The sequence below is a fragment of the Cnephaeus nilssonii genome (genome assembly GCF_951640355.1).
Source record: "Cnephaeus nilssonii genome assembly, chromosome: 15".
NCBI lineage: Eukaryota > Metazoa > Chordata > Mammalia > Chiroptera > Vespertilionidae > Cnephaeus > Cnephaeus nilssonii.
The window spans coordinates 56,541,984-56,613,210 of record NC_137086.1 but is presented as its reverse complement, the minus strand read 5'-3'; the positions used below and the strand labels follow the sequence as shown (position 1 = coordinate 56,613,210).

General features: G+C 48.7%; 2 protein-coding genes and 1 long non-coding RNA gene across 3 annotated transcripts in view; all 3 read left to right on the top strand.

Annotated features, from left to right (window-relative positions):
• The window catches only part of POLR1B (RNA polymerase I subunit B), a 29,056-nt gene extending 27,781 nt beyond the window's left edge, over positions 1-1,275 (top strand). The window contains exon 15 of the mRNA XM_079791742.1: positions 1-1,275. This exon is cut by the window's left edge and continues 1,530 nt beyond it. The gene's annotated coding sequence lies outside the window, so the exon portion shown is untranslated.
• Positions 1,276-5,089: 3,814 nt separating this feature from the next.
• On the top strand, positions 5,090-13,944 carry CHCHD5 (coiled-coil-helix-coiled-coil-helix domain containing 5). The gene is made up of 4 exons (XM_079792433.1): positions 5,090-5,304; positions 6,092-6,232; positions 6,456-6,621; positions 9,268-13,944. Coding segments are annotated over exons 1-4 (333 nt in total). The 5' UTR covers positions 5,090-5,302; the 3' UTR covers positions 9,292-13,944.
• Positions 13,945-23,746: 9,802 nt separating this feature from the next.
• Positions 23,747-40,932, top strand: LOC307112168. Its single transcript, XR_013814673.1, has 4 exons — positions 23,747-23,914; positions 38,434-38,575; positions 39,224-39,303; positions 40,475-40,932. It is a non-coding gene; the product is annotated as an uncharacterized lncRNA (long non-coding RNA).
• The last annotated feature ends 30,295 nt before the right edge of the window (positions 40,933-71,227 follow it).

The window sequence follows — 71,227 nt, the reverse complement described above, 5'->3', positions numbered from 1 at the left end:
GTGTGATTTTGTATTTTCTAATACCCATGTTAAAGTGAAAAAAGGTAGAAATATTTTTTAACAGCTTCATTAAAATATAATTATACAAAACCCAGGTTGCAGGTTTTATCCTCAGTTAGGGTGTGTGCAGGAGGCAACTGATTGATGTTTCTCTCCCTCTCTAAAATAAAAAATCATACGTAAAGAAACAAACACTGCACATCTTTATTGTATATAGTTCACCATCCGGGGTAACAAACATCACCTCTAAAAGCTTCCTGTGCCCCTTTGGGTTGTTTTTATTTATTACCAGAGGCCCAGGGCACAACGTTCGTGCATGGATGGGAAGGGATCACAGCCACCGCCACACACATACCCGTTCCCCAGCCCAGCCCAGGGCCCAAAGGCCCCGGTGGGGTCAGGAGAGGAGGCCATAGTCGCTGGGCCAGAAGGAACGGATGCCGTCGGCGCCCCACCATCACTGTCTGCACCACCCCATGGTTCCCCTCCTTCTTCCTTCACTGCCGTGCTGCCACCCCAGCAGGTGGGCAGCCCGGCAGCCCCCAGGAAAGGGAGAGAACGGGAGATAAACCCTTGTGTTGAGGGCTGACTTTCAATAGATGGGAGTGAGGGAGCTGCTCTGCTATGTACGAAACCCCAACCCAGAAGCAGTTCCTCTACGAATGGTTTAGCACCAGGGGCTGATGGGGGCCAGCCATGGGAAGGGACCATGGGCAGTTGGCTGGCCAAGGGAGGTTGGCTGTGGGAGCGCACTGACCACCAGGGGGCAGACGCTAAACACAAAAGCTGCCCGCAGGCCCCAGGCCAGCCAAGGCAGATGCCAGTAGGCACCGGGCGCCCCCCCCACCCCAGCCGCCGCTCCCCCTCCTTCCATCACCCCCCTGGTCACCCCACAGAGAGGGCTGGCCAGCGAAAGGGCCGTGGCGGGGGCAGGACCCACGAGCGGGCAGTGCGAGGCCAGCCAAGGCAGGTTCCAGTAGGGGTCCCCCGATCGCGATGCTGGTCGCCCCACAGATCGCCGGCGAGGCCTAGGGACCCTACCCATGCATGAATTTCGTGCATCAGGCCTCTAGTATTATATAAATAGAAGCACAGTTTGTGACCTTCTGAGATGGGCGTTTTCCACTCAATGTAATTGCCTTAAGATGCATTGAAGCTGTTGCATGTATCAGTCGTTCATTCCTTTTTGCTGCTATGTGGCTATGCCAGTGTGTTCAACCAGTTACCGGTAGGAGCACATTTGGTTGTTGCCAGTTTTTGGTGTTTACAAATAAAGCTGCTCTGAAACTCGTACAGTTTTTGTGTGAACATACATTTCATTTATCTGGGACAAATGTCTAAGAATGAAATTGCCATGAAATGGTGGTGTGTTGTCTTAGAAGAAACTGCCAAACTGTTTTCCAAAGTGGCCGGACCATTTTACATTCCCATCAGCAATGAAGGAGATCGATAGTTCCTTCCACATCCTAATAGGCACTTGATAGTGCACCTGTGTTTTATTAGGCTGTTCTGACAGGTGTGAGTAATGTCTCCCTGGGGTTTTAATTCACATGTCTCTGATGGTTGACGATGTTTAACATCTTTTCATGGACTTCTCTGCATTTATTTCTACTCAGTGAAATGTCTGTGTCTTTTGCTCATTTTCTTTCTTTTTTTAAAAAATATTTTTGTTGCTTTCAGAGAGGAAGGGAGAGGGAGAGATAGAAACATCAATGACGAGAGAGAATCATTGATCAGCTGCCTCCTGGAGGCCCACTACCTGGGCTTGTGCCCTGACCTAGAATGAATTGTGACCTTCTGGTTCACAGGTCAACGCTCAAGCACTGAGCCACACTGGCAGGGCATGTGCCATTTTATTTATACATATGTGATAAACCCCATAATACATTATTATCTTTGCTCTAAGCAGTCAATTATCTTTTCAAGAGATTTACAAAATAAGTTACTTAATAGCATCACATTTACCATGTCTGATGATCTTTATATACTGGACTTCTACTTCATGGCATGTTCCTTCAACCTCCAGGGCTTCAGTGTTTCCGGTAGCATTCTTAAGCTTTCTTAGGTGGGATGGGGGCAGCCTTCAGGCCTAATTGTCAGCTGCGCTTCTGACCAACTAGCTATAGATTGAACACCTCCTTGGGTTTGATTGGTTTGCTAGAATGGCTCACAAAACTCAGAAATATTTTATACACTAGAACACCAGTTTACTATAAAAGAATATAATTGAGGATCCTGCTGCATACCTCTGTTGGTTAGAGCATTGTCCCAATTATGCCAAGGTTTCAGATTCTATCCCCAGTCAGGGCACATATAAGAATCAACCAATGAATGTATAAACAAGTGGAACAACAAATCAATGTTTCTCCCCCTTCCTCTAAAATAAATAATTTTAAAAAAGAAGCAACCAATGAATGCATAAATAAGTAGAATGACAAATTAATGCTTCTCTAGAATCAAAAAATATAAAAGGCCCTGACCAAGTGTGCTCAGTGGTTTGACTGTTGGCCCAAGTAGCAGCCGGGGTACATGTGTGAGACACACCAGTAGATGTTCTCTCTGGCATCAACATTTCTCTCTCCCTCTCCTCTGTTCCCCCCCTTCCACTCTGAAAAGCAATGGAAAAAAATATCCTCAGGTGAGGATTAACAACAAAAACAAAAAAATGTAGAAGAATATGACGCAGGAAGAAATACTCAGAGCAAGGTCTGGGGACAGCGCTTGGAGCTGCCATGCTCAGAATGTGGCTCAGAGTGCCATGCTCCCCACATCTCCACGTGTTCACCAACCCAGAAGCTCTACACACCTACTTGGGGTTTCTATGGAGGCTTCATTACTTAGGTGGGGTTGATTACACCACTTCCAGCCCCTCTCCCCTCCCTGATGCCAGGGGGGTGAGACTGAAAGTTCCAACCCTCTAGTCACAAGGCTGGTTCTGGAGACCAGCCTCCATCTTCAGTGAGATCCAAAAGTCACCTCAATGACAACAAAAGACCCACCTCTGTTGCTCTCATCACATGTGAAATTCCAAGGACTTTAGGAGACTTGTGTCAGGACCAGTGGATGAAGACCAAATATATATTTATTGTAAATCACATCACACCTCTTGTCACTCTCCCAACACTTCTCATTCCCTTCCCAGAATGATCACTCTCCTAGTGTGTCTTTCTTATTTATTTTGGTAGTTGTCTATCCCTCCACTAGAATGTTCAGCTCCAGGGTGATATTTCTTCCTAGTGCCAAGACAGCAAACCAAAACTCAGATCACTTTCGTGTCCCTGTTGCTCTGCTTGACCCCAAAAAAACGAGTCTATCCCCAAATGCCAAGCCCAAACAAGGTTGGCAGTATGGCCCAGCAATCAAGCATTTTCCACTTTATCCTGTATTAGCTTCCTTCCTTCCATCCATTTACAGTTATCTGAATGCAGACTGTCCACTTCATAATGTTTCACTTATGTAACACCTCATGAAGTGGAAGGCAACCCAAGTTGCCTTCTTTAATCACTTTTTAACAGTATACATTTTTTTACTGCTTTAGTCTATGCTGTTTCCCTAGACAGTGATGGCGAATCTATGACACGCGTGTCAGCACTGACACGCGTAGCCATTTCTGATGACACGCGGCCGCATGCCGAGGATGAAACATTTGCTGCTCCTGAGGATGAAACATTTGCGACTAGAGTCTTGGAGTTAGTTTTTTCCTCAAAGTGACACACTACCCGAGTTATGCTCAGTTTTTTGGTGAAGTTTGACACACCAAGCTCAAAAGGTTGCCCATCACTGCCCTAGTAGTTAAAACAGCTCCTGGCACATATGTGGCACTTAGTAGATACCATAGGAGGGGATGCCTGGGTGTCATCTTATCCTCAGAGCAAACCTGTGCGAATTCAGTCCACTATTTCTCTGCCTGCCTCAGACTGGGTGGGGACCCACCAGTGACCAGGAGACAATCAGATCTGCTTCACCCCAAACCCCGGAAACCTACGTCTCCCTTACACTCGATCTCCAGAGAGCCACAGCCCAAAAGGCAGCCAGAAGTCTGGGGGCTCACGTGTCACCCTCTCCCAAGGCAGTTTCCCCTGCTGGGTCTTCAGGGAACCTACTTTCAAGCCCAGCCATATGCCTTCCGTGGGGCGCACGTGAACTGGACTTCGGGATGAGATTCAGGGACAGGATGTGGGGGCAGTGGGGACATCTGAGGACTCGGTGCACATTTGAGGTCACAGAGAAGAGTCCTGTGTTCTTCCCCCTGTCCTCTCACGAAAGGCCACCTGGAAGGTTTTGCGGGAAGGAGAACGTGGGGGAGGGTGAAAGGTTTTCCTTCGGTGCGCGTGGCTCCAAATCTGTGTCACGGGGCCGGCTCAGGTGTCAGCTCGGGAACAGCTCCTGCACTGGCGAAGTCTCTGCCCGTGGGGAGGTGTCACTGTCACTCCCCAGTTTCAGAGACGAGCAGGTCGAGGCTCCGGCTGTCTGACTCATAGGCAGCCTGTCTCTGACACGCGTGTGTTCCTTTGGCCAGAGCCAGGGGGCTTTCTGCGTGCTCCCGGCGGGACGGCGCCCCCACTGGAACACAGGCCCAGCCGCCCACCGCAGAGCCGCGGGTCCAGCCCCACCTGGCTCCCCGGAAGCCTCACCGCACCGGGAGGGATTGCAGAGGAGCCAGGTGGGACCTCACGTGCGCTCAGCTGCAGCAGGGTTCACGCACGCAGGGAGCGCAGACCCGGCCCGGCTCTGGGGCGACGCCCCTTCCCGCCGGCTCCACCGCCGGCGCCCGAGCCAGCGCTCCGAGAGGACCGACTGCGTAAGGCCAAGGCCGACAGCACCCGGCAGCCAGCCGAGCCGCGGGCGGCCTGAGTTGAGGGTCGGCAGCAAAGGGCAGGCGCGGGACACTAGTTTTCCGGTCGGTCCGGCCCTACAGGGACTCGCACCGCTGAGCGCCACTCTTTCCTAGGTGCCGGGGCACCGCCGTACTTTCCCTTATTTACTTCCGGTGCAGTCTGGAGGTCGCCTGGGAAAGCCGGAAATAGGGTTGTGGCCACCGAGCGGGCCGGAGTCGGAAGTGGCTAGCAGGGCGCCGCCATTGCTGGCCAGGGCAGGAAGCAGAGGCAGAGCTCCGCCATGGCAGGTCGGGGCGGAAGCAGAGGTAGGGCGTCGCTTTGACGGATTGGCGCAAAAAGCAATAGGGCCGCTTGGCCGAGGTGTGAACGGAATAAACAAGGCAGGGAGGACGCCGCCATGACAACCTGACACCGGAAAAGGCGGGGCGCTCCTCCGGACTGATTCTCCTGGCACCTGCCTGGACATGTGAGTAGCAGGAGCACCTTCCCTTTACCTACCGCGCACACCTTCTCCTTGTCTGTGACCCGGACCTACGCCGGGATCCGGGAGGAGGGGTGGCCTCTGTTCCTTGAACCTCCGACCCTCCGGACTCTGCGCCGTCACCCTTCCCCGCGCGTCCAAGCCCCGCTCCCCTTCTCCTGGGAACCGAGGACTCTCACACCCAGGCAGCTCGCAGGACTCCAGGCCCGGCCCGGCCTTGGAGCCCCACGTTCCGCCCCGTGTCACCCCACCTTCTCTCTTGACTCCTACGCATCTACCCCGGCCCCCAGACCTTCAGGCCGGCAGACACTGCCCCGCTCTCCAGACCTTTCTCTAGAGTTCACCTGTACATAGAACCCCTTCTCCCAGACCAACCCGGGCCCCAGCCCTACTTGGCGCTTACAGATCATGCTCCGAGGACCCTGTGACCCATGAGAGCCTAGCTGTCCTCAGGCCTCCGCTCTAAGACTGGTTGGGAGACCATTCATTGGACCCCACCCCACACCCACCTGTGGCTCCCATGCCCTCCCAGAGCTCTGGGTCCTACTTCTAAGGCCCCATAGGGGGGTGGTTGGGCTCCAGGACCCTCTGCCCAGACGCCAACCGCCATTAGGGTGACCAGATCTGTTTAAGGACCCTCACCACCAATCCCGAAGCCCCTGGCCCGCTCCACAGCCCGGCACCCCGCGGGCCCTGCTGTGGGACCGTCAGACTCAGGGACCCACCCCACACCCTCCACCCCTCCCGCATGTCCCGCCGGCGTGTCCCGCAGGCAGGCGGCGCTGGAGGTTACTGCCCGCCACTGCGGCCGGGAGCTGGACCAGTATGGCCAGTGTGTGGCTGCCAAGCCAGAGTCCTGGCAACGGGACTGTCACCACCTCAAAATGAGCATCGCTCGATGCACCTCTAACCAGTGAGTGCGGGACAGTCACGGACTGGGCAGTTCGGAGGGGGCTGGGAGTGGAGGAGGGGCAGTGCAGGGGCAGGCAGCACGGGGGTGGGCAGTGGGGGGAGCCAGTGCAGGAGTGGGTAATTCGGGGGACAAGGAAGTACCAGAGGTGGGGCCATTGGGTGGGGAGTGGACAGTGGGGTGGGGTAGTGCCAGGAAAGTCGAGCTTGAGGTGCCCTCCCTGCAGCCCAGTCATCCGTCAGATCCGCCAGGCCTGTGCAGAGCCCTTTGAGGCCTTTGAGGAGTGTCTTCGGCAGAATGAGGCAGCCACGGGCAACTGTGCGGAGCAGATGCACCGCTTCCTGCAGTGCGCTGAGCAGGTGCAGCCAGCGAACCCACCTGCAACTGTGCAGGTAAAGACCTGAAGTCATCCTCAGACCAACCCTCCCAGGACTGACCTTCACATGCATCCAGAATCCACAACACTCTTACCTCTTGCCCCATCCATAGCCCCTGCTTTAGTTCAGCCACCTGCCCTCCAGGACACCTGTCCTATAGTCCCCCTGGCCTCTGTGAACCCCCACAGTACCTGCCTCCACACAATGGCCAGAGAGCACTTGAGAACTGAGAACTGGTCACATTACTCCTTTGTTTTGTTTTGTTTTTTTTAAAATATATTTTATTGATTTTTTATTTTTTTTTAATTTTTTTTTTAATATTTTTTATTGATTTTTTACAGAGAGGAAGAGAGAGGGGCAGAGAGCTAGAAACATCGATGAGAGAGAAACATCGACCAGCTGTCTCCTGCACACCCCCTACCGGGATGTGCCCACAACCAATGTACATGCCCTTGACTGTAATCGAACCTGGGACCCTTCAGTCCGCAGACCGACGCTCTATCCATTGAGCCAAACCAGTTTCGGCCACATTACTCCTTTGATATGGTTCCTCAACAGCTTCCCGTTCACACCAAGGAACAAAACCCCAGGTTTGGGCAGCTTCTGTCTTCCCCAGGCTAACTGTTTAATCTCCACCCTGCCCCTCAGCTGTCCTGGCAGGTGTGAGGTTGGGGTAAAAGGTCTTACTCTTTTTATTTATTTATTTATATTTTATTTTATTTATTTGTTTTTAGGACTTACTCTTTTTAATGTATGTGGTAATTGAACAGATACAGTATAGCTATGGTATTACAATTTCATGGATGGGCCTGGCCAGTGTGGCTCAGTGGTTGAGCATCAACTCATGAACCAAGAGGTCACGGTTCAATTCCCAGGTTGCAGGCTCAATCACTAGTAGGGGCTGTGCAGGAGGCAGCTGATCAATGATTCTCATCATTGATGTTTTTTGTCTCTCTTTCCCCCTCCCTTCCTCTCTCTGAAATCAATACAAAAAAATATATATTTTTTAAATAAAATAAAAATTTCATGGATGGGCACAATCCTATATAATAAAAGCCTAAAAGCCTAATATGCAAATCAACTGAACAGCAGAACGACTGATCAGCCCTGATCGCCGGCCAGGCCTAGGGACCCTACCCATACACAAATTTCATGCACCAGGCCTCTAGTTTAAAATAAATGTCTAAAAAGACTCCTTAGTGGGGCAATTTTGGAAAAAGGTTGAGAAACTTGGTTTAGATGTTTATGGGACTGTGAGCTCCAAAGGCAAAGATCACCTCTTCACCAGCCCTTCTGGTACTCTCATCTGCCCCTCTCTGTCTCTGCAGCCCTGTCTTCCCTTCTTGCTCCCAGGGGAGAAGCTTTCTCTTGGCCTCCATGCTCCTTTCAGTCCTTCCAAACCATTCATTTTCTGCGATGATCTCCAAGTGTTGCGAGCGAGTCTGACGGGGTTCTGATTTACTAAAACCCTTTCCATAGACCAGGTCTCAACTCGGTGCTGCCTATGGGCCCTCCCCCTTCCTCCAGTCCTGTGGTTCCAGCTCCAGGGAATGGGAACTTACTCGACCTCATGTCTGTCCTGCTGCCAGGCTTTTATCTAGCTGTTTCCTTCCACCTGGACTGCCACCTAGTCCTGCTCACCTCCCTCAGAAAACCTGTGATGGCCCCTCCCTATGCCGGGCTCCCACAGTCCCTGACTCCCTAATTACGGCTTACATGCCACTGCTTTGTAACCACTGTCCTCCCATCGCTTGTTTCAGAGAAGTTCTTTTTTTTTTTTTTTTAATATATTTTATTGATTTTTTACAGAGAGGAAGAGAGAGGGGCAGAGAGCTAGAAACATCGATGAGAGAGAAACATCGATCAGCTGCCTCCTGCACACCCCCCACTGGGGATGTGCCCGCAACCAAGGTACATGCCCTTGACCGGAATCGAACCCGGGACCCTTGAGTCCGCAGGCCAACGCTCTATCCACTGAGCCAAACCGGCTTCGGCTCAGAGAAGTTCTTACTGAAACTTCTTACTGAAAGTTCTTACTGAAGCCCTGTCACCTGGACCTCAGTCTTGTGTTTTCATGAGGCAGGATAAGTTAACAGTTCAGGCCCCAAGAACTGCCAGCAGAAAGGACTTTTAATTCTTCTCAGGAAATATTCTTAACAAGCTCATGCTGTTCATGCTAGTTTCTTTGTCATATGTTGGTGATGTTTTTTTCCAAGATTTTGGGGCATCTGAATAGGAAAAACCCCATCTTCCCATCTGAGGACCAGTTGCTCCTTTCCTCCTGAGATAAGCAACAAGCCTGTCCCCATCTCATAAAGTATGCTGTACGGTTTAAAGTGCCACTTACATCTCCCACACACACCTCTCTCTACCCTGATCTAGTTTTCTTTGTAGATATTCAGTCGGAATATTTTTGTTCACTTGTCTTTCCCTCCCAAGTCGGAGACTTGTGCCTGCCTGTGTCCAGTGCTGGGTCCCCAGTACCTGTAGCAGTGCCAGGCACACAATAGGTGCTCAGTGCATGCAGCAAAGCTGCCTTCCTTGCTGCCAGTGACAGTTCACGATGTCCCATGTTCATGGGCTCTACAGGCAGCCTCTGCTTTATCTACACAATCTCCCCAGGGCCAGGCACAGATGATGGGAGATGATGTTTTTCCACAGGCACAGCCACTTCCTGCCTCCTGAGGACTCTGGACCATGTGAAAACTGGACAGGAGAGACTGGCCACTTACTGCCCCCAGCCCTGAAGAGTGAGTGACCAGATGCTATACTGAGGGCCCTGGATATGGGCCCAGTCTCTGGATATCGGGACTCAATAAATAAAGACTGTGTACACCAGGCTTTGATTCCTGCCTTCAGCACTTGAGGGTCCTAGATTCCCTTCTGGGACTTCCAGAAGACGGCATAGGACATCCCTCACTCTCCAAGGGGCAACTCCCGTCTGTTACTGAGGGCTGTTTTTGTGGGCACTGACCACCTAGCACTTCGGCCTGCACTGTGGGTTGAGCGGCTCCTGCCATCAGAAGAGTTCTGAGCAGCACTCAGCACACAGAAGGGAGTGCCGTGTGGACCCAGGCTGTGGCTGCTGCAGCTTCTTCCTGTTTCCTCAGGGTGTCAGATTCCACAGGCCCTAGAGGGCAGGTCTGCAGGAGAGGGACCCCAGAGTGCTGAGCTCTGCATGCCTGGGGCTGCACCCAGATTTACCATTCAGACCTGTTGCTCCCCAGGAGGTGACTCCAAATCTCCAGAAATTGGAAGTGGCTTGCCAATGCTGACTAGACTGGCCATTTGAAACCTGAGGCTTGTGCCCTGGCTTGGAAAAAAATGAGCTAGATTGTGTCCTGGGGGTATGATCTTTAAGACAAAGGCAGTTGGCCTGGGAGCTAAGGTGTAAGTCCAAGTGGTCAGAGTGGAGGGAGCAATGCAGTCCCTGAAGGGCTGTAGGGATCTGGTGGCTTTTGTTTCCAGCTCCAGTTTCCTTGGGTTGTAGACTGATCCCTCCAATTTCTGTGCACATTTTTGACCAACTTCACTTTGGCTGAGTGGGTTCTGCTCCATGTAACTGAGAAGTGTGATAACAGACAAGACAAGACCGAGACTACATTTCAGAATATCTTCAAGTAGGCTAGATCAACTCCCCACGTGGTGACCTCAGGGGTCCAGGGAAGCCAATTGGAAGCCTTAAACCTGTACCACACACCATTGGTCAAAGCAAGACCTGAGACAGGAGTGGCGGGGGTTGGAGGGGACAGCACCTCAATGGCATTTAGCTTGAAAGACTTTTTTCCTGTGTTTAAACTACCATAAAAACTTCATAGTTTCCATTCCTGGGTATTGGTGAACTATTTTTATAAGAGTTTTTCACATGATAGGACTTTTTCAAATTGCTATAAATTTGTTAAGAATATCATAACTCTTGTTTTAAGGTCTACAGAATCTAGTGAAAGCCCCTTTTTCCTTTCTGATGTTGGTTATATGTACCTTTTTTTTTTTTTTTCATCATCCTGACAGGACTTTCGATTTTATTAACCTTTTCACAGAATCTGGTTTTGGCTTTGTTGATGTCTCTATTTTTTATATTTTTAATTTTCTTCTCTTTATTTCCTTCATTTTGGATTTAATGTTTTGTTTTTGGGGCATGGGTTTTTTTGTTGTTGTTTTGCCTTTTTGACGTGATTGTTTAGCTCACTGATTTTCAGTCTTTTTCTAATACATGCACTTAAATTTCCCACACAGCATGACTTTCTATTTTGCTTTTTTTATTTATCTCAGATACAGAAATTTAAAATTGTGTTTCTTAATTTCTAAACATATGGGAATTTTTCTAATCATCTTGCATTTGGGATGGAAACATGTTTTATATGATTTCCATTTTTTTGAAACATGTGGAGACTTTATGGCTGGGAACACGGTCACTCTTGTGAATAATCCTTGGTTCACGGTACGCTGTCTAACTTGGGTTCTCCCAGAACCAGACTTGGGGACAAGGATTTGAGAGATGTTCCCAAACTGCATTAGAGGGCAGTGGGCAGTGACACAGGCAAGGAAAGCAGCACCTCGGGCACATGGTCAAGCAGTTATCACTGTGGACAGCAGCATTACTCTCTGGGACAGTTGAGAACACATACTTCCCACTCAAGGTGCGGGCTCTTTATACACTAACCCCCATCCGTCACCTTGTCGAGGCTACTTTGGAGGCTGGAGTTTCAAGTCCTTGCCACTTCCTGGGATCATATCGATGGTGGCCCCATTGTGGTCATTCACTTCGGTGGCCACTACCTATTGACATAGCTGCCATTGCCTAAGCCTGTTATGGCTGCCTCATCAGCAGCTGCCATACATCACCTCAACCACCTGTGCTGACGTCACTGCTGCCACTCTTCACTGTCCATCACGGCCACCATCGATGGAGGTATTGCCATAACAAGAATGCCTTCAAAATGCTTGACTCAGTTTACAAAGTGACCACCTTCCACCCAACCCATTTTGTCCCTTTCAGCCTTGTCCCTAGCTGTGGCTTGTAATTTGCTTTCCCCTCCTGCCTCCAGTCTTCAGTATGGATCCCCAATTCAGAGCTGGCCGCCTCCCATCCACTTTGACTTAGTGCAGACTGCCCTATATTCAGACACCTGGCTTGGCTCCAGGATATGTTGTGAAGGACAGTGTGCTGAGAAATGGCCTCATCCCAGTTTCAGGGCCAGAGGGCCATGCATTCATTTATCATTCCATTGAGAATGACTGTGCATTTTCTGAATTCCATGTATAAGCCCAGCACCTGGGACATGTCACTGAACCAATGCATGGTGCCTTCATCAGGGACTCTAGTGCCAGTCAAGGCCAGGACCACATTGGCTCTCACCCACCCAGGAGCCATTACACGGCCCTCTAGTCATCACACCCTGGAGTTCCTTTGCTGAGTCACCATGCTGTCCTGCCCCAGAGCCTGGAGGTGGGCTTCTCCTTGATGCCTATGACTATTCTGTCCCTCCTCCCCAATGTCTCCCGCTTGGAATCTTACATTCTCAAATTGTACCAGCCCAGCTGGCAGCGGTCATCCACAGACCCCTAGGTCCCTCTCTCATCTTTGACAATTTCAGTGTCTGCATCACTGGCAGCCCCTTCACACTATCTTTGTCATAATTCTTGGTTCAGTACCATGTAATGACCTTCCAACACTACAGGTTCTAAGCCCTTTGGTCTCTTGTCCTCCATTCAGTGTGGGAGCAGCATGATGAAAATATAAGAGCCAAGTTCTTGCAGTGTGCTGGGGGCTGGGATGGTGCTTATAGGAGAGTCAACTCAAATGCCCTAAATCTCAAGGGAAGCGCAAGAAGCAATTGTTTCCTGGGCAACACAATGATGCTTGGGAGAGACCCATTCAGTGTGTGGGATCACGAACTGGGCAGACAGGAGGATGGCTCCGTTGCAGGTCACGTGGCCCATTTAGAATTTGGAAGTAAACAGTGCACAGTGCCCTTGTATAACTAAGGGCCAGGTAAACAAGAACATCTGCTGCCTAAGGTTTGTTACAGGAAGAGGACACACTGGAGCAACAGCAGTGAAGTAAGAATAGGCACCACAATGAAAGGTTAATTCATGGTAAGGGTTCCAGAGTGGCCAGGGACTGGGTGCTTTGTCCTTCTATAAAGAATGAGGCTGGAACTCTTGCCAGTTTTGCTCAGTGGATAGAGCATCGGCCTGTGAACAGAAGGGCCCCAGGTTCGATTCTAGTCAAGGGCACGTACCTAGGTTGCAAGCTCCTCCCAGGCCCGGGCCCTGGTCAGAGCATGTGCAGGAGGCAACCAATTGATGTGTTTCTCTCACATCGATATTTCTGTCTTTCCCTCTCTCTAAAAATCAATGGAAAAATATCCTTGGGTGAGGACTTAAAAAAAAATTATAATGAGGCTGGATACACTTTCTCAAATCGGGAGCCACCTAGAGCACTTTGGAACCAGAGCCCAAAATGGGGGCTCAGCTGGGATGTTTACATTTTGCTGGTCATCTATGCATATTCCCAAAGCAGCCTCAACTATCACCTCGATCCCACAAACCTTCACATCATCCTACACACAACATTACCTCGTCACCATTTGTCTCTTTCTCTGCTTTACCTTTTGTTCAGAGCACGCAGCACATCCTGACTTAATGTCTCTTTCATGCAAACATGCCATCATGACAAGCTCTTTGGGTTGACCACACGCTTCTAGTGCCTGGCCCATAGGAGATACTCAGTACATACCTGATAAAGGAGCCAATGAATGAATTCCTCTTAACCCAATTATAAATTTGATGAGATCCCAATCAAAATTCCAAGGGAATTTGATCAAATGATTCAAAATTCATACATACTAAAATTTAGAATATGTGTATCTTTTGAAACAGAAATTTTATTTGCAGGAAATAATTCAAAACCCGGCTGGAGTAGCTCAGTGGTTGAGCATGGACCCATGAACCAGGAGGTCATGGTTTGATTCCCATGGGAACATGGCTGGGTTGCAGGCTTGAGACAGCTGATCAATGGTTCTCATCATTGATGTTTTCTACTCTCTCCCTTTCCCTTACTCTCTGAAATCAACAAAAATATATATTGAAAAAAGAAACTCCATATCTCTTATTAGTCATTGCCCTTTTTAAAAAAAAGAGAGAGAGAGAATAATTGAGTAAATGTTCAGAGGTCATCACAGAATTATTCATAAAGCAGAAAACAAAATGTTAAATCAATTAATTAGAAGTAAATTATATAATTTATGACATAGCAGGAAAAAAGATACTAGAAGATGTTATTTTTCATAAAGATTTTTAACATTTGAAGTAGAATATATTATCAAACAGAAATAAAACATGATTTAAAAATATAGAAAAGTGGCCGAAACAGGTTTGGCTCAGTGGATAGAGCGTCGGCCTGCGGACTGAAGGGTCCCAGGTTCGATTCCGGTCAGGGGCATGTGCCTTGGCTGCGGGCACATCCCCGGTGGGGGGTGTGCAGGAGGCAGCTGATCGATGTTTCTCTCTCATCGATGTTTCTAACTCTCTCTCTCTCTCTCTTCCTCTCTGTAAAAAATCAATAAAATATATTTAAAAAAATATATAGAAAAGTGTATATTTACACATATGACTAGCATATCTGAATGGGTATGTATAAAAATATGTATAATTATTTCCAATTTAGTATGTGGGCAATCACTTATTTTAAACTTTTTTTTCTACCTATAATCACAAATTATTTTTATAATAATCTACTTGTATTTTTAAAAAGAGAAAATAGAACCTAATCCAATTTCTTTATTGTAAAGATGAAGAAATTGGTCTCAAGATTTAAATTGTGTGGGTATTTGAGTATTGAAGGTGGCGATAAGGAAGTGTGTCCCGTGTAATCCACCTGGAAAGATGAGTTGGTTTGGTTTTGCCTAAAGGTTGGCAGTTTGTTTGTTTTTTCTGAACCAAATTGTGCTTGTAAAGATAAATCTCATGACTAGCAATCAAATGTCTTGCCACAATTCAGAAGTCCACGCACTTGACTAATTGTATCACAGACATTAATGCAGCAAAACACAGACCCACAAATATCTCAGTTTTGTTCCCTCCTTCATCCTCACACACATTTTCTTGTTTCTACATGGGTCTATTCTGCCTTGTTCATTTCTCAGAATAGTTTTAGGACTCTCAATTGCCTTGCTCTCTGCTGACAAATTTATTTCAATTTCCATTCTATTCAACCTCATATGTCCATTCTTTAAGCTTCCTGCTATTCCATTTTCTTTGATTTTCTTCTCTTTAAAATCTCATTCTCACATAGTTGAAGAAAAAATCTATTTTAATATCATATAAAAAGTCACAACTTCTTAAATGGTTTTAGTTCTTATAGTTTTTCATTGTTTGTACTAAATGTTTTACTCAAGTTTCTTTCACCTTATCTTTAAATTTCACATTACTTTCTTTTAGTCTTCTACCTTCCCTTTATCACCTCACTATGGAGTGTATCTCAGAAGACTTGCCTCTGGTTCAGTTCTATCATTCTTTTGTAAAGTACAATTTCCATTTAATTTTTTCCAGGTAATGTTTCTTCAGTCCTTAAGGACTTAGCTCCTTACATGGGCTTTGGTGGGGGTCCTGGAGCAGCCCCCACAGGTCTGACTTGGGTGGGGGTGTTCGGTCCTTCTGACATAGTGAGAATGGAACCTGACTCCTTGCTGTGATGGCAGAGACATCAAGACCCTCACTTCGGCCGAAACCGGTTTGGCTCAGTGGATAGAGCGTCGGCCTGCGGACTGAAGGGTCCCAGGTTCGATTCCGGTTAAGGGCATGTACCTTGGTTGCGGGCACATCCCCAGTAGGGGGTGTGCAGGAGGCAGCTGATTGATAGATGTTTCTCTCTCATCGATGTTTCTAACTCTCTATCCCTCTCTCTTCCTCTCTGTAAAAAAAATCAATAAAATATATTAAAAAAAAAAAAGACCCTCACTTCGGAAATGTTCCTAAAGGCTGTGGCCTCTACTGCTTCCAGTGACGAACTTCTTAAAGGCCTTGGTCTTGGGAAGGCATCGGGAGCAGCTAGTGCAACGAATAGACTGCACATGGCTATGGCCTCTTTTGGCACAACTGTTGTTCCCTCTTTTCTTTGTCATCTTGGAAGAGAGGGTCCCAGAGAGCCAGTTCTACCATTATCATCTTCCTAGTTTCTACCATTCCAACAAGCATTAGAGGTGTCCCTCCTCATCCTGTGGAAATGTACGCATAGCCAGGAAAATGTATGGTATTTGCTTTGCCACTCTTAAGAAGAATATTTTGTATTGTCTTCAATAAACTTTTACCTAAACCTAAGAGTATCCACAAAGAGAGATTTTTGTATCCAAACATGTTTTCCAGGAGGACAAAGTCCATGAAAATGAGATCATATTAAGAATCATTTCCACTTCTGCTGTCAATCATTCAATCGCTTCCTTTTGCTCAGAATAAAGGTCTGAGTGTTCTCTGGCCAACTAGGACTGGGGCCCCACCTGGCAGGACCAGATGTAACTGCAGGACAGAGTGGCACCTGTGAGCTCCCAGGAGCCACACCTCAGGTGTCCCTCCCAGTGTCAGGAGCCCCAGGAGTTGCTACACAGCAAGGTCTGGGGAGGACCAGCGAGTCATGGACACAGGTTCTCTGGACTGACCTGCAAGGAGAGCCCACACCTGCCCTTGCCCAACTCCTGCCTGGCCTCACCTCTCATTGTCTCTGAGCCGCTCTAGGGCCCAAAACCAGGCCCTGAATTGCTCCTCAGGCTCTATTTTGTATTTCTGGCCAGCCTCCTACAGCAGCATTGCCTCCTCTATTACTTTCTGCTCCTGGGCCCAGAGGGAAGGAGAGGATGCAGACATGGCCCAAAGGAGGTGAGGATTAGGGCAGGGAACTGGTCCTGGGTCTTAGCACACAGGGGCACCCTCCTTCCCCCTAATTCCATCCAAGCCCTTTCTGTGCTCAGAGATGGACATCAACAGCCCTTCTTCCAGGAGGTTTTACTTGATGCCACTCCCTTACCCCAGCCACCAACTGGAGGGTTCTCCCACTTCTGTTACCAAACTCTCCCAATAAATGGAAGATGCAGGGAACGGAGCCCAGGAGTGTGCTGGCCAGGGCATCTCTGATTGTCACTCCCCTCCCTTGCCCCAAGAGGGGCCACAGCTGCTCACCTTTTCCTTTTTTTGAGGTTGATTGGATTCCCCTGGAAGACACAGCCAAAGTCCATCAGAAAGAACCCCTTGGCCAGGACCCCTTGTGGGAAACAGGGAAAGACAGGACTAGAACCCAGGCCAGGCTCTGGGCTCCACAGGAGGGGGGACATGGATCACTACGATGGGAAAGATGCCCCAGGTCTCAGGGGAGACTGTGCTGAGAGCTCAGGGTTCAACATGGGGACTCTTTGTCCCCAAAGGCCAATCCTGGTCACCCCAGCTCAGGCCCCAAGTCACCCACCTCCAGATAATCCTTCATCCAAGTCTAGTGTCCAGTGTCTTCAGGAGAGTCAGAAATTTGCCAAGGAAGGGAATACACTGGGCAAACAGGGTGAGGGTGGGCTAAGTCCCTGCTCTCAGATGCCCCACAGACCCTCCCCTGAAAGCCTCCCACCCTCAGCCACCTGACCACCCCAGGGTTCTCATGTGGAGTGGCCCAGGTCCCTTAGGGCCTCCACTCAATTGCCTCCTCCCTCACTCTCCGGGAACTCCTCTTGATCACCTCCCAGGATCTCCTTTGGGCAAATCACAGGGTCAGTGGTCCCAGGCCAGCCCCACCCCCATATCCATCCTGCACCCAGCTCCCCCAGGCCCTCCTCTTGGTCATTTCTAAGGGAGGGCTTCAGGTTCTGTGGGCACAGGAGGTGGGGCTGGAGCCCTTTTGTTACCCTGGCCTGTGGCAATCCCCATACTTGGGGCAGGCAGGAGGCACTCCCCTTGGAGGTGGGGTGAAGACAGAAGGAGCAGCAGGGCCCTGGCATCCTGAGGACAGGCTGGGCTGGTTTGGTGGGGAGGGGAAGGAATCAGGGAAGGATGAGAAGCCCCGCACTGGCACTGCATCGCCACAGGCTGCCAGAACCTCAGCCGCCTGCGAGGCAGGTGTGCCCACTCAGTCACATGGCACATCTCCTGACAGGCTGTGTGGAGAAACGTGCCTCAGAGCCGTGCACCTGAGGGAGAAGAAATGAGACTTAACTGGCTCCTTTCTGCCCTATTCCTATGGATCAAACTTTGCCCCCTGTATCCTCAGGCCAGGGAAATGTGTGGATATTTTGGTTTTAGGGAAATGACCACAGAGAAAGGCAGGCCACTCAAAGTTCTACGAGTGACTCTGTCTTAGTGTGTTTGGGCTGCTATAACAAAAATACCATAAACCGCATGGCTTATTAGCAACAACTTATTTCTCATAGTTCTGCAGGCTGGGAAGTCCAAGATCACGGTGCTGGTGGTTTCAGTGTCTGCTCAGGGCCTGCTTTCTGGCTCACTGACAACCTTCCCTTCACTGGGTCCTCACTTTGTGGAAGGGGCATTAATGCCAGTCATGAACGCTCCACTCTCATGCCCTAAGCACCTCCTGAAGGGCCCACCTCCAAACACCATCACACGCAGCATATGGTTTCAACATCGGAATTTGGGGGGGGGGGGGGGGGCGGCCCACAAGTATTCAGTCCTCTCAGCAAGCTCCTTCTTGGAATGAAGTCTTCTGAGAAGAGGCATTTGGGTTGGCATTCCAAATAAAGAAATGAGGATGTACCCAGATACCAAGACCACAAAGTGCAAGGAGTGTTTTGGGACTCTCAGGAGAGAGGGAGAGAGAGAGGAGAATCTTCAATCAATTGCCCCTTGCATGCCCCCTTACCTGGGATCAAACTGCAACCTAGGTATGTGCCCTGATTGGAAATCAAACTCACAACCTTTTTTGGTGTACAGGAGGACGCTCAACCAATTGAACAACGGGATCAGGGCTCCATTGATATTTTTAACCTAGAGATTCCACGCAATGGGAGAGTAGAGCTCAAGAAAGTTTTCTAGTTTCCATCAATGTGATATTGTAGTTAAATCCACGGAGGGGGGTGGGGGCAGGGTAAAGCTGGGTTTCTTAATCCAGGTCTAGGGATCACCTGGGGGTGTGTCTGTGAAGCTCAGAAATTGCACGCAATGTTTCTGTGAGGGCCTCCATGTATTTCCTGAACTTTTCCAAGGGTCTGGCCCTACAGGGTTAAAGATCACTAGCAAAGAGACAAAATCAGCATGCCCCCTCACTTCCCCAATCCCACTGGGGGAGTGAGCAAAACCAGCCTGAACGTGTGGTAGTTCAGAGTTAGGAGGCAGTTCAGGCTGGTAGTGACCTGACCGGGAGAAGATGCAGAAGCCAGGAAGGTCCTGTCACAATACAGACTCTAGCTGACTTGGTCCTGCTTCTGGGCTCTACGCTGCGCTGGGGAAGGAGGTGGTACCAGCCGGGCGGACTCCAGCACCCTTCCCCGCGGGGCGGGCGGACTCCGGCACCCTTCCCCGCGGGGCGGGCGGACTCCGGCACCCTTCCCCGCGGGGCGGGCGGACTCCGGCACCCTTCCCCGCGGGGCGGGCGGACTCCGGCACCCTTCCCTACAGGGCGTGCAGATGCTGGGACCGCAGGCTGCTGCGCCTCTCGCGAGACCCGGTCCTCAAGGCCCCGCCCCCGGGCCCGGCGCAAAGCAGGACGGGACACCAAAATGGGTACGTCCGTTTGATTTTAGAGCGGGCAGGTAACGCCCGAGGTCCTCAGCCTCAGCTCGCTCTCCCTCTGGAGCAGGGGACGGAGAGGGAATGAAAAGCTGCGGCGGCGGAGGAGTCCCCGTGACCGACTCTGCTGTTGCCCTGGGGGCGCAGCCGGGCCCGCCGCGCCTGACGCGTCCCGAGTTACTCAGGGGAGGGCCCGGCCGGAGGCGCTGCTGGTCGCCGCGTGTCCCAGACCCCGCACCCGACCGCAGCGGGCGGCGCGGGGCCCGAGGGCGGCCCGGAGCCCCGGGCGGCGTGGCCCGGGGGCTGGGCTCTGCGGCGCCCCTTCCCGCGCCGCCCCTCGGCCTCCTTCCGAGCTGAACGCGGTGTCCGCGCGGCCGCGGCTCCGGGCGCGCCCGCCCGTCGGACGGCGCTGGGTGAAGCCCAGGCTCAGCCTTCGGGTGTCACCGACCCCTGAGGGGCCCCGGAAGCGGCCCTTTTGCCCAGACTCGGGCCAGGTGCCTTCGGTGTGCATTTGGGTTCCTCCTGAGCCGCTTTGCGGCTGCCTCTGGCAGGTAGTTCTTGTCCCCAGGAAGCGAGGCCCATGTCTCCATGTCAGCGCATCAGTTTAATGCAGTACTTTCATAGGCGCCCCTGGGAAGTGAAAACATAAGTTGGGGGCTGTAAGAGAACTAAGTATATTAACACAAAGCGGTAATTGTACTGTGCAGATAATTCTATAGTTACTAATTCTGTGACTTCCTCTCAAAGTTTTAATATGCTGGTTATCCCGTTGACTAGAATATAGGAAGACCAGCTGGATTTTGTGTTTTTGTGTAAGTTTTATAAGGCACTGTGGGGTGCACATGTCCTTCTCTGCCAGGGGCTGTACACTGGGTAGTAGACAAAGAAGACATGAGAAGACATAGGCATATAGGAGAGTCTTTTTTTGCAGGTCAAGTAGCCATTGCTAACAAGGAGCTATCAGACAAAACAGTTCTTCAAAGTAGTTTCACACAGTAGCTGTGCCAAGCAGCCCTTGCTAATACAGTAGCAAACACAGGAGCACCCGCTGGTTAGTAACACATTTTTATACTAACTTAGACACAAAGGCTTCTTGCCAAAGAGTGACATCAGTATTTGGGTTATAGTAAGGTACTCCTGCGCAGCGTGTGCAGTACAATCACTGTGTCCTTGCTTAGATTGGCCTTGAACATCCTGATGAGGGTTCCCCTGCTCAGATTGGCCTTGAACATCCAGCGTACTCTGTGAAGTCCCATGTCCCGCGTGGTTCAGGGTTCGGGCTCTGGAAGAGGACCCGCATGCAAATGAAAGAGACAAGACAAGAAATAATTTGGAAATACTGGGAGATCAGGCGGGAGCCCAGCTCAAGAGGAAGGACTCCGCTTGGGCAACGGCCTTGCCATCCTTTTATTCAATTTGGGATACACCTGTAGCCCTTAGGCAGGCAATTTCCAGTAACAGGCAGACTATCTTATCAGTAAGGATTTTAAAAAAATATATTTTATTGATTTTTTACAGAGAGGAAGGGAGAGGCATAGAGAGTTAGAAACATTGATCAGCTGCCTCCTGCACACCTCCTCCTGGGGATGTGCCCGCAACCAAGGTACATGCCCTTGACCAGAATCGAACCTGGGACCCTTCAGTCTGCAGGCCGACGCTCTATCCACTGAGCCAAACCGGTTAGGGCATCACTAAGAATTTACATGACTATCTGGTGGGGAAGTTGCTTCAGCTACCATTGTCTGTTCTAAATAGTGGGTGTACAGCCCTGACCTTTGCCAGAGCTCAAGGGTCACCAGCCTTCCGGGTTCCTTGTCCACACCTCTCTGCTAGTGAATACAATGGGTGGCTTCCCACAGTACTCTGATTAGGCTCCCACAGGCACTATCTCAGTCATGTCCCATGTTTAATTGTTCTCAAAACTGACTTATCAGAAGGAGGAAAAACTGTCATGAATGTGACATAACCGTTATCTCAGGAATAACACTTAATTCAAAGAAAACATAACTGAAACTCTAGAGGAGCTGCATGGCAACCACAAGCTCAGATATTTCAGCCAAGAAAGCTGCTGGTGCCAAAAAGACTTCAGAGGAGAAACAAAGTCAAATTGATGTGAATGCCATTTCAAACACTGTTTTTAAAGGTTATCTAGTGCTGAAATGAATGTTTGTTTTGATTCCTGTTTTTGAGGATTGCAGTTTAACCGTGATGCCACAAAACAGTTTTTCATATAAGTGTTGTCTCTGAGACAGAACTGGCATCCACCTTACACAGTGTCCGAATTTGACTGGCTGTCAGTTACTGTTTGTAGAAATGTCCTGGAAGTAAGGGGTGAGGGCTGTTTCTACCCACAGCTCATCCACTTCTTTGTAGTAATAAGCTAAACTGTAATACATTATGTTAATTCAAAGCTAGAACTGTTAAGTTTGAAAACAAGCCTGACTGATCCATTGCCAGTTATTTTATTCATGCCTTGGTCTTTTGGGTTTGCACCAGAAATTGGAATTGCTTGCAATTATATGTTTAGGTGGAATCAGGCTCAAAATTACTGATGACATTTAATAGTTTCTTAAAGCACAAGTGGTTCAACTTTTGATGAATTAGAAATGATATGTTGTTTTTGTTTCTTTCATTTCAATATGCCAGTGATTTGTTAGGTTTGCTTTTTAAATGGTGTTCCAGCATTTGAACAGAATTGTCTTTAAATGTTGAGAGCCATTTACTATAAAGTAAAACTTGTCTAAATCCTTAAATGTGAAATGTGGAGAAATTAGTGAGTAGTAGTAGGAAATGTAGGATAAATATTGTGGTACATAAGTGCTTGTCTCTCAGCCAAATGGTTTCCTACAGTTGATTTTGTCAGCAACTAAAATGTAGCTGTAATGTTAATTATGTACTGATAGTGTAAGGTAACTATAAAATGATAACTGTAATTACCTGAAAGAGTCAGATCTGGAATGCCCATTGATGTTATTATTACTTGTACACCTACAATGTGATAGGATTGTATGACACTAATCTAAAGATTAATGGCTCTTTTGTAAACTTATGATAATTTTCTTCTGGTATTGATTCCAACAGCTGACCAGAATGTGTTTGAATTCATACAGAAATAATGTTGATATCTGAAACCCATGTCGAACTTCTATGAAGAAAGGGCAACAATGATCGCAGCTGGGGATTTGCAGGAATTTGTTCCTTTCGGTCAAGGCCACTGCAAACACCACCCTAATGCTTTGAACCTTCAACTTCGGCAGCTGCAGCCAGCCTCTGAGTTATGGTCGTCTGATGGTGCTGCTGGCTTGGTGGGATCCCTGCAGGAGGTTACAATCCACGAAAAACAGAAGGTTTTGTTAAGATTCTCAGTTTGTTTTTGAAATGTAGAGAGATGTGATCTACTTGTAATTTAAGGCTACCCAGATGCAACTGAGAAATGAGTATAATGCTATTTCTAGGGAATAGGTTACAGGTTAAGGTTACTAGGGTACAGGTTAAGATTTGGTAATTTTTATCAAAGCTAAAAATAATGACCTTATTGTATTATAGTGCCATGGCTGTTTATTTAGACATATAACTCAGGGATTTATAATGAGAATCACTATGGTTATGGTCCATTTAAAACTCTTTCTTCACTTAGTATATGGGGACCAGATTTCATGTTATTTGATGGTTAGATAGTAGAGTTAGCAATGGTCCCTGCTGCCAAAAATTTAGTTTCTATAGGAGAAAAGAAATGCCACATAAATAGATAAGGTATTAGTTTTTAAATAGGGGAATGAGAAGTAAGTGCATGTTAAACAGACAATCTTTCTCATCTTAATTCCATTTCTGTATCTCTTTTGGGATACCAAAATTTCCGTAAGTGGAAGTCTATGTAGTTAGGAATCTAAACCTTTCTCTACCCTGTCCATTTTGACGGTTGGGACAAGGGCAGGAAGGTGAATGTATATGCAGTTTGAAGCACGGAAATCTGCATGGTGGGTAAGCTCCCCCAGTGACCCATGTGCACTTCACTGCCCCCTCTGCATCACCCCCCGTATGCTTAATATGTCTTTTTAGTCTCCCAAGAATGTTGGTTTAATTTTTGGATATATAGGTAAAGTCTAATTTTTGTTTATTTATGTTTTTGGCAGCATAAAATGGTCATGTAATAATAAAATACTTAATATAGATAATTCTTGAGTAAATTCTCATTTTTGAAATCCTGTAAGATACAGTATAATACATACACCCAGACCCCCTCCTCTGTTAATCAGTGGCACCAAACCTAAGAGTTGGCCTTGAACTGAGTCTTACTCCACAGACAGAGAGTAGGAGACTTGTATCTGGATTGCTATTCAATTTTAATTAATAAATCTTGCTCCATACTGTTGCAAAAGAAATAAAAATAGCGCTTAAACATGTCTTATGTAGGTAAATTTTTAAGGAAAGCTGGCAGTTAAGGAGAGGCAGAAGTGAAATTGGAGAAGTGGATTATGACGAGGAACTCTATGTGGCTGGAAATATGGTGATCTGAAGCAAAGGAAGTAAAAGCCAGGCATTGGCTGTTTACAAGGTCTTTACAGTTGATAGTCCTGTTCAACAGGTGAGTTTATTTGAATTTTAGTATCTGATTGACTATTGAATAATTTTTTTGACATATTTTATTGATTTTCTACAGAGAAGAAGGGAGAGGGATAGAGAGAAACATCAATGAGAGAGAAACATCGATCAGTTGCCTTCTGCACACCCCCCACTGGGGATGTGCCTGCAACCAAGGTACATGCCCTTGACCAGAATCGAACCTGGGACCCTTCTGTCTGCAGGCTGACGCTCCATCCACTGAGCCAGACCAGTCAGGGCTTGAATAATTAAAAAAAAAAAAAGCTTTTATCTTAAAATTTAACAGAAATAATAATAATAAAAAAAGTATAATGATCCCAGTTGCTAGGTATATGTTTTAATATGTAGTGAAGATAATGGTAGGGAAATAAACATTTAATTTATTTTCTATATCATCACTTTTTTACACTGTCCTTTGTCAATTTAATGGTAATGTTTAAACTTACTTGAGTAATTCAATTAGTTATTGTCAAAAAAATTTTATAAGACTTATATATAAGGGTATCCTACCTAATAATAGACAAATATGCAAATTGACCGTACCTTCGCTATGCCTGCGATTGGCCAGGAGGCGCGGGGGGGGCGGGACTTGGGGTGGCCGGGGTGGCCAATTGGGCTGGCGGGACGCTGAGCTCGCGTCGCCAGCGGTGGCTCGAGCTCAGCATCTGTGCCATGGCTGTGCTGTGGCACAGAAGGGGCCTCTGGGCAGCGAGCTCACGTCCCACCGCGGACCATCAAAAGCGGGGGAGCTGGGTGCCTGTCCGCTCAGGCACCAGGCCTTTCAGAAGCCTTCGCCGCGCCGGAGGCTTCTGAAAGGCCTGGTGCACCAGTGGACAGATACCCAGCTCCCCCGCGATCGAAAGCAAAAGCGTGGGAGCTGGGTGCCTGTCCACTCAGGCACCAGGCCTTTCAGAAGCCTTCACCGCGCCGGAGGCTTCTGAAAGGCCTGGTGCACCAGTGGACAGGCACCCAGCTCCCCTGCGATCGAAAGCAAAAGCGTGGGAGCTGGGTGCCTGTCCACTCAGGCACCAGGCCTTTCAGAAGCCTTCGCCGCGCCGGAGGCTTCTGAAAGGCCTGGTGCACCAGCGATCAAAAGCAAAAGCGTGGGAGCTGGGTGCCTGTCCACTCAGGCACCAGGCCTTTCAGAAGCCTTCGCCACGCCGAGGGCTTTTGAAAGGCCTGGTGCACCAGTGGACAGGCACCCAGCTCCCCCGTGATCGAAAGCAAAAGCGTGGGAGCTGGGTGCCTGTCCACTCAGGCACCAGGCCTTTCAGAAGCCTTCGCCGCGCTGGAGGCTTCTGAAAGGCCTGGTGCACCAGCGATCAAAAGCAAAAGCGTGGGAGCTGGGTGCCTGTCTGCTCAGGCACCAGGCCTTTCAGAAGCCTCCGCTGCACCGGAGGCTTCTGAAAGGCCTGGAGAACCAGCCGACAGGCACCCAGCTCCCCCGTGATCGAAAGCGAAAGCGTGTAGGGGACCCTACACGTGCATGATTCAATCATGCACTGGGCCTCTAGTCCTATATAATAAAAGGGTAATATGCAAACTAACTGAGGAACAACCAGGAACCATTGGTCACTATGACACTCACTGGCCACCAGGGGCAGATGCTCAACGCAGGAGCTGCTACTGTAAGGCCGTGACGACCCTGTGGCAGAGCGACGACCCCAAATCAAACGCCGAACTCGAGTCTTGATGCAAAAGCAAGAGGTTTCTTTTATTCAAGCGCAGCGCAGGGACTCACAGGCAGCAACTCTGACAAGAGACTGCTGACCGGAGCCCTGAGCCAGGGTTGATTACAAGCTTTTATGGGCAAAAACCACACGCAGGTGGGGGTGGAAAGGTGGGGGAGATGGCCCGTTCTCGTGGGAACGGAATGCTTTATCTTTAACAGAAAGCTCGTAAAAACAGGAGTTTGCTTTAACAGAAACTAGAAGCCAGGGATGTCTTTAATTTGTTTCAACAAAGACCAGGACATTTACTGATAAGCACTAAAGGGGAGTTCAGCACGCTCTTTTCTGGGAACTGAACTATGCCCACTTAATCTTAACTATCTCTGCCTCCCAGAACAGCCTCCGGAGCGCCAGCCCTGAGAGTGCATCCTTTCATTCCCCCCTTTTCTTTTTGGGGAGTTCCAATCATGGAACTTTTGTAGTATAATAAGGGGACCCATCAGGGTGGATATGAGGGTGGTGAACCAAGGGGATCGGCTGTATCAATTTTTCAAACTATTCTATTGTCCAAGCAAGCAAGTGTGTACAAAAGCCAGAATAGCAGGGTTAAAATTCAAACAGCAGTTTTTATCTAAGTATGGTTGCTATTATACTTCAGTACCACGGTCCCCATCAGTACTGTCCTCACTGAAGTCCAGTTCCCCTCCTGCAGGTGTCGAGTCTCCTCTTGGCCTGCGTGTAGCCCAGGCTAGGGATCTCACGGGTGAGGCTGCTGGTTGCCAGGATCTAGGCCGTTTCCTGGTGCAGGAGCTGGGAGTGGTGTAGCCAGATCTGGGTGCTGTTCATTTTAATAACCGTGGGCATGCCCAGGATAACAGTGTAGTATCCCTTTCAGGTTGGGGTGAGTCCTTGGTCAGTGAACTTCTTTACCTATACCGAGTCCCCGGGCTGGAAGGGATGTACAGGGTCCGCGGTGGGCACTGGCAGTGCATCTCGAACAAGCTTATGGGTGGCTCTCTGGGTATAGAGCCTGTAAGGACTTAAGGAAGGGAATGGTTATGAATTCCAGCTTTCAGTTTCTTCCTGACCCTGGAAAGGAAGCGGTGGGGGGATGTCTATCATATATGATCTCTAAAAGGGGGAAACCCCTACCGGTAAGGGGTACACCTGGCCCATAAGAGGGTGAAGGGCAGGAGGTTGGTCCAGTTTTCACCGGTTTCTAGGACAAATTTAGTTAAAGTACTTTTAGAGTCCTGCTCATGCCTGTCCAGATTCTGGGCCTAAGGCTTGAGCTATACCCAGAAATACCTTGGCTATAAAGGCGGGGCTGTTATCTGATCCTATGACTACTGGCAGCCCGAAGCTAGATATAATCTCCTGGAGTAATTTCTGTGGGGCCCAAATTCTCAGGGCGACCCTCTTACCTTGCTTAGTATTTACCTGTGCACAAACTGTATTTCTAGTGACTATGCTTTTAATTATTTTATCTAAGAGTACCTGCCTTGCAGAAGTTCAGAAGTCTTGGTGATGCTAAGTGGGTAGCCTGGTGTAACTGGGCAACTCACGTCCGACCTAGAGCCTCTGGACCAACAGTCTGTCATCTGGTAGGATCCACCAACCATCTGGTCCTTTGATGGCTTGCTTCTGTTCTGCCAATTTCTCCTCTTGTTTGGTGTAAGAGGGGGTCTGCGTAGGTCCAGGTACGGCAGGGTTACTAAAACTGAACATAACTGCTCCCAACCGTGCTGTCAGGTCTGGGCGAGCTGTTCATACTGCGTCTGTTACCTCTGTGCAGCCCTGCATAGGTTCCTCTGGACTATCATCTGGAAGCAGGCTGGCAGGGTTGGTGGCCAGTGTCTTATGGAACCGGACACAGGGCTGGTCTAGGAGAAGAGCTTGGCACTGGGTGATCTTGGTGTTTGACATCCATCTCTCCAGAGCACCTTGAAGGAGGGCCTCCACACCATGGGGTGTTGTCAGGGCTAGTTCCTGGCCCAGAGTCTACTTATCTGCCTCCTTCACCAGCAATGCTGTGGTGGCCACTGCCCGGAGGCACGCTGGCCACCCTGCTGCCACGGGGTCTAGCCTCTTAGCAACAGGTCTCTTCCAGGGACCTAGAGTCTGAATGAGAACCCCTTTGGCAATGCCCCTTACCTCACTCACGTAGAGGTGGAAGGGCTTCGTGACGTCTGGCAAGGCTAGGGCAGGTACTGAGACGAGAGCCTTCTTTAGCTTCTCAAAGGCCTGTTGTTCCACTTCGGTCCAGTTCAGTGGATGCATTCCCCTAGTACTTAAGTACAGAGGTTTAGCAATCTCCGCGAGCCCCGATATCCACAGGTGGCAGTATCCAACTGCCCGTAGGAATTCCCGCTCCGTCCCCCTCAAAGGATATGGTGGCACATCCAAATAGTTTCTGCAGGAGGTCACGTCTACACAGGGGGTACGGACATTCTGGCATGATCAGAAATGAATGCGTTACCGTGTCCTTTCGAGGTCTACAGTCCTTTTTGATCTTCAAGGAAAACAGGAAATTTGTCCGGTGGCTCCCTGGACTGATGTCTTCTTAGAGGTTACGGGTCCCATCGGCTCTGTCAAGACTGAATAGGCTGCCCCAGTGTCCACCAGGAAACTAACAGGTTTGCCCCCCACTTGTAAGGTTACCCTGCGCTTCTGGGGGCTCAATGGAAAGGAGCCCCAGTCCTGTCAGTTCTCTTCCTCTAAGTTAAAGACCTTTGGAGTCTGAGTCTCCCCTTTTGCTTCTCTAGGTAACCTGCCAGGACATTTTCTCTTGCAGTGCCCCCGCTTCCTATTTGCTGCTGGCCTTTTCTTTCTTTTTACTTTTCTCTGTTCTATCTTATCACATGCACAAACCTTTACAAAAATCTTCACAATTTCAAATTAGCCTTCAAACCTTTCTTCTATGTCCTTCAAAAATGCATAACCATGCCTCAGACCTTCTATTAAGTATTTCTAAACATGTCTAGCAATCAATGTTTCAGTATTGTATGCTAGAAAAGGCAGCGGGGGAGGGAGCAGGCTCTGCAGCCGGTTCCCAGGCTAGCCAGGCCTCTAGCCACTTGAGTCCCAAATGGCCACATTCTTCCTACAGATAATGATCTCAGATTCTGATAAGCCTGAAAAGGGGAATTACTAGCTGTGCCTTCTTTAAGCCCCCTAACAGAACATGGCTTTAAGTCCCCTAACAGAACACGGTGAAAAGTGTCCAAGGAGACGTCAGGGGTTCTTGGGTCTCATTGGGGCGCAGGGGGTCACAAGGGAATTTCCCTTTTCATCGCTGCCTCCAGCAGCTACTCAAAACAACCCCTGGAGGGGATGGACGCTGGGTGGGCAGAGGCAGGGAGCGCGGCGCGGGTCCCAGGTGGCGAAGGAAGGCTCCCACCGAGGCGTTTTCATCTGGCAGTCCACTCTCTGTTCCCATTGGGAAAAGCTCTTGCCTCCTGCCAATGAAGGTGGCATGGGGGGGGGAACCAGTGACCCTTACACTGCAATCAGACTCCCTGACCTTTCTGAAAAGCCCCTCTGCTTGAGTGTGTTTCTATTAAAATTACTGATTTTAAAACTATAACTTAAGAGTTGATACATACACACAAGGACCAAGTGGCCCATAAAATATTTTCCTTTCCTTCCTAAAGATTTTACAATGTGCTGTAATCATTAATTACATCAAAGTTAAATGGCCAATTGAGACAAACACTTCTGAGACCGTTTCTCCACCACTGATTAAGACTGGGTGGCAGCAGGTGTCAGAAATAAGATTCATTCAGTTTTTGAGCTTGCTGGGCAGACTTGGTGACTTTGCCAGCTCAAGCTTCCTTCTTATAAATAGTTAACTTTAAAACTTGGTCCCTGATTTTAATCTCTTGGACCACAATTGTTACAACGTTATACCTTCAAATTAATAAACTTAGACAGAAATTTTGCTAGGCGGGCCGATTCCCCCTCTGACAGAGAGCAAACACCCCTAGGAAAAAAGAAATCCCAGTGGCCACTCAGGGCGATTTGCTATGTGTCAGAGCACCCAGCCTTAAACAAATTAAATGTTTCTTATTTCTTTTTATAGACTTCTATATATGAACAAATAATTATAACCAGGCAGATAACAAAATATCAAATAAACATCTGTCCTTATATCATTTCAGTAAACAAGTATTCTTACATTCTTGGGATCTAAGCAGATAACAGGAATACTGCCTCTAAGTCCCCTGATGGGGGCCTCCTTTTCCTACCGTCGCTTTTTGCCATAGGCCAGTGGGCGGGACCAGTGTGTTGAAGGAAAAGTCATCCTGCAGTCCGGCTCGGGGAGGGACAGGTTACACATAGAGCGTTATTTCAGGAGAGGCAAAACCTTGATAAAAGCTCAGTAATCCAATTACACAGTCAAAGGTTAAACAGGAAGGGAAGAACCACTCAATGTCCTCTGAGAGGATTTTAACAAACTGACAAAACCTTGACAAATCAAAACTCAACAAATAATATCCCAATTATGACAGAAAATATAAGACAAAAAGACAAAACAAACAGTCCTGATACCAACATGACAAAATACAAAACAAACACCTGTTGAGAGGGAGAGCCTCCAGCCCCTTCTGGGGGGGTCCCTCTCTCCTCTCGCAGGAGGAGATTTCTTGTGAGCTGAAAGCCTGGATGGCCTCCTGAAAGAAAAGATTTTTAATCCAGTTACAGATGCTATTAGAATCAGAATGAGAGAGGAAGGGAAAGATCAGGTTGTGTTCTCTATGAGGATCCTAATAACTGAAAACAGCAAGTTAAACAAACGGTTAACGGGGTCTATAAAGAGTTAATAGTAACTTCAGCCTTAGTTTCATGTTGGACTATGATGTCACAGGCAGGGACAGGACCTTGAAAATCTCTTCGCCCTGTGAAGCTGTTAGCTGGGAGTCTCCCAGCACCAAAAGAGATAAGGAAGCTGTAAATAAAAGTTCTTTTGTTCTTTGAAATGTTATAAATGGATATTTTAAAATCAACCTTAGGACTTTAAAATTCAATTTAATACAGTAAATTCACAAATCAGAGCAAACTGAAACCTTCATTTATACAAACAGAGGAATTTTTATTATCTAAGTGGGCTGATTCCCTCTCTGACGGAGAACAAAGGACTCTGAGAAAAAGGTGTCTCAGCAGCTGCTAAAGACCTTTGTATTCCGCCACAGCAGGTCCGCCCCATCTTTAAATAAATTAAAAGCAGAAAGAGACAACAAATACTTTTATATTTATATTTATATACCAAACAATCTGAGTTTTTGACTCCTATTAGATATTTACCAGAGTTTAAACAGTCACCTGATTAATTTGCCTGAGGAAGCTCTATGGCCTCCGGGTGGGGGGGGTTAAGCTCCCCTTTCCACTCACTTGGAGTGGACTGAGTCTATCTCATAACGTCCGTCCAGTAAGTCCACAGAAAGACACAGAAACCAAACAGACAAAGACACCTGGGAACAGCTGGACGATGGCCCTGTGCCAACCAGCGGGAGCGACCCGCTTCGTCCCAGAGTTTTGAGGGAAAGCCACTCCCCTCCAGACGGGGGTTTTTACGCCCCCCAGACGGAGACTACCAGGCGTCCCTGGCTCTCCTCCACCCTTGGGGCGTCCCCCAAGGCTGCAACCTGTGGTCCTCCAGGCACGTCTACCGACTACTGCTCGGTCACTCACTGCTCGGTCACTCTTACGAGTCGCCGAACGGCTGCAAAACCAGAAGTGTGCACACAGAACCAGACCAACTGAAACACAGGACAAAGACAGACAACAATGAACAAAACACTCAGACAACGGGCCCAACGAGACTGAAACAATGACCTAATATAACCAGACGGACGGACTCCCGTCCTCCAGATTGTCCGGCCGGACTTCAATCCGCCCGTCGCCGGACACCCGACGACGACCAATTTTACTCAGTCGTCTCCTGAATCTGGGGCGTCCCCCAGTTTGACAGTTTTTCTGACCGGACTCTAACCGGTCAGAGGAGCCCTCTCCTTACGGAGAGAACAACCTGTCACCAGAACCAGAAATAACCAGAAATACTGAAACAATTATCAGACGAACCGGACAACAGACAACAAAACAACGGGGGCCCCTTTACCTCCAAGGTCGGTTCTGACGTTTGAGGGGTGGTCGATCAATCTCGGTGGAACCTCCAAATGTAAGGCCGTGACGACCCTGTGGCAGAGCGACGACCCCAAATCAAACGCCGAACTCGAGTCTTGATGCAAAAGCAAGAGGTTTCTTTTATTCAAGCGCAGCGCAGGGACTCACAGGCAGCAACTCTGACAAGAGACTGCTGACCGGAGCCCTGAGCCAGGGTTGATTACAAGCTTTTATGGGCAAAAACCACACGCAGGTGGGGGTGGAAAGGTGGGGGAGATGGCCCGTTCTCGTGGGAACGGAATGCTTTATCTTTAACAGAAAGCTCGTAAAAACAGGAGTTTGCTTTAACAGAAACTAGAAGCCAGGGATGTCTTTAATTTGTTTCAACAAAGACCAGGACATTTACTGATAAGCACTAAAGGGGAGTTCAGCACGCTCTTTTCTGGGAACTGAACTATGCCCACTTAATCTTAACTATCTCTGCCTCCCAGAACAGCCTCCGGAGCGCCAGCCCTGAGAGTGCATCCTTTCACTACCTGGTGGTCAGTGCGCTTCCTCAGGGAACATCGCTCAGCCAGAAGCCAGCTCATGGCTGGCCAGCGCAGCAGCAGTGACTGGAGCCTCTCCTGCCTCCGTGGCAGTGCTAACGATGTCCGACTAATGGCTTAGGGGAGTGGGCCTAAGCTGGCAGGTGGACATCCCCCAAGGGGGGCCTGGATTGCAAGAGGGCGTAGGCCGTGTTGAGGGACCCCCCACCCCGAATGCATGAATTTTCGTGCACCAGGCCTCTAGTAAGAATATATTAACACATGATTATATTTGGTTGCATTTGAATAAATAAAAATTAGGTTCATAGTAAAAATACTCGGAGAGTAAGGGAAAGGAAAAAAATCTAATTTGTTGTCATTGAACATGCTTGGGTTGCTGGCTTGATCCCCAGTAAGGGGTGTGCAGGAGGCAGCCGATCAAAGTTTCTCATCGATGTTTCTACCTATCCTTCTCTGAAGTCAATAAAAATATACTAGAGGCCTGGTGCATGAAATTTGTGCACTGGAGGGAGGGGGTCCCTCAGCCCGGCCTGCGCCCTCTTGCAGTCTGGGACCCCTCACTCCTTACCACCCACCTGTTCAGTGCTCCTTACCGCTTGGCTCGCTGCTCCTTAGCACTACTGCGGGGGTGGGAAAGGCTCCTGCCACCGCTGCTGCGCTCGCCATCTGTGAGCCCGGCTTCTGGCTGAGAGGTGTTCCCCCTGTGGGAGTGCAGTGACCACCAGGGGGCAGCTCCTGTGTTGAGCACCTGCCCCCTGGTGGTCAGTGCGCAACATAGCGACCAGTGTTGTGGTCGTTCTGCTGTAATGGTTGTTTAGGCTTTTATTATATAGACTAGAGGCCCGATGCATGAAATTCATGCACAGGTAGAGTCCCTAGGCCTGGCCGGTGATCAGGACTGATCTGTAGGGTGACCGGACGGGGCAATCGGGGACGGGGGGGGGCCCACTGGCACCTGCCTTGGCTGGCCTGGGGCCTGCAGGCCTGGGGCAGCTCCTGCATTGAGCATCTGCCCCCTGGTGGTCAGTGTGCATCATAGTGACCAGTCGTTCCACTGGTTGTTCCACCGTTCAGTCGATTTGCGTATTAGGCTTTTAATATTATATAGATATGTATTTATATTTCATAAACTTATATATAAATTTATATGTATATATATAAAAACTATATATATTTCTAACTGATTAAAAAAATAATAAAAACAAATAAAAATTAGTAATTAAGCATTTGCCCTGCCTTTTTAGGAAGCCTTACAGTTCATCTCCAGTTAATAAAGGAAAACCCTTATTTAAAGAAGAATACCAGCTAATAAATATAGAAGGAATTGTAGAATTTGAAAATCGCTGTTCTGTGTAACCTCTGATTCAAACAAGGATTGTAAATGGGATAGTAATGCTATTGTGTGAAAGGTATTTAGCATGGCACCAAGGTGTTACTCAAAGTGAAGAAACAAATGCATCTCTACTCTGAAGCTGCATATTGTTCTCCACCTCAATAACCTGGTGGGTTTACCATCACTAATATGGGACAGAGGACTCTTTTATACCTACAGCTGTAATGTAGCATGGAGACATGATGCCATCTACTCAGTTTTCTTCTCTAAAATATTTGACATGAATATGTAGACCTAACTTGCAGTTACAGGAATTATAGAGGATCAATTTATAAAATGAGATGAGGAATGGGTGAAGGTATAGATGAAACAAGAACCATTATTGAGAATTATTGAAGTTGGCTGTTGGGGATTTATTATGTTACTCTGTTTACTTTGTATATATTTGAAATTTTCTATAAAAAAAAATTTCAGACAAATCCAGAATATGGGATAGTCTACATTCTGGTCTCCTTAAAGAGTTAGTCATGGAGGGGGAAAAAAGGTGGGGCCTGTTCTAGGTTAAAAGACACTAAAGGACATCACCAAATGCAATATTTTTTGCACCATGTTGAATGAACTTTGATTGAGTCCTGATTCTAGAAAATTGTCTTAAAATAACATTTTGGGGAAAATTTGAAAAAGTTGCAAATGGACTGAATATTAGGTGATGTTAGAAAATTTTTTTCTTAGGCAAGATGGTGGTTTTGTGGTGTATAGGAGAAAATATTTATTTTGGGCAAATGCATGATGAAGTCATGATGTGGGGGGTTTTCAGGTAGTTAACACCCCCCACTCAAATCCCCCACATGCACATAAGCAGATAGGGCATAATATTCACAACTGTTAGATTTATTTATTTATTTTTAAAACATATTTTTATTGATTTTAGTGAGGAAGGGAGAGAGAGGAACATCAATAACATCAGTGGTGAGAAGAGAATCATTGATCGGCTGCCTCCTACATGCCCACTACTGGGGATTGAGCCCGCAACCTGGATATGAGCCCTTGACCAGAATCAAACCCGGGACCAGTCCGCAGGCTGATGCTCTATCTACTGAGCCAAACCAGCTAGGCCTTAATAACTGTTAGGTTTAGATAAACAGGTGTTCACTGTATTGCTTCAACTTTTCTTACTGAATATTTTTAGAATAAAAAGTTTCTGGGGAGAGTAGAATATATTTATAGCAGTTGAATTAATTGTTGGGCTATTGACAAGAGATTTCAAGACTTTTTGACTAATGTTGAATTCCTTAGTGGGAAGCACTGAAATCTTGGTACCTGAACATTGTTTTTTGTGTTTTCCCCCATTAACTGTTTCCTGATGAACATTGTACCCTTCTAACAATATATTGGGAACGATAAACTGAATTACTCCTAAACTTGAGGGCATGTGTAAAAGCATTTCTGTCCAGGAGTGTTGAAGCCAGTGACCATTTTGATGATATTTTCCCCCCATGTAACCATAAGGTTAGTGTAGTTGTGAAAGTGGCATGATGATATCCAACTAGTTCTTTTTCTTTTAAAAAAAATACATTTTTAATGATTTCAGAGAGGAAGGGAGAGGGAGAGAGAGATAGAAACATCAATGATGAGAGAGAATCATTGATTGGCTGCCTCCTGCACAACCCACACTGGGGATCGAACCCGCAACCCAAGCATATGCCCTGACCTGGAATCAAATTGTGACCTCCTGGTTCATTGGTTGATGCTCAACCGTGGAGCCATGCTGGCTGGGCTCAAACTAATTTTTTGCTTCTATGTTTCCATCTTAAATTCTCCAAGGGATGATTGTATGTTTACTAGATTCCATGTATGTGCAGTTAGATGAATTGTCTCTTTTGTCTCCTTTACCTTAAGATTGCTTGTAAATAGAACAGTAAGATTTTTAATTTCAGTCATTTTGGTCTGGAAAACATATTGTTATTTAGTCTTCTTACTATATGGAGGAAGATATTTTAGATTTTGGTTAGGAATCAATACCAGGTATATGTGACTCAGATTTAGTTGAACAAATTAAACAGATAACTAAAATGCTGTATGCAGATAAATTAAAGTGCCATATAATAGCTGTGTGTCCACAGTGTGGTGAGAGACAGGGGGACTGGCTCTGAAGGAAGGATTTCTCAAAGAAATTGCTGATTGACCTGGAAGTTGGGAAAAGAAGGGCATTCTAGGCAGAGGGAATCAGCCAAATGATTTATGGAAAAACATGATGTTTTCTAAGTTCAGAATGGATGTACAGAGGGTTTGGGTGTGAAGAGATGCTTGCAGGTGCTGAGTGGATCCAAACTGAAGGGCCTTGTTTGTACCTGGGAAGTTGGAATTTAAACTATACACAGAAGGAGCCTATCAAGGATGTTAAAATGGAAAGTACACCTTCAGTTCTGTATTTTGAGAAGATATGACTTTGGTGGCAATGTGTAGGATTGGCTGGAGAGTAGAGAGACTGTTGTCAAGGATACTGTTTTATGATAGTTCAGGGGGAAAAGATTGGCTCTGAAGAGAGAAGACAGAGATGAGAGACAGAGCCGAGGGAATGTGCAAGTGGCTAGTGATGTCTGAGACATCAGGAGTAAGGGAGAGTGTGAAAATACTATTGGGATGGGGAAGGGAGTGGGCTGAAAGAGATTAATTGGGGGGGGGATATATAATACTTTCAACAATAAAGATTTTAAAGTAAAAATGAAATACTATCTGCTTTTACAGACTGGGAGAATGGGACTTCATAAAAGGAAGCTGAGTCAATAATAGGTACAGTGTAGATTTTGGACTTTGAGGTGGGAGTGCAGCTCTAATGCCGGTTCTTCCTAACTCAACAACCACAGAACAGATAATTCCATTTATAACCGGACAGAGGGCTTGAATGGACATTTCTCTAAAGATATGCACATGGCCATGAAACAGTGCTCAGCATGTTTAATCATTAGGCAAATGCAAATCAAAACCACAATGAGATACCATGTCCTACCTACTGGGATGAATGATACATAAAAAAATAAGTGAGGATGTTGCAACTGGAACCCTGTGATAACTGGTGGAGAAGTAAAAAATGCCACTGTGGGAAACCATTTGGCTGTTTCTCAAAAAGTTAAACCTAGGCAAGGTGGAGGGGATCAATGGGGGATAAAGGAGGGACCTATAATATTTTCAACAATAAATTTCAAGATAAATTAGGGGGAAAAAAGTTAAACCTAGAGTCACCATATGATCCAACAATTCCCCTTGTGGGTATATATACACAAAAGAATTGAAAGCAGGAACTCAGTCGAACACCAGTGTTCATAGCAGCATTATTCACAATAGTTGAAATTGGAAACAACCCAAGTATGTATGGAGAAATGACTGGATATACAATATATGGTATATGCCTAGAATGAAATATTTAACCTTTAAAATGAAGGAAATCCTGAGATGTGCTACAATATGGATGAACCTTGAGGATGTTATACCCAACATAACAAATACTGCATAATTCCACCTTCATGGGGGTACTTTTCTTCGAATAGGCAAATTCATAAAGATAGCAAGTACAATAGAAACTGAGGGAGGGAGACATGGGGAATTGTTGAATTGGTAGTTTCTGTTTGCGATAATGGAAAAATTCTGAAAATGGATAGCAATGAGGTTGCACAACTTTATGAATGAATGTATTTAATGCTACTGAATTTATATACCACAAAATGGTTAAAATGGTAAATTTTACATGTATATTTAACCACAATTGAAAAACCCATAAAATACCATTAAATAATTTCAAGTAAGTGATTGTTAGGCATGCTAGTGAAAGTTGAATGGCATTTCCTAGTTTATATTTTTGCAAGATGACAGGAAAAGTTTAGTTTTTCTAAAGTTTTTTTTCTGAAGTGAGTCTAGGAATGTCTAAGAATGATAAGATCATTAAGAAATCTGTAGGTTATGAAATAGTTCTTCTGATAATCTTTAGTTTTATACAGGACATAGGGTCGATACAGGTTGAGCCGCTGTTTGAGGTCACTTTTGTGGCAAGGCTTCTATCTAGTAGGTTTTTAAATTTTTGTCTATTCAACATAAAATTTATTTCCACACATAGTTTATCTTTCCTTATAATATTTATCATTAATTTGTCTAATTTTACTTTACCTTGCTTTTTTTGTTCCCCTGGTGCATGTGTTGAGCTGGTGAGGAGATTGTGTGTGTGTGTGTGTGTGTGTGTGTGTGTGTGTGTGTGTAATTATTTATTTTTAAAATATTTCCTTTTGAAAGTATTATAGATGTCTCCCCTCCCCCTTTTTTTAAAATTCTTTTCTTTTTAAATATATCTTTATTGATTTCAGAGAGGGAGAGGGAAAGAGATAGAAACATCAATGATGAGAGAGAATCATGGATTGGCTGCTTCCTGCACATCCCCCACTGGGGATAAAGCCTGCAACCCGGGCATGTGCCCTTGGCTGGAATCGAACCTGGGACCCTTCAGTCCGCAGTCTGACCTTCTATCCACTGAGCCAAACCAGCTAGGGCAATGTCTCCCCTTTTTTATTGTCCCCTTCTAGCTCACCATAATTCCTATTTAGATACTATTTGTTAACAGGCTATTATTTAGCTGCAATTTTCTTAGATAAGCATTTTGTTTTAATTTTAGGCATTTATTATATCAGAGGATAAGTCTGAAAAAGCCTACAATAAGTTTCTTTTTGGAATTTTATTGAACTTTTTGATTCTAAATGTATACCTCTTTTTTTGTTGTTCAAAATAAGGAGACATGAATAATGGTGGTTTTGTCTAAGCATTTTTATATTATTCATTAAAGGAAGAGTCACACATCTCCTGGAGAAGGTGCTGCAGAGACTGTGGGAATGACAAAAAGGGAGAGAGTCCCATGTCTCCTCCTGGATAAGGTGCTGCGGAGACTGTGGGAATGACAACAGGATTTAGAATATCATTGAAATCACGTAGGTGTTTTGATATTCCTTTCATTTTTCAGCATTGTGATTATTTAATTTTTAAAATGTTTTTTATTTCAGGGACAGGAAGGGAGAGGGAGAGAGAGAGAAACATCGTTGATGGGAGAGAATCATCTTTTGGCTGCCTCCTGCACACTTCCTCCTGGGAATAAAACCAGAAACCTGGGCATGTGCTCTGGTCAGGAATTGAACCATGACCTCTTGGTTCATGGGTTGATGCTCAACCACTGAGCCACACCTGCTGGGCCAGCATTGTGATTTTTTTTCTATATTCTTAGATCAACTTAATGTGAAAATGGAACTTGAATTGCTTTAATTGATTTTTTTTATTGTTTAAAGTATTACATATGTCTCCTTTTCCCCCCATCGAACCCTCCCCGATCACTCTCACCCCCCTAATTACAAGTAGGCATGTTTTAAAAATCAATATCTGTTTCTTCTTCTCGGGATTGGGAGTATTTACTGAATTCAGACTACCACCAGAAGGTTGAGCCTCACCTTTTGAACAGATCTTTATGTCTGAGTCCTTTGGAAGTTTCTCAGATAAAGGATGAGGACTTGTCACAGAATCTCAGTCTGGATTCTTCTACACTTCTCTTCTCTCACATATCTGCAATGTTTTTTCTTCTTCACCAGGTCTTTGAGGATCCTAAATTGAATACTCTGATGGGAGAAGGAATTCATTCACTTGTGGACCTCTTAGTTCAGTTGGCAAGGTAAATACTGTGTGTAGAGTGAAAACTTCCAGGAGTGCTCAGGTGACTCAGAAATGGCCTTCTTAAGAACCCAGAGCATTTTTTGTAAAACAGAATTGTTTGAAGATATTGGTTGTGTAAGGGTCTGTGAGTCATCTTTGTCCTAAGATCAGTAGGAAGTCAGGAAACATGTTAAACCCTGGGGGTGATCCGCAGAGCATTTCATGTTGACAAGCTGACTGGCTGTACTGTGGTGGAAGTTCTATAACAATACGTGCTGTGCTGTAACAATACCTACCTTCAAATAGTGCTTTCAGTTCAGAGAATTGCAGTTTAGCTACATGAGTTGTCAACAAGGTCAGGGAGTCATGATCCCCATTTAGTGATGAGAAAACCTGTCCGGGTGTGTTTCCAAGACCAGGACACTTGGCTAACTGTGGGCTCTCTGCTGCACTTGTGCTGTCGCCTTTTGTGTCTTTCAGGATCCTAGTGGATCTACATTTACATGGTTCTAACACTGCACTTTTACAGCCTTGCCAGCATTCTGTTTGGCACTGAATTCTAAAGGTCACACACTTGGGTGTTGTGACCTTGATAATAAAGAAAATTGAATGAAATAAAAATGTCAACATCTGAGTTAAGATTACAGCACATTTTCTAATTTTTGTTATCTTCCTTGAGATACTGAAGTTGAATTCTGAGACATGGCAGTTTTAATTTTTTGATTTCTCTTAGGACAAACCATTATTATCATGAAAATTATCTTGTGATGAAATGATTTCCAACCCTAATCGTGGGCTCTGGTATTTTTCACATATCTTATTTAGTTTTAAAACTTCACAGTTAATTAACTGGTATTTACCCATTTTCTGGAAGAAAATATTGAGGTTCTAGAGATGGTTTGCTGAAGATCACATGGTTAATAAGTAATGGAGGAGAACCTAGACCTTAGTGTGTTTACAGTAGTTTCACCTCCACAAAATGTGTCTAGCAAAAGGAGTTCAGGTTGCACTTATCATATTGGGCACAGGAAAATCCAAAAATAGAATAAAGGGATTCTAGATTTGATTATCTTCTTTCTCACAGGTAAGTTTTTAACTTGGAAAGCTCTATTGATGAATCCCAACTGTTGGGGTAAAATGTTGTAACACCTTCCTTGTTATTTCTGTTTTATATGTTCTTGTTGTTTTAGGGACTTAAAATTGGAGATTTACTTAGATCATAACTACAGGGATTACACAGTGCTTTTCAGAACTACTGAACACGTATGCACAATTGATCGAGGTAAGCATCAGTGTTGTTAAAGATTTTGTGAATAGTATAGTGACATTTGCTTGTATTTCTCTTATGTTTAGACTCTATCATAAACTGGATTCTGATAGTGTAGAGTACAGGCGAGATGATGGGAAGTCAGGTCCTGTTACTTCTCTCGTACTCTCATTCTTGAGGTCCCTTTCTTCCTTTCACCATCTATTTCACTTTCTCTCTGTATGTGAGTCTATGTCTGTCTGACTGTGACACTGACCTGTTATTCTATCTTTAAGCTGAGTCCACACCCTTTTCCATAACACTATAGTAAATCTTGATGTTAATATTTTGGTGTATATATTTCCAGATTTCATTTCTCATTTTAATAATTTTATACTTAATTAGCAGAAAAAATTGAATGTTTCAAAACTTATTTTAAAAATTTATTATATAGTGAGCATCCTTCAATATCAGCATATATGTGTACATATGTATGTGTGTGTATGTATATATATATATATATATATATATATATATATATATATAGTATAGACCTTAGCTAATTATGTATAAGTACATGAATAGATAAGGTCTATACATGCTTTTGATCAACAATTTTACTTCTAATTATTCAAGAGTATTTAATTTAATGGATTATCTAATCTAATAATAGACAAATATGCAAATTGACCGCACCTTCGCTACACCCAAGCCATGCCCACCAGCCAAGCCACGCCCACCAACCAATCAGGACGAGTATGCAAATTACCCCAACAAAGATGGCGGCTAATTTGCATATCAAGACAGCCTCAAAGAAACCAAGAGCTGCAGAAGGGAGTAAAGCTTCAGAGAAGCAAGCAAGCCAGGGGGTAGAGAAGGGAGGAGCGAAGGCAGGGCCGGGGGTGAAGGGAAAAGCAGGCGGGCTAGCCGAGAAGGCGGGGCGGGCGACAAGGGAGGAGCGGAGGCGGGGCCGGGGGCGAAGGGAAAAAAGCAGGAGGCTGGCCGAGAAGGCAGGGCGGGCGACAAGGGAGGAGCGGAGGCGGGGTAGAGTGCACCAGGAAATCCTATTGCAGGATTTTTCCTGCAACGGGAACGCTAGTAGTCTATATAAATAGCTAGGTAATATTGGAAATTATCATTATTTATTATTATACATATACACTTGGGGCGTATTCCTCTTATTAGTTATTTAAGATAATCACCTAGAACTCTTATGACAGCACCAGAGAAGGTTTCCAGCACCGCCAGCAGCTGTCTCCAGAGTGGCTTCAGGTACTGCCTCAGGCCAGGCCAGGCCAGGGCGGGGCCTCTCTCTGGACCAGGCTCTGGCCCCTGAGCAGGCCCTTCCTCTGGCTCTGGAGAGCTCTGGAGCTCCGGGTGTGGACCTGGAGCAGGAGAAAGAGAGAGATTTACTCACACACCTGGCTTTCCCGTGACTTTCCACAGCCAGGAAAGATGCCACCGCCTTTAAGGGAACTCCCGCCCATGAGCCTGCCCTCCCCAGATTATCTGCCCAGGTTATCAGTCCCCCTCACCTTCCCGGGTTGCCTCGGTGGGCTCAAGATGCTCCAGCTCTAGATTTGGGGCGTGGCCCACCAGGTGTGATGCAGGGGAGTTGATGGGCACCAAGGCCTGCTCTGTCTCCTGCAAGGGGAAAGGCAGGGGCTGCCCAAAATCCTGGACATGGTCCAGCCAGGTCCCCACGAGCGAAGCAATGGCCCTGGGGAGAGGCAGGTGGGCAGTCAAGTCAGAATTCCGGTCTTTCCTTCCACTCTGCCCTCCCATGGCACTCTTGTTTGGGACTGAGCCTCTGTGCAATCCCCTCCACGCCACCCCCAACCCCTGTGTGTCTGTTGTGTTTGTAGCAGATGTGGGATCCAGCAGGTTGAACGCAGAGTCTGTGTGAGCCTCTTCTTCCCACTGGCGGCTCTCCTGAAGGTCCTGTACACTGCCCAGCCCAGGCCTCCATGCCCCTGGGCATCTGGGCTGAGGACTGAGACAGACTCCCGAGCAGCCTGCTCGCCACAATCCTGTTCTGAGGCCCGCCCCGGTGGTCAGTGGAGGTGGATGGAGAGAGGGGGCAGGCAGAGCGCGATGGGTGTTGGGGGGAAGGAGACTCTGAGGGACAACTCAGCCCAGCCTCCCCTCTGGGTCTACAATACCCGGGGCCCCATCCTCTGTCCTCTTTGACTCTTGTCCTCCTAGAATAGAAGCCACCAGAGCTCAGGCCTTTCTTGGGAATCAGAAGATGTATAAGATCAGGGTTCCGCCGGGCACTCCCCCACCTCACAGTCCCCACTCTGCTGACACAGGGGGCCCTCCTTCTGGGCCCAGAGACCACTCACTTCATGACTTGGTCCTGCGGCGTGTCACCCCGGTGCTTATAAGGAGGTGTGCCTCCAGAGGTACAAAACACCTTGCTGGCATCAGCTCTGATGGATGGTGGACAGGACCTGTGAATGATGGACAGCGTGACTGCTGGACCCACTGCCTAGAACTGAGGCCCAGGGATCGTGTCTGCTTCATTCCTTGAGTCGGGCAAAGTGTCTCCAAACGTGCTTGCCTGTAGTAGGAGCTTCATACACATTGTCGAGTAAATAAACTCCAACCAGCACCCTCCCATCCATCTGAGTGGGCGTGGGGCCCCTGCTACCCGCCCGAGATCCCCAGTGTGGCTACACCAAGGCCGAGGACCAGCTAGGTGAAATCTCCAACTGCTTGACAGGTTGCTTTCCATGTGCTTTTCCAAACTCCGATGCCACAGGCCGCTGATGGGTGAGTCAGCGTTCTTTCCATGGGACAGAGTGAGATAATTGCCACAAACAACCGGCGCACGTCCAGCAACCCTGCCTGAAGAGCCAGGGAGCAGGTGGGACCTGCCACGGCTTGTCCCCACAGCAGTGCTATGAAGTTTATCCCCCACCACCCCACTTTTCAGAGGAGCATACTGAGACTCGGAAAGATGTGGTGACGTTTTCAAGACTCACAGCTTGCAGTGGGCAGAGGCACGAGTGTGTGCTCACCTAGTTAGCAGCTCTTCGAGGAACTGTTGGGCTCTGGAGAAGGCCAGGGTGGAGACATGGGATAGGTTTCCCCCCGGGAAAGCTGGTACCATGGACGTGGCCACTTGCTCCAAGGTGCCCTCATGGAGGGCCTGCAGCCTGCAGGACTCAGGTAGGTTCCCAGTTACCTCAGCTGCGCACTGGGAGGGACACGGAAGGACATCCAGTCAGCGGCATGACCGTGAATCCCACAAGGATCGAGGTCTGGAGCTCATTCGGGAGGTCCCAGCCCCACAGGGACGTGTGCGAGAGGAGGGACAGGAGTGCCCAGGCTGAACGAGGTTCTAGGTCTTCAAAGTGCCACTTAAGTTCTGTGCATGTTCAGAAAATTGTCACCTTCTAGGCATCATTATTTTTTTTTTCTTTTCTTAGCTGAGGAACAACAAACCTCCTTGTGGGAATAGTGTATATGAAGTGCACGGGCCCTGTGAGTCGTCTAGAAACCTCCCCGTTATAGAGATGAGAACACAGAGGCTTAGGGATATGAAATGTCCGGTGAAGGGCATGCAGGTCAGAACTGGGACCTGTCCTGCAGGACATCCCCTCGCAGGTACTGGAGACTTCATCTGCTCCCGACATGGGTGGAAAGGGTGTGGGAACCTTGTCCCTCCCCAGCGTGGGAACAGTGTACCCAGTTGACATGGCCTATGACAACCATTGACTTCAAAGGAGAAAGTTATATTTCATCCTTTTACACTCAAGGGCATTTTAAGACCGTCATTATGGAGATCCCAGATCCTGCCAGGTGGCAAATGCTTGGAGACTGCAGACTGGAGAAAGGTGATCACCAGGCAGTAATCTGAGCAGAGGACTCGGGAAGGAGGCAATGTATGTGGTGGCAGAAAAGTGACAGGTGACTCAAAGTACCCATGAGGCAATTGCCAATGAAGGAACACTGTGATTGAGTTGGACAACCTGGCATCGGACAGGTGAACATTTCAGTGAGTGAGAAATCCCCGGGCCAGGCCTGCAGCAAGGCAGCAGCCATCATGAGAAACTGCTTTTGGCTATGTCCCTGCTACAGCCCTTTGGATTTGGAATCTGCCTGCAGCCGTTCAAAGTTTACATGTGCACGTCCTTCAACCAGCAGTGGGCTTCCATCTCCAGCTGAGGACATCACACGTACTGTGGTCAGAATTGTGTCCCTCTAATCCCATGAATTTGCAACCCCTAGAACTTCATTATGTGTCCGCATTTGAGTTTTAGTCTTCAAGCAAATAATTAAGGTGAAGTGAATTCAGTGGTGTGGGTCTTAATCTAGTCTGACCAGTGTCCTTGGAAGAGGAGGGGAGGATACATGGCAGTGCAGAAGGGAGTCCACGTGACACAGAGCGAGAAGACGGCCATCTACAAGCTGAGGAGAGACCCCTCAGGGGAAACCAGCCAGGCTGACAGCCTCCTGTCTCACTCCTAGCCTCCGGAATAGTGAGAAAATGAATGTCTGCTGCTGACACCACCCAGTGTGGTCCTATGTTACGGCAGCCCGAGCAACCTAACACAGTCCATTCCGACACCCTTCATGAAGTGTTCCAGGCAGCGCTGCTGATATGGCAGCCGAACTGAATCGGGCCCATGTCCAACAGCACTGAAGGGCTGCATCGCCGGGGCAAGGACATCTGCTATTGGCCAAGTTCTGCAAGGACTGTGGACTGAGGGGCAAGGGTAGTTTCAACAACAAAATCAGCGAAATGCCCAAGCGCTCATGGAGTCTACTGTGAAGTCAAACCACATCTCTCTCTCATATTTCTACAAATATGTGAGGAGTGTCTTTCTACCCTCCCATGTAGCTGGAGGGAGGAGTGGGGGTCCGGATTCCTTTGTCATGGGGCTGTGGGACAGTCTAGGGAGAGTCCTGGGAGGGTCCCCGGGGAGTCCGCAGATTTGCGTGTGGGTCTGGGCACTGCCAGGTCGTCTTGGGGTTGTGGGTGTAGAGACCCTCGAGGCCAGCTCTCACCTCTGACAGGCACTGGACTGTGTCGTCAGCCTGGTGCACCTGCACCCTGACCCGGTAGGTGGTGTAGTCGGGTCCAAGGGCCAGCACCTCCATGATGTCCTCCTGGGAGCTCTGCAAAGACAGAGTGGGTACTGAGCCAGGAGGCATCAGGAACCTTCCACCCAATGTGTGGTCCTGTGTCATGGCAGACCTCGTCTGTTAGGACACAGTGAGGATGTTCCTGGCAGCCCCGCTGAGCTAGCAAGCATTGATTTGTGTCAAGGTCTAGCAACAGTGAAAGCCTGAATCACTGATGAAAACTATGCCCTTGTTGGAATGATATGGAGTTGGGTAAGGCCACAGCTCCTGACCTGGCCGCACTGCAATGGTTTGTCGTCCTCTGTGAGGTGATAGGTTGCAGAGAAAAGTATTCAAGACCTTAATCCCTCCCTTGCCCCCAACCCTCTTTTTTTTTTTTTTTTTTAAATACACAGCACTATCAAGTGGGATGATGTTTAAGGCTTGGGGAAGGTCTACAAGGACAGTGGAGCTGGGACTGGTCCACAGGTTACTTGGGGCAGGGAGTGAATCAACTGAAAGGAGCATAAGGCAAAGACAGCAACAAATGCTTCCTCTGTGATCCCAAGAAGCACGTGAAGAAAGATTGCTTTTCTCCCCTACCTACCAGGAAGCTGGTCGGGAGGACTGAAGGTGCAGGTTTCTTTGGGAGTGGGTCTGTGAGATCTTTGAGGCCCCTGATTTGAGTCTGACTCCTGGTCCCACCCCAGTCACCTCAGGGTCCTGGGTGTGGGCCAGCTCTCACCTCCGTTTGGCACTGGTCGGTTTTCCTGGCCTGACGCACTTGTCCTTTGTACCCGTTGATGGCATACGTGAACGTGTCAGCCAGCTCCTCTACGATGTCCTTGTTGGAGCTCTGCAAAGACAGAGCCCCCACCGGACACAAGGAGGCCTCAGGGGCCTGCCTGTGAAGTGCCAGTGGGGCAGATGCCCGCCACCCATTCTGCTCCCCAGATCAGATCAGGCAGAGAGGGGTATCTGCAAAGACCTCCAGGCAGGGAGTGAAGTTGATGACCCCCTGAATAGCCCCCCGACCCACCCTAACAGGCGGATAGCAGATCTCCGAACCCAGCACTCACATGACACGCCCTCCAGGCTTCTGACACCTACCAACCTGCTCCTGCCCAGGATGTGCGTCCCTCATCCCACGCTGTCCCTCACCATCACGGACACACACACACACACACACACACACACACACACACACATACCTGGGATGAGGGGTAAGAGGTGTGGGGCTGCCCAGGTGTGACCCCAGCTGGCGCCTGACCTGGATGGGCCTGGCCTGGGCTGCCCTCGGTTACCTGTGGGTGCCTCCTGCCAGAGGGCAAGGGGGATCGGTGGTGGCGCTTGCGCCTATTTCTACAGCAACAGAAACATCTCTCAGCCTGGGCTTTCTTCTGCCCAGAGCCTCGGAAGAACGGGAAGCAACACAGAGACATCCTCGTCTCCTGACCCTCCCCACTCAAGTGAGCTGGAAAGGCAGTTGTCTCCAGAATGTGGGTACCTGGTTACCACGGTTCCAATTTCTCTCAGTAAGGAAGTGAGGTCACCCCTTCAAGGTTCCACGACCTGTGCCCCTTCCTCCAATCAGAGCCACCCAAAGGCCCCTGTGGACTGTTGGCCTCTCACCCTCCTGGCCCATGTTATCTCCATACCTGTACACCAATACCCAGTATCCAGCACAGCCCTCTGCCCAGCTCTCTGGGAATGTGCGAGGCACCCCGGCTTGGGAGGGAAAGCTGTGTTCACACCTCCTTGTCCTTACTTGTTCTGTGCCCCGGAGAAGCCTCTGTGCCTCTCAGGGAGTCCCCCAGTCTGCAAAGCTGGCCCATGAGGAGGATGCTGGACGCTATTTCCATAGGAAGTCATCAGGTGTAGATGAGACAAGGCCCCTAACACCTGTGGGCTGGCCTCCCAAAAATCTGATGAGCAAACATAGAGGTGGAAGCGTGACAAGAATGAGTGGGACACAGAATGGGACACTAGACAAAACAGGCCCGAGGTCCAGCCTGAGATCTCAGGAAAGTCACTGCTCATGTCGGCCTCATTTTCAAGTCTGCACCTTTAAGGGTTTGAAATGACAGGAAATTCAGAGATTGTCACTCACTGGCCCAAAACCTCGCAGTGGTGTCCTTTTACACGTAGCATCAGACCCAGTGCCTTAGGTGGGCCCAGGTGTTAGGGGCCTTCACAGTGGCTTTAAGTGAGTCCAGCCTCCTGGTGGGAACATCCTTGTGTGTCCGCCGAGAGCTCAGTAACTGGCTGCTGAACAACGTAGCGTACAGCCCAGGTGATGGGATGTCAGGTCCTGTCACTTCTCTCGGACTCTCATTCTTGAGGTCGCTTCCTTCCTCGCAGCCTCTACCTCACTTTGTCTCTATATGTGTGTGTGTCTGTGCCACTGAACTGTTGTTCTGTCTTTGAACTGAGTCCACACCCTTCTCCTTACCACTTTAGTAAATCTTGGTTTTGGTAAGTTCTCCCCTTGGTTCTTAGAGTCTCTTGTTCTGAGAAGAGAGACGGCACCTTTGGCTACTTTATTGTTACTTCTAGACCTAACCTGTCGAGTCCCATGAGTGTGATAGCTTTCAACCTTGCCATTCCTGATACAAGGATTCTAGTGTGAAGCCATCAAGGTTAGCACCCAGAGTCCTAAGCCCCATTGGCCTCAGGGCCTCTTGATACCATGTGTTCTCTCTGACCAGTCAATTCTAGTATGGCTGGGTCCCTAACCATTCTCTACCAGCAGCCCGAAGGATCTTTTGAAAATGTAAATGTGATCATGTCTCTTATGGGAACTAACAGTGGTTTCCTATGGCCTTGAGAATCAAGTCCAAAATCCTTAGTGTGTCCGTCCAGGCCCTCCGTGACGTGACCTTATCTTCTTTTCCAGTTTTGTCTCCCCCTCGCCCCTTTTCTCTGGTCACACTTTTGAGATCCTCATTGGCATCACACTCTCCCAGCCCTGCTTAGAGCTGTGTCATGCCCCGTGTCCCAACGTTTCCCTCTGGGGTCGTTGGAAGACTGGTGTTCTTTCAGGCATCTCTCATCTTTCCTCTGTCCTCCTCTCTGCTTCCATACTTGTGTTTGCTATACCATGAAATGCTACAAGCTTGTCCACCCTCAGGAGTTTTAAGGATCTCATTCAGTGTGGAAGCTGAGAATTATAAGCAGCAGAATACTGATGAAACACAAGTAGGGATTTGTTTTTCTCACAAAATGACCAATCCACAGGTAGGTGGATCCAATATTGAATTCAGCTGCTCAATGATATCAGGGTAAGCTGCCAGCAACAAAGTGGCGGCAACAGCTCCCAGCATCCAAGAGAGGAAAAAAGTTCTCACTTCCCTATTGTGCTTTCTATCAGGAAGGAAAATAGTGTCTCAGAAATCAATTATGAGACCCTTGCATGAACCCTTGGCCAGAACAGGCCAAATTGCAAGGGACATGGGGTCGTTTAGTAGCAAAGTGCTCCTGAAGGAGGTGCCTCAGCCCTGGAGGAGGAGGAGAAGAACGAGGAGGAGGAGGAGGAGGAGGAGGAAGAGGAGGAGGAGGAGGAGGAGGAGGAGGAGGAGGGAGGAGAAGGGAAGGGCAGTTGGGAAGTGTCTGATGGTGAGCTTCCTGTTTCTGCTGTGAACACTACTGGCCCCATACATTTCTTCTGTGTGGAGGTGTGGAGGAAAGGTGTCCCGAGATTCAGGGATGACTGTTTTCAAATCTGTTTCTAGTGTCTTGAAGTACTCTGTCTAATAGGGCCCACATTATCCATACGTAACTTTTAAAAAATATATGTATTTATTGATCTCAGAGGGAGGAAAGGAAACAGAAGGGAGAGAGAGAGAGGGGTGGGGGGAGAGAGAAACATCAGTGATGAGAGAGCCTCCTTGATCACATAGCCCCTAGACTGCAACCCAGGTATGTGCCCTGACTGGGAATGAAACTGGGACTTCCTGGTTCAGGGTTTGACGCGCAACCATGGAGCCACAGCAGCCTGGCCACCACATATCACTTTTTTAAATTAAACTTTCATTAATTCAAATTAAGTAAAAGTTAAAATTCACTTAGACATTTAGGTTTCTCTTGTTGGATACCCAAGGAGGAGTGTTGGCTTGGTGTATAGACCAGCTGGTTTCCTTTGAAAGCAAGTATGAAATGAAAGAAAGGAAATGTGTCTCCCCTCAGAGCAAGAGTTTTCAGGTGGGAATGATGAGCTTTGGATGATTGGGCCACAGCACTGCGTGGATCGGTCTTGCACAGCATGCCTCCTTTTGAAATACTCACCTACTAATGGCATTCCCTTTTCCTTTTCTGCTTAAAAGTGTTTGACACAATGGTTTTAATTTTAATGATAGATTGTTCCAGTGGTGACAGTGAACTGTGGCCCTTCCGGTAGAACCAGGGCTGCGTACCATGTTTCCGTCCCGCCCTGTGCCAGTGGAACCGTTGCCTCTTCCTCAGATGAGTTACACTGGTGAGTTAAATTCTGGGCTCACTGGGGAAGGAAAATGATTAAGGAAGTGTTTAGTGGAGGGAGTTGTTTTGAATTATTCCTGTTGCAACCAAAGCAATGCTCTTTCTATCCCTAGTGGTTTTAAATATTGTTCACGTGTAGTGTAGTGGTTGTTGCTGCTCAAGTAGCAAATCAAGCTAAACACTGAGTGAAGTGGAATGCAGCCCAGTGAGTAACTTTTGCTTTTAATGAGAGCGTTTCAAGATATAAATTGGCACTTGGGAAAGTTTGGAAAGATATTATTGAGTCTGGCCAGTGTTGCACAGTGGTTGAGTCAGGTGCGCCTGTGAAGCAGGCAGGAGTTCACGGTTGGCTTGCTTCCGGGTCAGGGCACGTGCCCGGGTTGCAGACTGGATCACCAATAGGGGTCGTGAAGGAGGCTGCCGAGGAATGATTCTCTCTCATCATTTACGTTTCCCTCCCCTTCGCTCTCCCTGAAATCAATCCAAGTATATTTTTAAAATATTTATTTAGCCTAGCCCTGGCTGATGTGGCTCATTTGGATGGGCATCTCCCCTTGCACTGAAAGGTTTCCGGATCAGTTCCCAGTAGGGCACGTGGCAGGGTTTTGCGGTCAGTTCCATTCGGGGGTGGGCAGGAGGCAGCTGATGCACCTTTCATCGATGTTTCTCTGCCTCTCCATTCCTCTGTCTGCTGCCTATTTATATATTGGATATATGATCCTTGTGTAAAACCTGAAACTATACGTAAGGAAATGAGAAGAAACTGTCACTTCTAGAAGTTTGACTTCCTCCAGTTCACCAGTGTTCACATTTTGATGCATATATTTCCAGATTTCCTTTCTCCATTTTATCAGTTTATACTTAATCATCAGAACAAATTAAATGTTTCAAACATTATTTTACCACTGTATTATGCAGTGAGCATGCTTCCATGGCAGCATATATGTGTACACATGTATGTGTGTGTATGTATATATGTATGTGTGTACACATATATATGAAATTAGGTATATGTACGTGAATATATAAGGCCTACACGTGTTTAGAATCAACAATTTTATTTCTATTTATTCAAAAGAGTATTTAATTTAATGGATTATTGTCTACATAAAAAGCTAGGTATTATTGGAAATTATCATTATTTACTATTATACATATACAGTTGGGGCGTATTCCTCTTATTAGTTATTTAAGATAATCGCCTAGGACTCTTATGACAGCACCAGAGAAGGCTTGCAGCACCGGCAGCAGCTGTCTCCAGAGTGGCTTCAGGTACTGCCTCAGGCCAGGCCAGGCCAGGGCGGGGCCTCTCTCTGGACCAGGCTCTGGCCCTGAGCAGGCCCTTCCTCTGGCTCTGGAGAGCTCTGGCGCTCCGGGTGTGGACCTGGAGCAGGAGAAAGAGAGAGATTTACTCACACACCTGGCTTTCCCGTGACTTTCCACAGACTGGAAAGATGCCACCGCCTTTAAGGGAACTCCCGCCCATGAGCCTGCCCTCCCCAGATTATCTGCCCAGGTTATCAGTCCCCCTCACCTTCCCGGGTTGCCTCGGTGGGCTCAAGATGCTCCAGCTCTAGATTTGGGGCGTGGCCAACCAGGCGTGATGCAGGGGAGTTGATGGGCACCAAGGCCTGCTCTGCCTCCACCAAGGGGAAAGGCAGGGGCTGCCCAAAATCCTGGACATGGTCCAGCCAGGTCCCCACGAGCGAAGCAATGGCCCTGGGGAGAGGCAGGTGGGCCGTCAAGTCAGAATTCCGGTCTTTCCTTCCACTCTGCCCTCCCATGGCACTCTTGTTTGGGACTGAGCCTCTGTGCAGTCCCCTCCACGCCACCCCCAACCCCTGTGTGTCTGTTGTGTTTGTAGCAGATGTGGGATCCAGCAGGTTGAACGCAGAGTCTGTGTGAGCCTCTTCTTCCCACTGGCGGCTCTCCTGAAGGTCCTGTACACTGCCCAGCCCAGGCCTCCATGCCCCTGGGCATCTGGGCTGAGGACTGAGACAGACTCCCGAGCAGCCTGCTCGCCACAATCCTGTTCTGAGGCCCGCCCCGGTGGTCAGTGGAGGTGGATGGAGAGAGGGGGCAGGCAGAGCGCGATGGGTGTTGCGGGGAAGGAGACTCTGAGGGACAACTCAGCCCAGCCTGCCCTCTGGGTCTACAATACCCGGGGCCCCATCCTCTGTCCTCTTTGACTCTTGTCCTCCTAGAATAGAAGCCACCAGAGCTCAGGCCTTTCTTGGGAATCAGAAGATGTATAAGATCAGGGTTCCGCCGGGCACTCCCCCACCTCACAGTCCCCACTCTGCTGACACAGGGGGCCCTCCTTCTGGGCCCAGAGACCACTCACTTCATGACTTGGTCCTGCGGCGTGTCACCCCGGTGCTTATAAGGAGGTGTGCCTCCAGAGGTACAAAACACCTTGCTGGCATCAGCTCTGATGGATGGTGGACAGGACCTGTGAATGATGGACAGCGTGACTGCTGGACCCACTGCCTAGAACTGAGGCCCAGGGATCGTGTCTGCTTCATTCCTTGAGTCGGGCAAAGTGTCTCCAAACGTGCTTGCCTGTAGTAGGAGCTTCATACACATTGTCGAGTAAATAAACTCCAACCAGCACCCTCCTATCCATCTGAGTGGGCTTGGGGCCCCTGCTACCCGCCCGAGATCCCCAGTGTGGCTACACCAAGGCCGAGGACCAGCTAGGTGAAATCTCCAACTGCTTGACAGGTTGCTTTCCATGTGCTTTTCCAAACTCCGATGCCACAGGCCGCTGATGGGTGAGTCAGCGTTCTTTCCATGGGACAGAGTGAGATAATTGCCACAAACAACCGGCGCGCGTCCAGCAACCCTGCCTGAAGAGCCAGGGAGCAGGTGGGACCTGCCACGGCTTGTCCCCACAGCAGTGCTATGAGGTTTATCCCCCACCACCCCACTTTTCAGAGGAGCATACTGAGACTTGGAAAGATGTGGTGACGTTTTCAAGACTCACAGCTTGCAGTGGGCAGAGGCACGAGTGTGTGCTCACCTAGTTAGCAGCTCTTCGAGGAACTGTTGGGCTCTGGAGAAGGCCAGGGTGGAGACATGGGATAGGTTTCCCCCCGGGAAAGCTGGTACCATGGACGTGGCCACTTGCTCCAAGGTGCCCTCATGGAGGGCCTGCAGCCTGCAGGACTCAGGTAGGTTCCCAGTTACCTCAGCTGCGCACTGGGAGGGACACGGAAGGACATCCAGTCAGCGGCATGACCGTGAATCCCACAAGGATCGAGGTCTGGAGCTCATTCGGGAGGTCCCAGCCCCACAGGGACGTGTGCGAGAGGAGGGACAGGAGTGCCCAGGCTGAACGAGGTTCTAGGTCTTCAAAGTGCCACTTAAGTTCTGTGCATGTTCAGAAAATTGTCACCTTCTAGCCATCATTATTTTTTTTTTTCTTTTCTTAGCTGAGGAACAACAAACCTCCTTGTGGGAATAGTGTATATGAAGTGCACGGGCCCTGTGAGTCGTCTAGAAACCTCCCCGTTATAGAGATGAGAACACAGAGGCTTAGGGATATGAAATGTCCGGTGAAGGGCATGCAGGTCAGAACTGGGACCTGTCCTGCAGGACATCCCCTCGCAGGTACTGGAGACTTCATCTGCTCCCGACATGGGTGGAAAGGGTGTGGGAACCTTGTCCCTCCCCAGCGTGGGAACAGTGTACCCAGTTGACATGGCCTATGACAACCATTGACTTCAAAGGAGAAAGTTATATTTCATCCTTTTACACTCAAGGGCATTTTAAGACCGTCATTATGGAGATCCCAGATCCTGCCAGGTGGCAAATGCTTGGAGACTGCAGACTGGAGAAAGGTGATCACCAGGCAGTAATCTGAGCAGAGGACTCGGGAAGGAGGCAATGTATGTGGTGGCAGAAAAGTGACAGGTGACTCAAAGTACCCATGAGGCAATTGCCAATGAAGGAACACTGTGATTGAGTTGGACAACCTGGCATCGGACAGGTGAACATTTCAGTGAGTGAGAAATCCCCGGGCCAGGCCTGCAGCAAGGCAGCAGCCATCATGAGAAACTGCTTTTGGCTATGTCCCTGCTACAGCCCTTTGGATTTGGAATCTGCCTGCAGCCGTTCAAAGTTTACATGTGCACGTCCTTCAACCAGCAGTGGGCTTCCATCTCCAGCTGAGGACATCACACGTACTGTGGTCAGAATTGTGTCCCTCTAATCCCATGAATTTGCAACCCCTAGAACTTCATTATGTGTCCGCATTTGAGTTTTAGTCTTCAAGCAAATAATTAAGGTGAAGTGAATTCAGTGGTGTGGGTCTTAATCTAGTCTGACCAGTGTCCTTGGAAGAGGAGGGGAGGATACATGGCAGTGCAGAAGGGAGTCCACGTGACACAGAGCGAGAAGACGGCCATCTACAAGCTGAGGAGAGACCCCTCAGGGGAAACCAGCCAGGCTGACAGCCTCCTGTCTCACTCCTAGCCTCCGGAATAGTGAGAAAATGAATGTCTGCTGCTGACACCACCCAGTGTGGTCCTATGTTACGGCAGCCCGAGCAACCTAACACAGTCCATTCCGACACCCTTCATGAAGTGTTCCAGGCAGCGCTGCTGATATGGCAGCCGAACTGAATCGGGCCCATGTCCAACAGCACTGAAGGGCTGCATCGCCGGGGCAAGGACATCTGCTATTGGCCAAGTTCTGCAAGGACTGTGGACTGAGGGGCAAGGGTAGTTTCAACAACAAAATCAGCGAAATGCCCAAGCGCTCATGGAGTCTACTGTGAAGTCAAACCACATCTCTCTCTCATATTTCTACACATATGTGAGGAGTGTCTTTCTACCCTCCCATGTAGCTGGAGGGAGGAGTGGGGGTCCGGATTCCTTTGTCATGGGGCTGTGGGACAGTCTAGGGAGAGTCCTGGGAGGGTCCCCGGGGAGTCCGCAGATTTGCGTGTGGGTCTGGGCACTGCCAGGTCGTCTTGGGGTTGTGGGTGTAGAGACCCTCGAGGCCAGCTCTCACCTCTGACAGGCACTGGACTGTGTCGTCAGCCTGGTGCACCTGCACCCTGACCCGGTAGGTGGTGTAGTCGGGTCCAAGGGCCAGCACCTCCATGATGTCCTCCTGGGAGCTCTGCAAAGACAGAGTGGGTACTGAGCCAGGAGGCATCAGGAACCTTCCACCCAATGTGTGGTCCTGTGTCATGGCAGACCTCGTCTGTTAGGACACAGTGAGGATGTTCCTGGCAGCCCCGCTGAGCTAGCAAGCATTGATTTGTGTCAAGGTCTAGCAACAGTGAAAGCCTGAATCACTGATGAAAACTATGCCCTTGTTGGGATGATATGGAGTTGGGTAAGGCCACAGCTCCTGACCTGGCCGCACTGCAATGGTTTGTCGTCCTCTGTGAGGTGATAGGTTGCAGAGAAAAGTATTCAAGACCTTAATCCCTCCCTTGCCCCCAACCCTCTTTTTTTTTTTTTTTTTTTTTTTTTTTTTTTTTTAAATACACAGCACTATCAAGTGGGATGATGTTTAAGGCTTGGGGAAGGTCTACAAGGACAGTGGAGCTGGGACTGGTCCACAGGTTACTTGGGGCAGGGAGTGAATCAACTGAAAGGAGCATAAGGCAAAGACAGCAACAAATGCTTCCTCTGTGATCCCAAGAAGCACGTGAAGAAAGATTGCTTTTCTCCCCTACCTACCAGGAAGCTGGTCGGGAGGACTGAAGGTGCAGGTTTCTTTGGGAGTGGGTCTGTGAGATCTTTGAGGCCCCTGATTTGAGTCTGACTCCTGGTCCCACCCCAGTCACCTCAGGGTCCTGGGTGTGGGCCAGCTCTCACCTCCGTTTGGCACTGGTCGGTTTTCCTGGCCTGACGCACTTGTCCTTTGTACCCGTTGATGGCATACGTGAACGTGTCAGCCAGCTCCTCTACGATGTCCTTGTTGGAGCTCTGCAAAGACAGAGCCCCCACCGGACACAAGGAGGCCTCAGGGGCCTGCCTGTGAAGTGCCAGTGGGGCAGATGCCCGCCACCCATTCTGCTCCCCAGATCAGATCAGGCAGAGAGGGGTATCTGCAAAGACCTCCAGGCAGGGAGTGAAGTTGATGACCCCCTGAATAGCCCCCCGACCCACCCTAACAGGCGGATAGCAGATCTCCGAACCCAGCACTCACATGACACGCCCTCCAGGCTTCTGACACCTACCAACCTGCTCCTGCCCAGGATGTGCGTCCCTCATCCCACGCTGTCCCTCACCATCACGGACACACACACACACACACACACACACACACACACACACATACCTGGGATGAGGGGTAAGAGGTGTGGGGCTGCCCAGGTGTGACCCCAGCTGGCGCCTGACCTGGATGGGCCTGGCCTGGGCTGCCCTCGGTTACCTGTGGGTGCCTCCTGCCAGAGGGCAAGGGGGATCGGTGGTGGCGCTTGCGCCTATTTCTACAGCAACAGAAACATCTCTCAGCCTGGGCTTTCTTCTGCCCAGAGCCTCGGAAGAACGGGAAGCAACACAGAGACATCCTCGTCTCCTGACCCTCCCCACTCAAGTGAGCTGGAAAGGCAGTTGTCTCCAGAATGTGGGTACCTGGTTACCACGGTTCCAATTTCTCTCAGTAAGGAAGTGAGGTCACCCCTTCAAGGTTCCACGACCTGTGCCCCTTCCTCCAATCAGAGCCACCCAAAGGCCCCTGTGGACTGTTGGCCTCTCACCCTCCTGGCCCATGTTATCTCCATACCTGTACACCAATACCCAGTATCCAGCACAGCCCTCTGCCCAGCTCTCTGGGAATGTGCGAGGCACCCCGGCTTGGGAGGGAAAGCTGTGTTCACACCTCCTTGTCCTTACTTGTTCTGTGCCCCGGAGAAGCCTCTGTGCCTCTCAGGGAGTCCCCCAGTCTGCAAAGCTGGCCCATGAGGAGGATGCTGGACGCTATTTCCATAGGAAGTCATCAGGTGTAGATGAGACAAGGCCCCTAACACCTGTGGGCTGGCCTCCCAAAAATCTGATGAGCAAACATAGAGGTGGAAGCGTGACAAGAATGAGTGGGACACAGAATGGGACACTAGACAAAACAGGCCCGAGGTCCAGCCTGAGATCTCAGGAAAGTCACTGCTCATGTCGGCCTCATTTTCAAGTCTGCACCTTTAAGGGTTTGAAATGACAGGAAATTCAGAGATTGTCACTCACTGGCCCAAAACCTCGCAGTGGTGTCCTTTTACACGTAGCATCAGACCCAGTGCCTTAGGTGGGCCCAGGTGTTAGGGGCCTTCACAGTGGCTTTAAGTGAGTCCAGCCTCCTGGTGGGAACATCCTTGTGTGTCCGCCGAGAGCTCAGTAACTGGCTGCTGAACAACGTAGCGTACAGCCCAGGTGATGGGATGTCAGGTCCTGTCACTTCTCTCGGACTCTCATTCTTGAGGTCGCTTCCTTCCTCGCAGCCTCTACCTCACTTTGTCTCTATATGTGTGTGTGTCTGTGCCACTGAACTGTTGTTCTGTCTTTGAACTGAGTCCACACCCTTCTCCTTACCACTTTAGTAAATCTTGGTTTTGGTAAGTTCTCCCCTTGGTTCTTAGAGTCTCTTGTTCTGAGAAGAGAGACGGCACCTTTGGCTACTTTATTGTTACTTCTAGACCTAACCTGTCGAGTCCCATGAGTGTGATAGCTTTCAACCTTGCCATTCCTGATACAAGGATTCTAGTGTGAAGCCATCAAGGTTAGCACCCAGAGTCCTAAGCCCCATTGGCCTCAGGGCCTCTTGATACCATGTGTTCTCTCTGACCAGTCAATTCTAGTATGGCTGGGTCCCTAACCATTCTCTACCAGCAGCCCGAAGGATCTTTTGAAAATGTAAATGTGATCATGTCTCTTATGGGAACTAACAGTGGTTTCCTATGGCCTTGAGAATCAAGTCCAAAATCCTTAGTGTGTCCGTCCAGGCCCTCCGTGACGTGACCTTATCTTCTTTTCCAGTTTTGTCTCCCCCTCGCCCCTTTTCTCTGGTCACACTTTTGAGATCCTCATTGGCATCACACTCTCCCAGCCCTGCTTAGAGCTGTGTCATGCCCCGTGTCCCAACGTTTCCCTCTGGGGTCGTTGGAAGACTGGTGTTCTTTCAGGCATCTCTCATCTTTCCTCTGTCCTCCTCTCTGCTTCCATACTTGTGTTTGCTATACCATGAAATGCTACAAGCTTGTCCACCCTCAGGAGTTTTAAGGATCTCATTCAGTGTGGAAGCTGAGAATTATAAGCAGCAGAATACTGATGAAACACAAGTAGGGATTTGTTTTTCTCACAAAATGACCAATCCACAGGTAGGTGGATCCAATATTGAATTCAGCTGCTCAATGATATCAGGGTAAGCTGCCAGCAACAAAGTGGAGGCAACAGCTCCCAGCATCCAAGAGAGGAAAAAAGTTCTCACTTCCCTATTGTGCTTTCTATCAGGAAGGAAAATAGTGTCTCAGAAATCAATTATGAGACCCTTGCATGAACCCTTGGCCAGAACAGGCCAAATTGCAAGGGACATGGGGTCGTTTAGTAGCAAAGTGCTCCTGAAGGAGGTGCCTCAGCCCTGGAGGAGGAGGAGAAGAACGAGGAGGAGGAGGAGGAGGAGGAGGAAGAGGAGGAGAAGGAAGAGGAGGAGGAGGAGGAGGAGGAGGGAGGAGAAGGGAAGGGCAGTTGGGAAGTGTCTGATGGTGAGCTTCCTGTTTCTGCTGTGAACACTACTGGCCCCATACATTTCTTCTGTGTGGAGGTGTGGAGGAAAGGTGTCCCGAGATTCAGGGATGACTGTTTTCAAATCTGTTTCTAGTGTCTTGAAGTACTCTGTCTAATAGGGCCCACATTATCCATACGTAACTTTTAAAAAATATATGTATTTATTGATCTCAGAGGGAGGAAAGGAAACAGAAGGGAGAGAGAGAGAGGGGTGGGGGGAGAGAGAAACATCAGTGATGAGAGAGCCTCCTTGATCACATAGCCCCTAGACTGCAACCCAGGTATGTGCCCTGACTGGGAATGAAACTGGGACTTCCTGGTTCAGGGTTTGACGTGCAACCATGGAGCCACAGCAGCCTGGCCACCACATATCACTTTTTTAAATTAAACTTTCATTAATTCAAATTAAGTAAAAGTTAAAATTCACTTAGACATTTAGGTTTCTCTTGTTGGATACCCAAGGAGGAGTGTTGGCTTGGTGTATAGACCAGCTGGTTTCCCTTGAAAGCAAGTATGAAATGAAAGAAAGGAAATGTGTCTCCCCTCAGAGCAAGAGTTTTCAGGTGGGAATGATGAGCTTTGGATGATTGGGCCACAGCACTGCGTGGATCGGTCTTGCACAGCATGCCTCCTTTTGAAATACTCACCTACTAATGGCATTCCCTTTTCCTTTTCTGCTTAAAAGTGTTTGACACAATGGTTTTAATTTTAATGATAGATTGTTCCAGTGGTGACAGTGAACTGTGGCCCTTCCGGTAGAACCAGGGCTGCGTACCATGTTTCCGTCCCGCCCTGTGCCAGTGGAACCGTTGCCTCTTCCTCAGATGAGTTACACTGGTGAGTTAAATTCTGGGCTCACTGGGGAAGGAAAATGATTAAGGAAGTGTTTAGTGGAGGGAGTTGTTTTGAATTATTCCTGTTGCAACCAAAGCAATGCTCTTTCTATCCCTAGTGGTTTTAAATATTGTTCACAGGTAGTGTAGTGGTTGTTGCTGCTCAAGTAGCAAATCAAGCTAAACACTGAGTGAAGTGGAATGCAGCCCAGTGAGTAACTTTTGCTTTTAATGAGAGCGTTTCAAGATATAAATTGGCACTTGGGAAAGTTTGGAAAGATATTATTGAGTCTGGCCAGTGTTGCACAGTGGTTGAGTCAGGTGCGCCTGTGAAGCAGGCAGGAGTTCACGGTTGGCTTGCTTCCGGGTCAGGGCACGTGCCCGGGTTGCAGACTGGATCACCAATAGGGGTCGTGAAGGAGGCTGCCGAGGAATGATTCTCTCTCATCATTTACGTTTCCCTCCCCTTCGCTCTCCCTGAAATCAATCCAAGTATATTTTTAAAATATTTATTTAGCCTAGCCCTGGCTGATGTGGCTCATTTGGATGGGCATCTCCCCTTGCACTGAAAGGTTTCCGGATCAGTTCCCAGTAGGGCACGTGGCAGGGTTTTGCGGTCAGTTCCATTCGGGGGTGGGCAGGAGGCAGCTGATGCACCTTTCATCGATGTTTCTCTGCCTCTCCATTCCTCTGTCTACTGCCTATTTATATATTGGATATATGATCCTTGTGTAAAACCTGAAACTATACGTAAGGAAATGAGAAGAAACTGTCACTTCTAGAAGTTTGACTTCCTCCAGTTCACCAGTGTTCACATTTTGATGCATATATTTCCAGATTTCCTTTCTCCATTTTATCAGTTTATACTTAATCATCAGAACAAATTAAATGTTTCAAACATTATTTTACCACTGTATTATGCAGTGAGCATGCTTCCATGGCAGCATATATGTGTACACATGTATGTGTGTGTATGTATATATGTATGTGTGTACACATATATATGAAATTAGGTATATGTACGTGAATATATAAGGCCTACACGTGTTTAGAATCAACAATTTTATTTCTATTTATTCAAAAGAGTATTTAATTTAATGGATTATTGTCTACATAAATAGCTAGGTATTATTGGAAATTATCATTATTTACTATTATACATATACAGTTGGGGCGTATTCCTCTTATTAGTTATTTAAGATAATCGCCTAGGACTCTTATGACAGCACCAGAGAAGGCTTGCAGCACCGGCAGCAGCTGTCTCCAGAGTGGCTTCAGGTACTGCCTCAGGCCAGGCCAGGCCAGGGCGGGGCCTCTCTCTGGACCAGGCTCTGGCCCCTGAGCAGGCCCTTCCTCTGGCTCTGGAGAGCTCTGGAGCTCCGGGTGTGGACCTGGAGCAGGAGAAAGAGAGAGATTTACTCACACACCTGGCTTTCCCGTGACTTTCCACAGACTGGAAAGATGCCACCGCCTTTAAGGGAACTCCCGCCCATGAGCCTGCCCTCCCCAGATTATCTGCCCAGGTTATCAGTCCCCCTCACCTTCCCGGGTTGCCTCGGTGGGCTCAAGATGCTCCAGCTCTAGATTTGGGGCGTGGCCAACCAGGCGTGATGCAGGGGAGTTGATGGGCACCAAGGCCTGCTCTGCCTCCACCAAGGGGAAAGGCAGGGGCTGCCCAAAATCCTGGACATGGTCCAGCCAGGTCCCCACGAGCGAAGCAATGGCCCTGGGGAGAGGCAGGTGGGCAGTCAAGTCAGAATTCCGGTCTTTCCTTCCACTCTGCCCTCCCATGGCACTCTTGTTTGGGACTGAGCCTCTGTGCAGTCCCCTCCACGCCACCCCCAACCCCTGTGTGTCTGTTGTGTTTGTAGCAGATGTGGGATCCAGCAGGTTGAACGCAGAGTCTGTGTGAGCCTCTTCTTCCCACTGGCGGCTCTCCTGAAGGTCCTGTACACTGCCCAGCCCAGGCCTCCATGCCCCTGGGCATCTGGGCTGAGGACTGAGACAGACTCCCGAGCAGCCTGCTCGCCACAATCCTGTTCTGAGGCCCGCCCCGGTGGTCAGTGGAGGTGGATGGAGAGAGGGGGCAGGCAGAGCGCGATGGGTGTTGCGGGGAAGGAGACTCTGAGGGACAACTCAGCCCAGCCTCCCCTCTGGGTCTACAATACCCGGGGCCCCATCCTCTGTCCTCTTTGACTCTTGTCCTCCTAGAATAGAAGCCACCAGAGCTCAGGCCTTTCTTGGGAATCAGAAGATGTATAAGATCAGGGTTCCGCCGGGCACTCCCCCACCTCACAGTCCCCACTCTGCTGACACAGGGGGCCCTCCTTCTGGGCCCAGAGACCACTCACTTCATGACTTGGTCCTGCGGCGTGTCACCCCGGTGCTTATAAGGAGGTGTGCCTCCAGAGGTACAAAACACCTTGCTGGCATCAGCTCTGATGGATGGTGGACAGGACCTGTGAATGATGGACAGCGTGACTGCTGGACCCACTGCCTAGAACTGAGGCCCAGGGATCGTGTCTGCTTCATTCCTTGAGTCGGGCAAAGTGTCTCCAAACGTGCTTGCCTGTAGTAGGAGCTTCATACACATTGTCGAGTAAATAAACTCCAACCAGCACCCTCCCATCCATCTGAGTGGGCTTGGGGCCCCTGCTACCCGCCCGAGATCCCCAGTGTGGCTACACCAAGGCCGAGGACCAGCTAGGTGAAATCTCCAACTGCTTGACAGGTTGCTTTCCATGTGCTTTTCCAAACTCCGATGCCACAGGCCGCTGATGGGTGAGTCAGCGTTCTTTCCATGGGACAGAGTGAGATAATTGCCACAAACAACCGGCGCGCGTCCAGCAACCCTGCCTGAAGAGCCAGGGAGCAGGTGGGACCTGCCACGGCTTGTCCCCACAGCAGTGCTATGAGGTTTATCCCCCACCACCCCACTTTTCAGAGGAGCATACTGAGACTCGGAAAGATGTGGTGACGTTTTCAAGACTCACAGCTTGCAGTGGGCAGAGGCACGAGTGTGTGCTCACCTAGTTAGCAGCTCTTCGAGGAACTGTTGGGCTCTGGAGAAGGCCAGGGTGGAGACATGGGATAGGTTTCCCCCCGGGAAAGCTGGTACCATGGACGTGGCCACTTGCTCCAAGGTGCCCTCATGGAGGGCCTGCAGCCTGCAGGACTCAGGTAGGTTCCCAGTTACCTCAGCTGCGCACTGGGAGGGACACGGAAGGACATCCAGTCAGCGGCATGACCGTGAATCCCACAAGGATCGAGGTCTGGAGCTCATTCGGGAGGTCCCAGCCCCACAGGGACGTGTGCGAGAGGAGGGACAGGAGTGCCCAGGCTGAACGAGGTTCTAGGTCTTCAAAGTGCCACTTAAGTTCTGTGCATGTTCAGAAAATTGTCACCTTCTAGGCATCATTATTTTTTTTTTCTTTTCTTAGCTGAGGAACAACAAACCTCCTTGTGGGAATAGTGTATATGAAGTGCACGGGCCCTGTGAGTCGTCTAGAAACCTCCCCGTTATAGAGATGAGAACACAGAGGCTTAGGGATATGAAATGTCCGGTGAAGGGCATGCAGGTCAGAACTGGGACCTGTCCTGCAGGACATCCCCTCGCAGGTACTGGAGACTTCATCTGCTCCCGACATGGGTGGAAAGGGTGTGGGAACCTTGTCCCTCCCCAGCGTGGGAACAGTGTACCCAGTTGACATGGCCTATGACAACCATTGACTTCAAAGGAGAAAGTTATATTTCATCCTTTTACACTCAAGGGCATTTTAAGACCGTCATTATGGAGATCCCAGATCCTGCCAGGTGGCAAATGCTTGGAGACTGCAGACTGGAGAAAGGTGATCACCAGGCAGTAATCTGAGCAGAGGACTCGGGAAGGAGGCAATGTATGTGGTGGCAGAAAAGTGACAGGTGACTCAAAGTACCCATGAGGCAATTGCCAATGAAGGAACACTGTGATTGAGTTGGACAACCTGGCATCGGACAGGTGAACATTTCAGTGAGTGAGAAATCCCCGGGCCAGGCCTGCAGCAAGGCAGCAGCCATCATGAGAAACTGCTTTTGGCTATGTCCCTGCTACAGCCCTTTGGATTTGGAATCTGCCTGCAGCCGTTCAAAGTTTACATGTGCACGTCCTTCAACCAGCAGTGGGCTTCCATCTCCAGCTGAGGACATCACACGTACTGTGGTCAGAATTGTGTCCCTCTAATCCCATGAATTTGCAACCCCTAGAACTTCATTATGTGTCCGCATTTGAGTTTTAGTCTTCAAGCAAATAATTAAGGTGAAGTGAATTCAGTGGTGTGGGTCTTAATCTAGTCTGACCAGTGTCCTTGGAAGAGGAGGGGAGGATACATGGCAGTGCAGAAGGGAGTCCACGTGACACAGAGCGAGAAGACGGCCATCTACAAGCTGAGGAGAGACCCCTCAGGGGAAACCAGCCAGGCTGACAGCCTCCTGTCTCACTCCTAGCCTCCGGAATAGTGAGAAAATGAATGTCTGCTGCTGACACCACCCAGTGTGGTCCTATGTTACGGCAGCCCGAGCAACCTAACACAGTCCATTCCGACACCCTGCATGAAGTGTTCCAGGCAGCGCTGCTGATATGGCAGCCGAACTGAATCGGGCCCATGTCCAACAGCACTGAAGGGCTGCATCGCCGGGGCAAGGACATCTGCTATTGGCCAAGTTCTGCAAGGACTGTGGACTGAGGGGCAAGGGTAGTTTCAACAACAAAATCAGCGAAATGCCCAAGCGCTCATGGAGTCTACTGTGAAGTCAAACCACATCTCTCTCTCATATTTCTACACATATGTGAGGAGTGTCTTTCTACCCTCCCATGTAGCTGGAGGGAGGAGTGGGGGTCCGGATTCCTTTGTCATGGGGCTGTGGGACAGTCTAGGGAGAGTCCTGGGAGGGTCCCCGGGGAGTCCGCAGATTTGCGTGTGGGTCTGGGCACTGCCAGGTCGTCTTGGGGTTGTGGGTGTAGAGACCCTCGAGGCCAGCTCTCACCTCTGACAGGCACTGGACTGTGTCGTCAGCCTGGTGCACCTGCACCCTGACCCGGTAGGTGGTGTAGTCGGGTCCAAGGGCCAGCACCTCCATGATGTCCTCCTGGGAGCTCTGCAAAGACAGAGTGGGTACTGAGCCAGGAGGCATCAGGAACCTTCCACCCAATGTGTGGTCCTGTGTCATGGCAGACCTCGTCTGTTAGGACACAGTGAGGATGTTCCTGGCAGCCCCGCTGAGCTAGCAAGCATTGATTTGTGTCAAGGTCTAGCAACAGTGAAAGCCTGAATCACTGATGAAAACTATGCCCTTGTTGGGATGATATGGAGTTGGGTAAGGCCACAGCTCCTGACCTGGCCGCACTGCAATGGTTTGTCGTCCTCTGTGAGGTGATAGGTTGCAGAGAAAAGTATTCAAGACCTTAATCCCTCCCTTGCCCCCAACCCTCTTTTTTTTTTTTTTTTTTTTTTTTTTTTTTTTTTTAAATACACAGCACTATCAAGTGGGATGATGTTTAAGGCTTGGGGAAGGTCTACAAGGACAGTGGAGCTGGGACTGGTCCACAGGTTACTTGGGGCAGGGAGTGAATCAACTGAAAGGAGCATAAGGCAAAGACAGCAACAAATGCTTCCTCTGTGATCCCAAGAAGCACGTGAAGAAAGATTGCTTTTCTCCCCTACCTACCAGGAAGCTGGTCGGGAGGACTGAAGGTGCAGGTTTCTTTGGGAGTGGGTCTGTGAGATCTTTGAGGCCCCTGATTTGAGTCTGACTCCTGGTCCCACCCCAGTCACCTCAGGGTCCTGGGTGTGGGCCAGCTCTCACCTCCGTTTGGCACTGGTCGGTTTTCCTGGCCTGACGCACTTGTCCTTTGTACCCGTTGATGGCATACGTGAACGTGTCAGCCAGCTCCTCTACGATGTCCTTGTTGGAGCTCTGCAAAGACAGAGCCCCCACCGGACACAAGGAGGCCTCAGGGGCCTGCCTGTGAAGTGCCAGTGGGGCAGATGCCCGCCACCCATTCTGCTCCCCAGATCAGATCAGGCAGAGAGGGGTATCTGCAAAGACCTCCAGGCAGGGAGTGAAGTTGATGACCCCCTGAATAGCCCCCCGACCCACCCTAACAGGCGGATAGCAGATCTCCGAACCCAGCACTCACATGACACGCCCTCCAGGCTTCTGACACCTACCAACCTGCTCCTGCCCAGGATGTGCGTCCCTCATCCCACGCTGTCCCTCACCATCACGGACACACACACACACACACACACACACACACACACACACATACCTGGGATGAGGGGTAAGAGGTGTGGGGCTGCCCAGGTGTGACCCCAGCTGGCGCCTGACCTGGATGGGCCTGGCCTGGGCTGCCCTCGGTTACCTGTGGGTGCCTCCTGCCAGAGGGCAAGGGGGATCGGTGGTGGCGCTTGCGCCTATTTCTACAGCAACAGAAACATCTCTCAGCCTGGGCTTTCTTCTGCCCAGAGCCTCGGAAGAACGGGAAGCAACACAGAGACATCCTCGTCTCCTGACCCTCCCCACTCAAGTGAGCTGGAAAGGCAGTTGTCTCCAGAATGTGGGTACCTGGTTACCACGGTTCCAATTTCTCTCAGTAAGGAAGTGAGGTCACCCCTTCAAGGTTCCACGACCTGTGCCCCTTCCTCCAATCAGAGCCACCCAAAGGCCCCTGTGGACTGTTGGCCTCTCACCCTCCTGGCCCATGTTATCTCCATACCTGTACACCAATACCCAGTATCCAGCACAGCCCTCTGCCCAGCTCTCTGGGAATGTGCGAGGCACCCCGGCTTGGGAGGGAAAGCTGTGTTCACACCTCCTTGTCCTTACTTGTTCTGTGCCCCGGAGAAGCCTCTGTGCCTCTCAGGGAGTCCCCCAGTCTGCAAAGCTGGCCCATGAGGAGGATGCTGGACGCTATTTCCATAGGAAGTCATCAGGTGTAGATGAGACAAGGCCCCTAACACCTGTGGGCTGGCCTCCCAAAAATCTGATGAGCAAACATAGAGGTGGAAGCGTGACAAGAATGAGTGGGACACAGAATGGGACACTAGACAAAACAGGCCCGAGGTCCAGCCTGAGATCTCAGGAAAGTCACTGCTCATGTCGGCCTCATTTTCAAGTCTGCACCTTTAAGGGTTTGAAATGACAGGAAATTCAGAGATTGTCACTCACTGGCCCAAAACCTCGCAGTGGTGTCCTTTTACACGTAGCATCAGACCCAGTGCCTTAGGTGGGCCCAGGTGTTAGGGGCCTTCACAGTGGCTTTAAGTGAGTCCAGCCTCCTGGTGGGAACATCCTTGTGTGTCCGCCGAGAGCTCAGTAACTGGCTTCTGAACAACGTAGCGTACAGCCCAGGTGATGGGATGTCAGGTCCTGTCACTTCTCTCGGACTCTCATTCTTGAGGTCGCTTCCTTCCTCGCAGCCTCTACCTCACTTTGTCTCTATATGTGTGTGTGTCTGTGCCACTGAACTGTTGTTCTGTCTTTGAACTGAGTCCACACCCTTCTCCTTACCACTTTAGTAAATCTTGGTTTTGGTAAGTTCTCCCCTTGGTTCTTAGAGTCTCTTGTTCTGAGAAGAGAGACGGCACCTTTGGCTACTTTATTGTTACTTCTAGACCTAACCTGTCGAGTCCCATGAGTGTGATAGCTTTCAACCTTGCCATTCCTGATACAAGGATTCTAGTGTGAAGCCATCAAGGTTAGCACCCAGAGTCCTAAGCCCCATTGGCCTCAGGGCCTCTTGATACCATGTGTTCTCTCTGACCAGTCAATTCTAGTATGGCTGGGTCCCTAACCATTCTCTACCAGCAGCCCGAAGGATCTTTTGAAAATGTAAATGTGATCATGTCTCTTATGGGAACTAACAGTGGTTTCCTATGGCCTTGAGAATCAAGTCCAAAATCCTTAGTGTGTCCGTCCAGGCCCTCCGTGACGTGACCTTATCTTCTTTTCCAGTTTTGTCTCCCCCTCGCCCCTTTTCTCTGGTCACACTTTTGAGATCCTCATTGGCATCACACTCTCCCAGCCCTGCTTAGAGCTGTGTCATGCCCCGTGTCCCAACGTTTCCCTCTGGGGTCGTTGGAAGACTGGTGTTCTTTCAGGCATCTCTCATCTTTCCTCTGTCCTCCTCTCTGCTTCCATACTTGTGTTTGCTATACCATGAAATGCTACAAGCTTGTCCACCCTCAGGAGTTTTAAGGATCTCATTCAGTGTGGAAGCTGAGAATTATAAGCAGCAGAATACTGATGAAACACAAGTAGGGATTTGTTTTTCTCACAAAATGACCAATCCACAGGTAGGTGGATCCAATATTGAATTCAGCTGCTCAATGATATCAGGGTAAGCTGCCAGCAACAAAGTGGCGGCAACAGCTCCCAGCATCCAAGAGAGGAAAAAAGTTCTCACTTCCCTATTGTGCTTTCTATCAGGAAGGAAAATAGTGTCTCAGAAATCAATTATGAGACCCTTGCATGAACCCTTGGCCAGAACAGGCCAAATTGCAAGGGACATGGGGTCGTTTAGTAGCAAAGTGCTCCTGAAGGAGGTGCCTCAGCCCTGGAGGAGGAGGAGAAGAACGAGGAGGAGGAGGAGGAGGAGGAGGAAGAGGAGGAGAAGGAAGAGGAGGAGGAGGAGGAGGAGGAGGGAGGAGAAGGGAAGGGCAGTTGGGAAGTGTCTGATGGTGAGCTTCCTGTTTCTGCTGTGAACACTACTGGCCCCATACATTTCTTCTGTGTGGAGGTGTGGAGGAAAGGTGTCCCGAGATTCAGGGATGACTGTTTTCAAATCTGTTTCTAGTGTCTTGAAGTACTCTGTCTAATAGGGCCCACATTATCCATACGTAACTTTTAAAAAATATATGTATTTATTGATCTCAGAGGGAGGAAAGGAAACAGAAGGGAGAGAGAGAGAGGGGTGGGGGGAGAGAGAAACATCAGTGATGAGAGAGCCTCCTTGATCACATAGCCCCTAGACTGCAACCCAGGTATGTGCCCTGACTGGGAATGAAACTGGGACTTCCTGGTTCAGGGTTTGACGCGCAACCATGGAGCCACAGCAGCCTGGCCACCACATATCACTTTTTTAAATTAAACTTTCATTAATTCAAATTAAGTAAAAGTTAAAATTCACTTAGACATTTAGGTTTCTCTTGTTGGATACCCAAGGAGGAGTGTTGGCTTGGTGTATAGACCAGCTGGTTTCCTTTGAAAGCAAGTATGAAATGAAAGAAAGGAAATGTGTCTCCCCTCAGAGCAAGAGTTTTCAGGTGGGAATGATGAGCTTTGGATGATTGGGCCACAGCACTGCGTGGATCGGTCTTGCACAGCATGCCTCCTTTTGAAATACTCACCTACTAATGGCATTCCCTTTTCCTTTTCTGCTTAAAAGTGTTTGACACAATGGTTTTAATTTTAATGATAGATTGTTCCAGTGGTGACAGTGAACTGTGGCCCTTCCGGTAGAACCAGGGCTGCGTACCATGTTTCCGTCCCGCCCTGTGCCAGTGGAACCGTTGCCTCTTCCTCAGATGAGTTAGACTGGTGAGTTAAATTCTGGGCTCACTGGGGAAGGAAAATGATTAAGGAAGTGTTTAGTGGAGGGAGTTGTTTTGAATTATTCCTGTTGCAACCAAAGCAATGCTCTTTCTATCCCTAGTGGTTTTAAATATTGTTCACGTGTAGTGTAGTGGTTGTTGCTGCTCAAGTAGCAAATCAAGCTAAACACTGAGTGAAGTGGAATGCAGCCCAGTGAGTAACTTTTGCTTTTAATGAGAGCGTTTCAAGATATAAATTGGCACTTGGGAAAGTTTGGAAAGATATTATTGAGTCTGGCCAGTGTTGCACAGTGGTTGAGTCAGGTGCGCCTGTGAAGCAGGCAGGAGTTCACGGTTGGCTTGCTTCCGGGTCAGGGCACGTGCCCGGGTTGCAGACTGGATCACCAATAGGGGTCGTGAAGGAGGCTGCCGAGGAATGATTCTCTCTCATCATTTACGTTTCCCTCCCCTTCGCTCTCCCTGAAATCAATCCAAGTATATTTTTAAAATATTTATTTAGCCTAGCCCTGGCTGATGTGGCTCATTTGGATGGGCATCTCCCCTTGCACTGAAAGGTTTCCGGATCAGTTCCCAGTAGGGCACGTGGCAGGGTTTTGCGGTCAGTTCCATTCGGGGGTGGGCAGGAGGCAGCTGATGCACCTTTCATCGATGTTTCTCTGCCTCTCCATTCCTCTGTCTGCTGCCTATTTATATATTGGATATATGATCCTTGTGTAAAACCTGAAACTATACGTAAGGAAATGAGAAGAAACTGTCACTTCTAGAAGTTTGACTTCCTCCAGTTCACCAGTGTTCACATTTTGATGCATATATTTCCAGATTTCCTTTCTCCATTTTATCAGTTTATACTTAATCATCAGAACAAATTAAATGTTTCAAACATTATTTTACCACTGTATTATGCAGTGAGCATGCTTCCATGGCAGCATATATGTGTACACATGTATGTGTGTGTATGTATATATGTATGTGTGTACACATATATATGAAATTAGGTATATGTACGTGAATATATAAGGCCTACACGTGTTTAGAATCAACAATTTTATTTCTATTTATTCAAAAGAGTATTTAATTTAATGGATTATTGTCTACATAAAAAGCTAGGTATTATTGGAAATTATCATTATTTACTATTATACATATACAGTTGGGGCGTATTCCTCTTATTAGTTATTTAAGATAATCGCCTAGGACTCTTATGACAGCACCAGAGAAGGCTTGCAGCACCGGCAGCAGCTGTCTCCAGAGTGGCTTCAGGTACTGCCTCAGGCCAGGCCAGGCCAGGGCGGGGCCTCTCTCTGGACCAGGCTCTGGCCCTGAGCAGGCCCTTCCTCTGGCTCTGGAGAGCTCTGGAGCTCCGGGTGTGGACCTGGAGCAGGAGAAAGAGAGAGATTTACTCACACACCTGGCTTTCCCGTGACTTTCCACAGACTGGAAAGATGCCACCGCCTTTAAGGGAACTCCCGCCCATGAGCCTGCCCTCCCCAGATTATCTGCCCAGGTTATCAGTCCCCCTCACCTTCCCGGGTTGCCTCGGTGGGCTCAAGATGCTCCAGCTCTAGATTTGGGGCGTGGCCAACCAGGCGTGATGCAGGGGAGTTGATGGGCACCAAGGCCTGCTCTGCCTCCACCAAGGGGAAAGGCAGGGGCTGCCCAAAATCCTGGACATGGTCCAGCCAGGTCCCCACGAGCGAAGCAATGGCCCTGGGGAGAGGCAGGTGGGCCGTCAAGTCAGAATTCCGGTCTTTCCTTCCACTCTGCCCTCCCATGGCACTCTTGTTTGGGACTGAGCCTCTGTGCAGTCCCCTCCACGCCACCCCCAACCCCTGTGTGTCTGTTGTGTTTGTAGCAGATGTGGGATCCAGCAGGTTGAACGCAGAGTCTGTGTGAGCCTCTTCTTCCCACTGGCGGCTCTCCTGAAGGTCCTGTACACTGCCCAGCCCAGGCCTCCATGCCCCTGGGCATCTGGGCTGAGGACTGAGACAGACTC

Excerpts from the sequence above, each read along its gene's own strand:
- CHCHD5 (XM_079792433.1), top strand. Across the intron at positions 6,233-6,455 it reads GCTCGATGCACCTCTAACCA|CCCAGTCATCCGTCAGATCC; the intron begins GTGAGTGCGGGA and ends CCCTCCCTGCAG. Across the intron at positions 6,622-9,267 it reads ACCCACCTGCAACTGTGCAG|GCACAGCCACTTCCTGCCTC; the intron begins GTAAAGACCTGA and ends GTTTTTCCACAG.